General features: G+C 41.7%; 1 protein-coding gene, 1 long non-coding RNA gene and 1 pseudogene across 8 annotated transcripts in view; 2 read left to right on the top strand and 1 right to left on the bottom strand.

Annotated features, from left to right (window-relative positions):
- LOC122565194 (immunoglobulin lambda-1 light chain-like) overlaps nt 1-7,381 on the top strand; it is a 13,095-nt gene extending 5,714 nt beyond the window's left edge. Inside the window, exons 2-4 of one of the 2 annotated variants that reach the window (XM_087976148.1) lie at nt 1-190; nt 570-604; nt 6,692-7,381. The exon at nt 1-190 is cut by the window's left edge and continues 132 nt beyond it. In XM_087976148.1, the coding sequence (XP_087832274.1) occupies nt 1-190; nt 570-604; nt 6,692-7,014 (548 nt within the window). In that variant the 3' untranslated portion in view covers nt 7,015-7,381. Of the gene's footprint in view, nt 191-569; nt 605-6,691 lie in introns of those variants that run through there. The other variant, XR_015751869.1, reaches the window with a different exon arrangement.
- A 9,324-nt stretch (nt 7,382-16,705) lies between these two features.
- On the top strand, nt 16,706-31,162 carry LOC122565191 (immunoglobulin lambda-1 light chain-like; annotated as a pseudogene). Its single transcript, XR_015751870.1, has 4 exons — nt 16,706-16,784; nt 16,883-17,197; nt 17,593-17,643; nt 23,055-31,162. The product of XR_015751870.1 is annotated as an immunoglobulin lambda-1 light chain-like (transcript).
- On the bottom strand, nt 23,049-60,485 carry LOC122565192 (uncharacterized). 5 transcript variants are annotated; one of them, XR_015751871.1, is made up of 7 exons: nt 58,190-60,485; nt 51,138-51,276; nt 50,921-51,041; nt 47,313-47,377; nt 45,130-45,220; nt 26,851-26,911; nt 23,049-23,689 (listed from the first exon to the last, which is right to left on the bottom strand). It is a non-coding gene; the product is annotated as an uncharacterized LOC122565192 (long non-coding RNA). The 5 variants fall into 5 exon arrangements; XR_006316107.2 differs by lacking the exon at nt 58,190-60,485 and adding an exon at nt 51,393-53,423; XR_006316106.2 differs by lacking the exon at nt 58,190-60,485 and having other exon boundaries at nt 51,138-53,423.
- Between the last annotated feature and the right edge of the window lie 463 nt (nt 60,486-60,948).

A 60,948-nucleotide genomic window follows, 5' to 3' on the forward strand; every position in this document is an offset into this window, starting at 1 on the left:
CTCCTCAGTGGATCCTCTATTACCATCACTCGAGCAGTGCGCCGACCTATGGGTCTGGGTTTAGCAGCGACCGTTTCACATCGACAGCCAACAGCGGCCACAACATTTACCAGTTAATCATCAAAAACGTGGAGGTGAATGATGCCGCCGTGTATTACTGTGAAAAGTGGTTTAGCTCGGCCAGTGCTTATGTCTCACAGTGACAGAAGGTAACACAAAAACTGATATCAGAAAATAATGGCCTCCTAATATCATTGTACTGGATCAAATACTCTAATATTTAAGACTTCATAAATTACTTTAATGATGTTCTTGGGTATAATATTTTCCAATTGCCGTTATTTCATAATTGGTAACTTTCTGAATCATTGCCCACTACTGAGTGTTGATGACATTTTAATGTCAGTGTGTGGATGTTGTTGTGAGGTTATTCCTTACTGTCCCACACCAACTGGGGCACTGGGAATACATGATCAATGCTGGCACTGGAGTATCTGAAGGTGTTTTCTCTCCATTTCCAGGATCCTGGATAACTGTATGGACTGAACCCTAGAACATCACACTGTGTGTGTGTTTGGGCAAGGGACCAAGCTCTTTGTTGCAGGTAAGTGGCTGAGAATTCCCTCTGTGGATACTAACTGTGTGAATTTCGGCACTTGATTGAAACTTGATTATTTCCTCATGCCTATTTCTTAACCTGAGTGAAAATGTTGGTTGTTTCTCCAGAGTCTAGCAGCAGAAGCAGAGCAATCACTCTTGGTGCTGCCTGTCTGAGTTTGTGCTGTTTCTGACATTGGCTGTTAGTTCATAGTTTTGTATATCATGTTTTTGTTCATAAGTGCTTTGATTTTACAAACTCTTTTTAGCATGCTGTACATTTGTTAATATATTTGGTGGTGACTCATATTTGAGTATGTGGTCTAATTTTTTTCAAGGCTTATAAAGTGCAATGTTGGGAACAGTTAAATTTAGTTCTGTTGGTTTTGTTTAAAATGTTCAATATTAGCTGCACTGAGTTAAATCGAAAGAAAGAAACTTCATTGATATGTTTTCTAATTTTAATTTTGTTTTTAATGCCCCAAAGCATTTCATGGTGAATTAATTAATTGAAGCTTTGTCATTGCTTTTTAGTTGAGTAGCAATGTGCCTACACATAACCCATTATTAATGTTGACAGAAATATCAGAAGCAATCATTCTCAGAAACCAAGCATTGCTAATGCAGTACTCAGTAAAATACTAGTTTAGTTCCTGAGTCAGTATTTCTTTGCTCTAGTCCTCTCTCTCAATTTTAAAGCCTATTGATAACTTTGTCTGTGCTTTTTTATTTTTGCACTGAACTGGAACCTCTTGTTATCTTGATTTCTGAAATAGCTCGACAGAGGCCAGTATCCCGTCATAAAGTTGTCCTGTATATACACGTGCATAGTACATGACACTGATCCAGTCTCCTCACAGCCAGCTAATAGTGAATAGAACCTGTGACACTCCTGGTTGGTTGTTTGCTTATTTATGTATTTATTTTTGGTATACACACACACACACACAATACAGCAACACCGTAGTCGCGCTTATTTTTTCTCCACAGCATCCATGTTGTGTAAGGGCAGGGACTCAGTGAAGACCCCATTGTGCAAATAATTGTATTCAATCTCTCCACCACCAGGAAAAGGCACCCAAGTGGCCAGGGAACCAATGACAAGCAAAGCCCAATAGGGGAAAATGCTTATCTAGGGAATTCAATATGAAGTGGGAGGGTGTGCCTGGCACTCCTATTTAAAAATTTTATTTATTTTATGTTATGTTTTTCACATCATCGTCACAGTCCATTTACACATGGAGAGTCCTTGACACTGATCCAGATCCCTCAGAGCCAGCTCTGAGTGACCAGGATGTCTTAACGCTCCTGTTTTTTTTTTACATTTTATTAAACAATTCACAGTTTATGAAATAATTAACATTAACAGCTGTATACAAAGAAACAGCAATTTTACAAGGGAGAGGAGCAGCAAAGCCAGGTCCCAAACCCGACTGTTCAACCAGTTTACAGGGAAATGAAGAACTTCAAATCCCAGTTTCAAACATGACAAGACAGTAATAATGACATTTGTAGGCACTCCTATTTATACCCATCAGCCAGTGTCCCCCAATTGGACCAGATTAACAGCATCGATAAGGAAACTCGTATTCTATGAGGGCCATCTAGCTGACCCCAACACAATCATTACATCCATCCCCCTCTCTGTCCAGGGACAGAGGCCTGTTCGTTTTCTCATACCGTCTGTAGTGGGGTTTACCCACCGGGTCCAGTTACTCCGACGCAGCCTTGGATACACAGACCGACTCTCGCACCCAGAGCGTGTTGGAAGAAATTGCTCCTTTTCTTCAGGTGGTAAAGGTGCTGAGGCTGCAACATCCACCGTGTCTGTCTCTGACTCTGACAGATGGGGTGGGGGTGAAGCTACGGGTTCCAGTAGCCTTTCCGACTGATCTAAGGGACCAGGTATTTGACCCTGTCATGTTTGTGAGTTTGCAGCTTTCATCTGGTCCACATGCTTGTTCAGAACCAGCTCACTGACTTGAACTTTGTACATGACAGGACCTGACCTCTCATCAGCCATGCCTCTTTCTCATGCAGGTCCACTTCCATGATATTGGCACCAAACCTTGACTTCTGAAGTGAACTGTCTCTCTCTCGCCTGGCATAGTCTTGTGTCCAGTGTTGATGTTCCTGATGCTGTTTCACTTTCCTGCTCCCCCTTCCCCAGGTCCGGGAGGATAAGCTTTAACCTGGTGTGGAGTCTTCTCCCCAATTGCAACTCTGTTGGAGCTATTTCCGTAGCTGCCAGAAGGGTGGTCAGATAATCAAATAGGAGCTGGGGCAGTTTGGTAATGAGTGAAAGTGGAAGCTGTTTTTTAAAGTTTGCCTTCAAAGTTTGGTCTGGCTTTCCACCAGCCCAGTGGACAATGGACGGTAAGCAGCTGATCTGGTGTCCAAGACTTGTCTGTGACCAAGACTTCTGGGAGTCTGTGTATTACAAAAGATGTTTGCAGCTGCTGATGGTAATTTTTATCCCTGTTGGCACCCTGCACACTGACCCACCAACGTGGCTATGCCTGCATCCAATCCTGGCCACCAGACATGACCTCTCATCAACATCTTCATCTTTGGACTCCCCTGGATGATCCTGGTGGAGTTCAGCCAGGAACTGATAGAGTCCTTTGCGTGGGATACTCACTCACACTCCCCATAATAAAATGCCATCCTCTTCGGTGATCTGGTCTCACCGAGTCCGGGAAAGTATTCAGTTCAGGTTGTGATGGCCCTTTTGATCTTTACCCCATCGCCGCTAGCTGTTATAGTTTTGCCAGGACGGGATCTTTTTGTGTCCACATTCCGAAATTTGTAGCGGTGGCCGGAAGGGACTCCGGAAAGTTTAAACCCAGAACAGACTCTTCCAGTGGCCTCACTACCATTGGTGTATCTGCTGGTGGGAGGCAGCTCAATGCATCCGCATTTTCTATTTGGCTTCCCGGACGGTGTTCCAACTTGTAATTGGGTGCACTTCGCCTGAGAGCCCAATGCTGAATTCAACCTGAAGTTATGGGTGGCACTGCCTTCTCCTCTTTGAGTAGCCCCACCAAGGGTTGGTGGTCAGTTTCTATGACAATGTTACATGAGCGAAGGTATTGGTGCAACTTCCCCACAGGAAAGATAACTGCTCACTTTCCTTCTTTGACTGGGTGTATTTGTATTCTGCATTAGCCACAGTCCAGGAAGCACACACGATTGGGCATTCCTCTGCTTTGGGCCTTGTGACTGGTGCAGACCAGTCCATAAACGGTATGGGTTTGATTATTCCTTCGCCTTCCAGCCTCCTGATGTCTGCCTCTACTTTTGCCTGGAAGGACAGGCCTTGCAGAATCATGGAATCACTTCTCAGTCAACATGCAAGGTGGTCTTTGCTCCTTTGATAGTCCCGATTCCTTCCTGAAAAGTGCCCGAGGATTTAATTAGGACTTTACTTGGGCTCAACATTTATCCATTAGAAAATGGTTGGCTATGAAGGTGAATCTATTTCAACCAATTTCCAACATCAAATGAGACCAGAACCGAAGTTGTACCCTTAACCTGTAAAGGTTCCCCGGTATAGGTTCTCAGTCTAGCCGAGGCCTTATGCAAAGTTCAGGGTTGGGGTCCAGAGTGAAGTTTGTTATAGACTGGTTCTGCAATCACTGATACAGCCACGCTGGTATCAACCTCCATTAGAATCAGGTGACCATTCAACCAGACATTTATTTTGATTGTGATTTGGATGTTGCTCCGCAATTTAACTGTTTCAAGACCAATGCAAGTGGGTGTTCTAGGATGTACACTGTCCTGCACACCAGCCTACAAGTTCCTTTACTCAGTTCAGGCCTAGTGGGACTCTGTTGCTGTCTCGGTCCTGCACACCGGCAGCAACTACAATGGCTTGCCGGCCAGGACCCTGGAAAATGTTCACTTGCTTGGCTGAGGCTTGGCTTTGTTTTAGGGTTTTGCTGTGGTTTGACCTAGAGTCCTCCGGTTCAGGATATGTCCTGAATGAGGCGATACTACAAGCTCAGTCTGCCTGGGGAGGCGCTCCATTTCCATCGGCATACCCTGTAAATCTTACGCTCCACTTGTCGCATTTTCTAATGACACAGCCAGTTGTTGTGCCTGTTCGAAGTCCAGTTGGGCTTCAGCTAGCAGGCACCTTTGCACAGTTACATCATTAGTCCCAGTCTTGTCGCCATTGAAATAACTTCACAGAGGCCTATATCACCTCAGCCTTTATTTACAGCTGCATAGTGCAAGAGGCTGATCCGGCTTCCTCCGAGCCAGCTCAGAGTGGACAGAACCTCTAACACTCCTGTTTGTATCGGTCCGTCAGGACTCTCTCTGATTAGACCAGATTAACAGCCTCAATAAGGGAACTCATGCTCTGAGGTTCACATGGCTGACTTCATTTCAATCACTACAACTTCCGGTTTCAACACTTTCTTTTCCCCCCTTGCTGTCAGACGTTACACCTCCAATCCATCCTCGGCTTTTCTCCTTTCCATTTCTGATGCAGTCGGCTTACAGCAATGTTTGCTGTAAGCCGACTGAAATTCCTAGCTTTCTTAAGAGCACTGTCTCCTCTCACTCACACTAGGAGCTCTAGTTCATTCTTCTCTCCTCGATCTCTTAGGAATCTGACGATGACCATAACGATGCTTATGTTGTGTCTTCCCTTCTTGAGCAAGGAAGCCCCACCTCTCTCAACACAATCTCTTGCTTTAATATGGCTCCTTTTTAATATAGTAGAAAACTGTTCCAGGATGTTCGTAAAGAATTATCAAACAAAATGTTACTTCAGCACCAAAGGAAGTATTACATTAAAGGCCAAATTGATAGAATTTAAGCCATTTCACAAACAATTTTTTCTTCATAGGTGATTTGTCAAGCCTCCTCACATTCTCCCAATACATGCTGGAACTCTCCCTCCGCTCCCTTTCCTTCATTACCATCGTTTGCTCTCATTGCTCCTTGGAGACTTGTTGCTTTGATTTAGGTTTTGCAAGTTCTGAGGCTGGAGCTCAGGTTCTGAGGTGAATTCACTGAGATGGTGTAGCCATCACTCTAGCTGGACTGTGGCAGGAGTGAGTGTGCAGTAAAAAGGCTTGCTGGGTTTGTGTTGAGTTTCAGTACTGATACCCTAGCCTTTACCACTCGCTCACTGAGCTGCTGCTGGACATCATGTTGACATTGAACCTGTGCCAGGAGTTAATGTTGCTGCATTGTGTACACTGCCAGCAGCCTTTCCTCATTCGGAGGACTCTGAGGGAAATAAAGGTGGTGTTGAGGCTGGGGAAAGGATCATTGAAGATCAAGCAAGAAATTATTTTGTTCTTCTCACCTTGAATGGGCTAACTGGAGCATCCTCACAGACCATTCCATGTCCTGTTGCTCATTAGTCTGTAGAACTCAGGACCACACGACCTGGAGCTTTCAGTCAAAGCTGTGGAGAGTTTGAGATAATTTTATTCCCAAATGCCAGAGGTTGGCATTGAAGAGGCACAGTGATGTAGGAATGGGGAGTGGGTTAACAGGAATATGGTAAGATAGGTCAGAGCTGTAATTCCCAGGTGTGGTTCTCCTTTACGCTGACTGTTTCTTCCCCTCAAATCCATGAAGCTCAGTGTCACAGCTCATCACAATAGGTTTTTGGGAAGAACAGGAATTGCTGGAAAACTCAGCAGATTTGGCAGCATCTGTAGAGAAAGCAGAGTTAATGTTCAGGTCCAGTGATGTTCTACAGAAAACAGATTTTGAACTTGAAAGCAAAGATCAGAGGCAGGGATCACTGAGACCAACTGCAGTGTCCCTGATACATTACCTGGGATGAACCAACATAGCACAGACCTGTGTACAGCCATTGAGTTGGAAGTGAATTCCCCACAGTGAATGATGCTCTAATCCACAGGACAATTGGTTTGACATCCTAATTAAGGACTTTCTTTTGTCACAAACCTCAACAGTCTTAACAGAGGGATGCTAACTCCCATGATTACCTTCTGAGGCCCAATTCTGGAAGCTGCAACATCTCAAACTTGTTCTTATTAAACTGAAATGATGCTATATTCTTTGCTAACTTTGTATGCAAACATTGTCTTTTCTCTTGCAGCTCAGCAACTCCCTGACCCTTCAGTAAAACTGCTTGGGCCTTCAGATGAGGAGATGTCCAGTAAAGGAGCAGGCACATTAGTTTGTCTGGTCAGCAAACTGTCCATGGGCTTTGCTGCGGTCAGCTGGACAGTGGATGGGAGTCCGACGAGCAGTGAGGTCCAAACCAGCGTGGTATCCCGTGACCCGGACAACAGCTTCAGTCTCAGCAGCTACCTGACTGTCCCTGGCAGTGATTGGAGCAGTGGGAAGGTGTACTCCTGCACAGTGCAACAAGGAGCAGCTTCAGAAACAACCGCAACAGTCTCTCAATCCGGCTGTTAAATATTTGGAAGTTTCATCTGTGTTTGCTGTCTAATTTAGGCAGAAAATGACACTTAGCTTCCACCCCTTCACCATTACTTAACCCTCTTCCTCTGGAATCTGCTGCATTTTGTGTTCCTGTTTTGCTCTGTGTGTTTGTGCTGTATTATGTTTGAAGTGTTTGTACCTGAGGCAGGTTCTGCTCAGTTTCCCATTTCACGTTTCAGTGACCAGTGACTTGGCTCCAGTCAGGAATTTCAGTTCATGTGGGTGCTGTGCTCAACACCCCATGCTGGCTTTCATGTGAGTTCATGATCAGCCAACAGCATCAGGCGAGTAATAATTGTTGGTGAGTGTAATGTCCAATAAAAAGAATCTGTGCAGGAAATCCTTCCGTGTATTTTGTCAACTTGTGTGGGCTTTCTCGTCCTCTCTCACTGCATCTACACAATGTATGGCATCTACTCCCCAAGACACTTTCAAAATGACGTTCCAAATTTGTGACTTTTACTGATTTGGACGAAAAAATAGCAACAAAAGCATGGACACACCATTACCATATCTTGACTTAGAAATTATTCCACTGTTCCTGGAATCCCCTTCCACAGAATAGTCAGTTGAGCAGTAAATAGCAGTTCAAGAAGGAAGTTCATCGACATATTCTCAGGGGCAGTTGGAGATGTGAAATAAATGCTGGCCTAGCCTGTGGTGTTCACACACATATGGAATAATTTTAAAATGTTTCTGTGCTTCCCTCCTGTTCTGATTTGATTTCTTTTTGTCCCAGAAGAGCTTGGGTATGAGAGTTGGATCAGTCACCTGGAGAGTTGCCACTCTAACATTGAGTTCATAAAGAAATAATCTTGGCAATGACAGACCGGACAGTTTAACAGCAGCAGAAGAAACTTCTAAATGTGACATGCAGGATGGATTAATGTTCACCTGGACACAGGGACTTCTTAGGATGATCAGAATACATTCATAAATGTGGAACTCAGTTGAGAAGTAGAAATGTGCTTTATGAAGAGAAAAGAAATTCAGTCAATGTTTCGTACGCAGACTTTCACAAGGGGATTGAGAGAGTGCAACATTGAAGACTAGTTCAATTTAGGAATGTGGTGAGATTGAAAGGACAAGTTGTGTGGTTAATAGATATTCATTTCTCTGGAGGGACATACAATCTGTGGTGTTTAGATATTAATCCAATAAGTAGAGAGATGGCAGAGCAACTCATCCCCATTGAGTTATGTGACATGTAGAAACTCCAGGCCATCTCCTGTGATGTGGACAAGGATTTTTGTTGAATTCATCCAAACAGACAATTGCAGCCTCCAAGTAATGCAAGTGCAGGATAGCACTTCCAGCAAAGCAGCACAGCCTCAGTGTTGTAGTCAAGCAGCAGCCATGTTTTGGGGTTAGAATTCTGAAGTGGGATTTATACCCAGAACTTCAGGACGGAAAAGCAAGTGTCCTCTTAACTGAGCTGCAATCCCATGGTGTTGTTGGACAATCAGATGTGCAGGAATTGTCATCGGTTCGGTTACATGTTGACATCACTGCAGTCCTTTTTGTTTTGTTATTCCTTTGGGGAGTGTAACCAGAGCCAGAACATGGTTCAGTGTACAGGGTTTGTACAGAAGGCTCGAAAGAATTGATGATACATATTGCTATAGTTTGGAAAACAGACAAGCTTTTCTTTGCCCACAGTCCCGACATAATGATGGTACTTTGTCTGTTTGGTGCCAGGGTCAAGAATGCCACTGAGCAGCTGCATTCTGAAAGAGGGTGCGTGAACCGCCAGAGGTCATGTCCCCTCACAGTATTAATGACATCAATGATGCAGGAGAGAACACAAGAACATGAGTGTGCCACTCGGTCCATCTAGCCTGCCCAGCTGTTCAATATGATCATAGTATTGAAGACTTCAATGCCTTTTAACCACCCCATGGCCATAAACCCCTACACCACTGGTAATCCAATGTAGAACAGGAGATCCTGGGGTTTATCAACTTCATCAATCTGAGTGAAAAACTTGCCTTTCATGGCCTTTTTATATCTTTCTCCTCACACCTTAAAAATATGGCCCATATTATTGAACTCCACCACCCTGGGGAAAAGACCCTTACCATATTCATCTATGACCCTCATGTTTTGATAAACCTCTATAAGGTCATCGATATTGCAATGAAAAACCTCCCAGCCTCTCCAGACTACCTTCATAACTGACACCTTCCAATCCTGGCAATATGCTGCTGGTAAATCTTTTCTGAACCCTCTCCAATGTCATAATATCTTTCCTGTAGCAGGGCAACCAGAATGGCACACAGTACTCCAGAAGACACCTCACCAACATCCTGTACAACCTCAATATCACATCCCAACTCCGACACCCTAAGGTCTGTGAAATGAAAGCGAGCATGCTAAACATCTTCTTAAGCACCCTGACTGCATGTGATACAAATTTAAAAGAATTATGCACCCAGGTCTCCCTTTCTACAACACTACCATTAATTATATGAGTCCTGGTTTTGTTTGTTTTACCAAAATACAATACCTCACATTTATCCAAATTAAACTGCCACTGCCACTCCTCGGCACATTACCTCAATTGACCAAAATTTTCTTGTAATCTGAGATAACCTTCATCAGTCCACTATACCACCAACCTTGGTATCATCCGCAACCATATTAATCATGTCTCCTAAATTCTCATCCAAATCTTTTACATAAATGACAAACAACAGTGGACCCAGCATTGATCCCTGCGGAACATCTCTGGTCACAGGCCTCCAGTAAGAAAAACAACCCTCCATACCACCCTCTGTTCCCTATCTGCAAGCTAATTTTGTGTCCAATTGGCTAGCTCTCCCTGAGTTCCATGTGATCTAACTTTACTAATTAGTCTACCGTGCAGAACTTTGTTAAAGGATTTACTAAAGTCAATGTAAACAATATTTCTAACACCTTCCGACTCAGAGGTGAGTATGCTCTCGCTGAGCCAAGGCTAACACTGCAGAATTGATTCATTATAATGCAACAAAGGAAGAAGATGATACAATGACAACATTTTATGATATCATATAGGTCTTACTTTGCAGAGTTGTCACTTCCATATAAATGATCTTAATAAATAATTTAAATGTGAATATAAAATGATTATTAAGGTGTGGATGAGTGCCATGCCTCTGGGAATTCCCTGGTTGTTCTCTGTTACTACTAGGACAAGCCAAACAGAGAACAGCCAGGGAATTCCTCGAGGCATGGCACTCATCCACAGATTCAATCAATAAGCACATCGACCTGGACCCAAAATACCGGCCACTGCAGGGGACAGCTGGAACTGACAACCGGAAGCGGCAGATACAAATCACTATAAATGCCGGAGGAAACATCATGGAAGCGCTTCACAGGAAGCTCCCGAGCACTGAGGATGTCACCTAGACAGGGGACGAAATGTCTGCAACACAAATTCCCAGCTCGGCGAACAGAACCACAACAACGAGCACCCGAGCTACAAAAGTTCTCATAAACTTTGAATTATTAAGGTTTAAATTCATATTAAAACCAGGATACAAAGATAAAAGAGAAGAAGCATAACATAGCAAAGATGAGCAGGAAGCTAGAGGCCTGGGAAACCTTTAAAGAGCAACAGAGGATAACTAAAAAGGTGAAAAAATGAGGTATGAAGGCATACTGGCCAAAAATATAAAGGAGGATAGTAAAAGCTTTTTTCAGGTATGTGAATTGAAAAGAAATAGTTAAGACTATAATTGGGCACTTGAAGACAGAAACAGATGAATTTATTATGGGGAACAAGCAGATGACAGAAGAGTTGAATAGATATTTTGGATCTGTCTTCACTGGGGAAGATACAAGCAACCTCCCAGATGTAATAGTGGCTGAAGGACCGAAGGTAATGGATGAACTGAAGGGAATTTATATTAGGCAGGAAATGGTATTGGATAGACTGTTAGGTCTGAAGGCTGATAAATCCCCAGGACATGGTGGTCTGCTTCACAGGGTACTTAAGGAGGTGGCTGTAGAAATCGTGGAAGCATTGGTAATCATTTTCCAATATTCTATCGATTCAGGATCAGTTCTGTGGATTGGAGGGTGGCTAATGTTGTCTCACTTTTCAAGAAAGGAGGGAGAGAGAAAACAGGAATTATAGACCGGTTGGCCTGACGTCAGTGGTGGGAAAGATGCTGGAGTCAATTATAAGAGATGAAATTACAACTCATTTGGATAGCAGTAACAGGATAGGTCAGAGTCAGCATGAGTTAATGGAGGGGAAATCGTACTTGACCAATCTTCTGGAATTTTTTGAGGATGCAACTATGGACAAGGGAGAGCCAGTGGATGTAGTGTACCTGGACTTTCAGAAAGCCTTTGATAAAGTCCCACATAGGAGATTAGTGAGCAAAATTAGGGCACGTGATCTTGGGGGCAAAATACTGACTTGGATTAAAAATTGGCTGGCTGATAGGAAGCAAAGAGTTGTGATAAACGGTCCCTTTTGGAATGGCAGGTGGTGACCTGTGGGGTACCACAAGGTTCGGTGCTGGGACCGCAGCTGTTTACAATATACATTAATGATATAGATGAAGGCAGTAGAAGTAATACTAGCAGATTTGCTGATGACACAAAGCTGGGTGGCAGGATGAAATGTGAGGAGGATGTTATGAGAATACAGGGTGACTTGGTCAGGCTAGGTAAATGGACAGATGCATGCCAGATGCAGTTTAATGTGGATAAATGTGTGGTTATCCACTTTGGTGGCAAGAACAGGAAGGCAGATTACTATTTAAATGGAGTCAAGTTAGGTAAAGGGGTAGTACAGTGAGATCTAGGTGTTCTTGTACATCAGTCGATGAAAGCAAGCACGCAGGTACAGCAGGTAGTGAAGAAAGATAATGGAATGCTAGCCTTCCTAACAAGAGGAATTGAGTATAGTAGCAAAGAGGTCCTTCTGCAGCTGTACAGGGCCCTGGTGAGACTGCAGCTTTGATCTCCAAATTTGAGGAAGGACATTCTGGCTATTGAGGGAGTGCAGTAGGTTCACGAGGTCAATTCCTGGAATGGCAGGACTATCATATGTTGAAAGATTAGAGTGACTGGGCTTGTGTACACTTGAGTTTAGAAGCATGAGAGGGGATCTGATTGATATGTATAAAATTATTAAAGGATTGGACAATCTGGAGGTAGGAAGCCTGTTTCCGCTGATGGGTGAGTCCAGAGCCAGAGGACACGATTTAAAAATAAGGGATAGGTCATTTAGAACAGAGTTGAGGAGAAACTTCTTCACCCAGAGAGTGGTGGGTGTATGGAATGCTGTGCCCCAGAGGGCAGTGGAGGCCACGTCTCTGGATATTTTCAAGAAAGAGATGGATAGAGCTCTTAAAGATAGTGGAGTCAAGGGTTATGGGGATAAGGCAGGAACAGGATACTGATTGTGGATGATCAGCCATGATCATAATGAATGGTAGTGCTGGCTCGAAGGGCTGAATGGCCTACTCCTGCACCTATTGTTTATTGTCTACATATTTACTCTTCAATTTCCCACTGACTATTGGGGATGAGGGGAGTGGGTATAGTACAGTCCCATCAATTTGTCACTCCTCCTTATTTCTCAGTTCCATCCATGTAGCTTCACTGAACAATCCCTCAAGAATGTCCTCTCTAAGCATCACCGTGATGTTTTCCTTAATCAAAAATCGAAACCCCCTCCTCTCTTGCCTAAACTGTTAGACTTCTTGTATTGAAATAAATGCCGTTTAATTCATCAGTCTTCCCTTATTCTCTGCCCTGCTCTTGTCTGCCTTGTTTATTTAACTTGCTCTCTCTAACTTCTGCATCTCAATCTTCTCTCTTGTCTCACTACTGCTTAGAGCCTGCCCCACCCAGGCTAGTTTAAACTCTCCCATGTAGCTCTAGCAAAACGCCCCACCAGTTCAGGTGCAACATGTCCCTCTTGAACAGGTCACGTCTGGCCCAGAAGATCTCACAATGATCCAAAAATCTAAATCCCTGTCCCCTGCACCAGCTCCTCAGCCACAAATGCATCTGCCTGATACTTTTACTCCTTGCCTCATCAGCGCGTGGCACTGGGATTAATTCAGAGATTATTACCCATCAGGTCTGCCAAACTCCCTCTATTCACTCTGCAGGACCTCATCCCTTTTCCTACCTGTGTTGTTCGTACCAATGTGTACAATGACCTCATGCTGCCCTTTGACAATTTACTGCAACTCCTCCAAGATGTCCTTAATCCTGTCACCAGGAGGCAATACACCATGCTGAAATCTTCCTTGTGACCACAGAAATAGCTGTCTGTGCTCCTGAAGCTCATTTGGACTTGGCCAAACCCTGCGATACAGCAGAGCTAGTCATGGTGTCGAATAGAGGCCCAGTTGAAGTAATTGTTCCTCATAAGACAGTGGCAAAACTCCCAGTATCAGCCAAATATAACCTCTGCCATACTCTGTCCATGACAAGTCTATGCTTTCCTCAATGGAGAGACCAAAACTGTGCACATATGGTCTTACCAAGGCCCTGTGTAACTGCAGTATGTCAGCCCTACTTCTGAATTCCAATCCTCTTGCAATGAAAGCCAAAATGAAATTAGCCATTCTAATTGCTTGCTGTACCTGCCTATGTACTTTCATTGACTGTGATATGTGGACACCCAGATCTCTCTCTCTTTTCACACTTGCCAATGTATTATCATTTAAAAAAAACTCTTCCTTTCTGATTTCCACACCAAAATTTACAACGTCGCATTTAGCTCCAATGTAATGTGCCTGCCATGTGTTTGCCCACTCACTCATGTTGAGTAAATCACTTTTAAGTCTCTTTTCATCCCTCCTCACAATTCACAATCCTGCTTCGTTTTGTGTTGTCAGTAGTTTAGGGGTATTTGATTTCATTATTTAGGTCAATTGTATATATGGCAAATAGCGATCCTTGCAGTATCCCAATAGTCACTTCCTGACCCACAGAAAACATTTATTCCCACTCTCTGTTTCCTGTCTCTCAACCAACTCCTGATCTATGCCGATATATTATTTCTTATCCCATCTGCTTTCACTTTGCACACTAACTTCTCACCAGGGATTGTAGCAAAAGCTGTCTAATAGTCCAAATGCACCAATTCCACTGGGTCTCCCTTATCTACTCGACTTGAGGCATCTTCAAAAAACTCCATCAGCATGCTTAAGCATGGTTTGTCTTTCCTAAACCTATGCTGGCTTTGTCCAATCTCACCAATGTTTTACAAATATTCTTTTATAATTGTCTCTAGCATTTTGTCCCACGACCGATATTAGTCTATTTGGTTTGTAATTCACTGTATTTTTTCTTTCTCCCTGCCTTTGTTAATACTGGATTACATTTGCCACTGTCCAATCTGCAGTAACTGTTTGAGAGTCCAGAGGATTTTACTTAAATTAGATTACTTACAGTGTAGAAACAGGCCATTTGGCCCAACAAGTCCACACCGACCCGCCGAAGTGCAACCCACCCAGACCCATTCCCCTACATTTACCCCTTCACTTAACACTATGGGCCAATTCACCTACCCTGCACATTTTTGGACTGTGGGAGGAAACCGGAGCACCCGGAGCAAACCCACGTAGACACGGGGAGAATATGCAAACTCCACACAGCCAGTTGTCTGAGGCGGGAATTGAACCTGGGTCTCTGGCGCTGTGAGGCAGCAGTGCTAACCACTGTGCCACCTTGCCGCCCACAATTCTGCTGCTCAATTCTGGGGAACCTGGGCTGTGACAACTTCCCACAGTGAGAGGTAGAATCCAGCTAGCATTGGGCAGGGGGGGGGTACTATAGAGGAGTGGTCAGTCATTAATGAGGCAGGTTTGAACGTTAGCACAATAAAGCTGCTCGGACTCATGAACAGACACAACGAAAACTCGACAAAACTGACAATGTGACAAATCATCTTTACTGTTTCCTTCCTTTCACATGGAGTTTTTAAATAAGTTGATGCAAAACAGACCATGCTATAGATTCCCAACAGAACTGGTTCGCCTCCTTAAACAGTGATGTTTCTGTTACTTAAATGGGTGGAACGGAATCTGAGAGATTTGGGTACGGTTGCAGTAAAATGATGTTATATTGAGGTTGACTGTGTTCTGGACAGTCCCTCAGCTTAAAATAACAGGCCCCAGTTCCTGCTGGGCGCCAGGTGTTTGTTCATTTCACCCACTCGGAGCAGCTGGATTGGACGGCACAAACCACCCTCAAATACTGACTGCTGAGCAGCTTCATTCAAACTCCTTCAACATTCCCATGAAGTTCAATTCATTCTCAATGTTCGGGTTCCATGGAAATAACAGATATACTTATTGACTCAATCATATTCACCATTCTGTGAAATATTGTTAATTGTGTAACTGGTCACCTGGTGGTCAATAGCAGGTTAGATTATGATAGTTAGGTGGCAAGTGGGTGCATCATTAACTAGTCACATGCTCAGCTCTTTCATGTTCACACAAACTATGACAGAGCAAAATTATCCAAACATTAACTGAGGGGTTTCACCAACACCTTAGGCTGGATATTCACCCTGGGGAGGGATACAGGAGTTGGGAATGTCACTCTGCTCCAATTCCTATCTTGGAGGCTGGGAACATACACACATTGGGATTCTCACAGAGGGATCCTCTGAACTGGCCTGGAGACAGGTTCCTCATGAATTATGGGATGGAATGTAGCCCCTTCTCAGGGAAGCAGTTGGTTGCTCTGATTTCTGAAGAAGGGCTTATGCCCGAAATGTCGATTCTCCTGTTCCTTGGATGCTGCCTGACCTGCTGCGCTTTTCCAGCAACACATTTTCAGCTCTGATACCCAGGCAAGCAGAAAGGGCCTTTCCTCATACAAACAGGCCCCTACACAAACTGGAAGTTGGAGACATGCTGGAAGTGACTTGTCAATGTCCATTAGTTCAGTGTTAACAAGACCCTAACAGAGTCGAAATGGGCACCTGCCCTGCCCTGCTGGGCCCAGACCCACAATGTCTGAAATAGCTGGAGCTGGGAATGATGTTGGAAACTAAATTTTCACTTTCTACGTCCAATCCTGCCTCAAGTCGGGTTGCAAATTAAATAAGGACCATGAATACCAGATATTCAGTAAGTGCTGTCTGCTTAGGAGTTTGCTGAATCTATTTTCTTGCACGGAGCTATTAGAGCATGCAGAGAAGCAAATTATGTGATCGAAAAGATTGACAATGTGCAGATTTTTAAGTTTTTGTTAGGGTGGCATGGTGGCTCAGTGGTTAGTACTGCTGCCTCACAGTGCCAGGCAATTCTACCCTTGGGTGAATGTCTGTATGGAGTTTGCATATTCTCTCTGTGTGGGTTTACTCCCACAGTCCAAAGATGTGCAGGTTAGGTGAATTGGCTCTAGAAAGAGATTTTTGATAGTAGGTGTGAAGAACAATTTTAACTCCAGAAGAAGCAGTAAACATAAAGGGAAATATCAGACAATAAACGAGCTTCAGTGTAAAATGTGACAGAGTTTAGAGTCGGACTGAGGTATCACTGCATCAACCTGAATCTCTGAGCCTGAATGGGTGGGTTTCAGGTCCTTGCTCTGGTTGGTCAGTGTGAATCGCTCTCATTTGCACGGATTTCCTTCCTGTTGTGAAGGGCTCTATAACTGGCTTCAATGGGAACCTGCTGCCACAGTCTGTCCCAGATACAGTCGCTGAAGACAGGCAGAAATTATGTGGATCTTGTGCTTTTTCTGTTCCCTGGCAGTGTGGCTGGGCTGTAAGTAAAACACTGCTCCTTCCACAGCAGCAGGTCGGGGTTTTACAGTCCCCTTTACAAGGGTCCATTTCTGATGTTTAATCCTTGCTCTTTTACAGATGGACAGTGTCAGACTCTGACTCAGCCTCCACACCTGACTGTGAAACCGGGAAACAAGGCCACACTGGACTGTAACATTGGAACGGCTGATAACTATGTTGTGAGCTGGTACAAGCAGACACCAGGATCAGCTCCTCAGTGGATCCTCTATTACCATCACTCGAGCAGTGCGCCTATCTATGGGTCTGGGTTTAGCAGCGACCGTTTCACATCGACAGCCAACAGCGGCCACAACATTTACCAGTTAATCATCAAAAACGTGGAGGTGAATGATGCCGCCGTGTATTACTGTGGAAAGTGGTTTAGCTCGGCCAGTGCTTATGTCTCACAGTGACAGAAGGTAACACAAAAACTGATATCAGGAAATAATGGCCTCCTAATATCATTGTATTGGATCAAATACTCTAATATTTAAGAATTCATAAATTACTTTAATGTTGTTCTTGGGTATAATATTTTCCAATTGCCGTTATTTCATAATTGGTAACTTTGTGAATCATTCCCACTACTGAGTGTTGATGATATTTTAATGTCAGTGTGTGGATGTTGTTGTGAGGTTATTCCTTACTGTCCCACACCAACTGGGGCACTGGGAATACATGATCAATGCTGGGAATGGAGTATCTGAAGGTGTTTTCTCTCCAATTCCAGGATCCTGGATAACTGTATGGACTGAACCCTAGAATTCCACCACTGATCCAGAACCTAGAACATCACACTGTGTGTGTGTTTGGGCAAGAGACCAAGCTCTTTTTTGCAGGTAAGTGGCTGGGAATTCCCTCTGTGGATACTAACTGTGTGAATTTCGACACTTGATGAAACTTGATTATTTCCTCATGCCTATTTCTTAACCTGAGTGAAAATGTTGGTTGTTTCTCCAGAGTCTCGCAGCAGAAGCAGAACAATCACTCTTGGTGCTACCTGTCTGAGTTTGTGCTGTTTCTGACATTAGCTGTTAGTTCAAGGCACCCGTGTGGCCAGGGAACCAGTGACAAGCAAAACCCGATAGGGGAAATGCTAATGGGGAAAACAAAGTGAAGTGGGAGAGTAGAACCGGTACTCCTGTTTAATTTTTTTTTCTCTCTTGATACAAGGAGGATCCTTCGCAAACTGATCCAGCTTCCTCAAGAGGCAGCATCTGAGTGAACAGAATCTCTGACACTTCTGTTTATTTTTTTTAAATTTTTACCCCCACACTAAACTGTGGTAGTGCTTATTTATTCCCCAGCACCCATGTTGTGTGTGTGCAAGTGTAAGACACAATGAAAGACACAAGGTGCACGAATCTTTATTCAGTTTCCACCACCAGGAAGCAAAGAAACACCCGAGTGGCCAGTGACAAGCAGGGCCCTTCACATCAAAGGGCAATGTTGTGTGATCAAACAGTGAAGTAGAGGTCAGGGATTAAATCAAAATAAAATTGGAGGGGGAACACTCCTGTTTATACCTGTCAACCATGATTACATCCATCCCCCTCTCAGTCCAGGACAGACTTGTTCATTTTCTCATACCGTTTTTAGGGGCGTTTACCCACCGTGTCCAGTTACTCCGACTCAGCCCCAGATATGCAGCCTGACTCTCGCACCCGGAGCATGATGGAAGAAATTGCTCCTTTTCTTCAGATGGTAAAGGTGCTGAGGCTGCGGCATCCACATGTAAACTGTCTCTCGCTTAGCAGAGTCTGTGTCAAGCATTGGTGTTCCTGCTACTGTTTCACTTCCTTGTTTTCCCTCTTGCCCAGGTCCATGAAGATCAGATTTAACCTGGTGTGGTGTCTTCTCCCCAATAGCAACTCTGTTGGAGCTATTCCTGGAGTTTACGAGGGGTGGTCAGATAATTAAATAGGATCTGGGACAGTTTTGTAATGTGTGAAGGTGGAAGCTGTTTCTTAAAGCTTATCTTCAAAGTTTGGATGGCTCTTTCTTCCAGACTATTGGACAATGGATGGTATGGAGCTGTCCTGGTGTGCCAATGCCATTCAACTTTAGGAATATCCTGCTGGAAAATGATGACCCATTGTCTATGACCATGGCTATGTCTGCATTAAATCCTGGCCACCAGACATAACCTCTCATCAACATCATCATTTTGTACACCCCTGGATGTTTCTGGTGGAGTTCAGCCAGTAATGGATGAGAACCTTTGCTCGGGACAATCCCTTACACTCCCCATAATAAAATACCATCCTCTACAGTGATCTGGTCTCACCGAGTCCAGGGAAGTTTTAGTTCTGGTTGTGATGACCCTTTTGATGTTTCCCCCATTGCCGCCAGCTGTTATATTTTTCCAGAACGGGATCTTTTTGTGTCCACGTTCCAATATTTACAGCGATGGCTGGAAGGGACTCCAGAAAGTTTAAAGCCAGAACGGACTCTTCCAGTGACAGCACTACCATTCGTATATGTACCAGTGGGAGGCGGCTCAATGCATCCGCACTTTCTACTTGGCCTCCGCACAGTGTAATTGTATGCACCTAGACTGAGTCCAATGCTGAATTCGAGCTGAAGCTATGGTGGCACTGCCTTATCCTCCTCGAGTAGCCCTACCAAGGGTTGGTGGTCTGTTAGTATTACAAATTTGTGTTGTATAGATATCGATACAACTTTCTCACACCAAAGATGACCGCCATACCTTCCTTCTCTATCTGGGTGTATTTGTGCTCTGCATCAGCCACAGTCCAGGAAGCATACCCGATTGGGCATTCCTCTGCATTGGGCCATCTGCGAGCTAACACTACCCTGATACTCTACAGGGAGGCACTGCCCATCAGCACCAGATCTCACTTGGCATCATAATGTGCTAACACCTTGGCCGATGATAACTGCTCCTTCACTTCCCTAAAGGCTACGTCTTGGCTACGAGACCATTTCCAAGCGTGACCATTTTCCCATAGCAGATAGAAGGGTGCCAGGATGAGGCCAGGCTATGTATGAACTCTCTGTAATACCTCACCAATCCAAGGAACAGATGTGGGAGCTGGGCCTCTTTTGATTGCCTTCACTATCTTCCAATGGGTGTAGCCCAAGTAGGTCACTTGGCATGCCCAAAGCACACATTTTCCCCTTTTAAGGCATATTCCCATCTTGGGGAAACATCTAAGGACAATGTCCAAGTTCTCTAGTGCTCTTTATTGGTCTTCCCTTTTATTAGCACATCATTCCAGATAAATGGAAACCTGGGGTAGATCATATAAAATTTTCTTTCTCGTCCACTAATACATTACACAGGCTTATGATGCCCCAATTGACAGTCTCATGTATTGGTACAAATGCTTTTGAGAATTAATTGGGCATTTGTCTGGGAATCCTCATCTAACTGCAGTTGCATTACACATGGCTATGTCCAGCTTCATTATAGACAGCCCCTGCCAGATTTGTGTATAAACCCTCTGTGAGGGATTATGTTTTTATCCAGCTGTAAGAAGCGCTTTACTATTTATTTAAAATCCCTACAAAGGCGAATCTACTCACTGGGCTTCACAATCGGTACTGCCCATTCCTCAAACTGCACTGGCTCGATTCCTTCGCATTGCAGCCTCCTGATTTCAGCCACTACTTCTGCCCGCAAGGCAAATAGGACTGGGCAGGCCTTGCAGAATTGTGGAATTGCTTCCTGGTCAAGATGCAAAATGGCCGCTGCTCTTTTGACAGTTCCTAGTCCTTCCTGAAAAATGTCCAGGTGTCTTCTTAGGATTTCACTCAGGCAGCCATTTCTAATCGAAAAATGTTGAGCCAATCAAGATGAATCTTTCTCAACTAATTTTGCACCATCATACAAGACCCGAACCGCTGTTGTACCCTTAATCTGCAAAGGTTCCCTAGTATAGGATCTCAATCTAGCTGAGATCTTATGCAAACTTAAGAGTTGGAGTCTAGAGCATTCATTTGTTAAAGACTGGTTTGCAATCACGGATATAGCTGCGCCGTTATCAATCTCCATTAGAACCAGGTGACCATTCAACCAGACATTTTGGTTCTGATTTGGATGTTGCTAAGCAATTTAATTGTTCCAAACCAAAGGTAGGTGGGCTTTCCAGGGTGTGCACTCTCTTGGATACCAACCTGAGTTGTTTTACTCAATTCAGGTCTAGCAGAAATCTGATGCTGTCTCGAGTTTGCATAATAGCAGCAACTATAATGGCCTGCCAGCCCGGATCCTTGAAAAATGTTAACTATTTGGCTGAGGATTGCCACTGTTTTAGGGTTTTCCTGTGGGCTGACCCATAGTCCCTCTGTTCAGGATATGTCCTGAGTGAGGCTGTGCTATTGCCTTCACTCCAGTGCTCTCTCAAAGTTTAGTCGGCCTGGCAAGTCCATGGATCTCCCCTGTAACTCTTACGCGCCACATCCTTCATTTTCTAATAACAAAGCCAGTTGTAGTGCCTGTTTGAATCCACTTAATCTTTAGGTTGCAAGCACTTTTGCATGGTTACATTATTAATCACAGTCTTGTCGCATAACTCCACAGAGGCTGGTATCACATCACCTTTTATTTACAGGTGCATAGTACTTGTCGCTAGTCTGACTTTCTCAGAGCCAGCACTGAGTGAACCGAACCTCTGATGCACCAGTCTATATCTGTCAGCCATATTTCCCGAATTGGACCGGATTAACAGCTCCAATAAGGGAACTCATATTCTGAGGTCCATCTGACTGACCTCGTTACAGTCACTACAACTTGATCCTTCAACAATTCTCTTGCCTTCAGACATTCCATCTCCAATCCTTCCTCAGCTTTTCTCCTTTCCATTTCTGGGGCAGGTTGTTTGCTGCAAACCATCTAATGTTTCTAGTTTCTTTAAGAGCACTTTCTTGTCACATACACACAAGGGACTCTTTCATTCTCTAGCTTCAATTTCTAATGATTCTGACGATGACCATACCATTGCTTATTTTGTGTCTTGCCTTCTCCTTGAGCAAGGAAGTCCCACCTCGCTCAACGTAATCACTTGTATTAATATGGCACCTTTTTAATATAGAAGAACTGTCCCCAGGACGTACATGTAGAAATATCAAACTGAATGTTACCATACCACGTAAGGAAGTGTTAGGTCAAAGGCCAAATTGGAAGAATTTAAGGCATTTTCCAAATAATTCTCCCTTCGTACCTCATTTGTTAGGCCTTTAGTTTTCACCTCCTCACATTCTCCCAATACATGCTGGAACTCTCCCTCCGCTCCCTTTCCTTCATTGCTATCCTTTGCTCTCATTGCTCCTTGGAGACTTGTTGCTTTGATTTAGGTTTTGCACGTTCTCAGGCTGGAGCTCAGGTTCTGAGGTGAATTCACTGAGATGGTGGTCTCAGACCCGAATCACTCTGTCGCTGGACTATGGCAGGAGTGACAGTACAATGAAAGGGCTTGCTGGATTTATGTTGAGTTTCAGTACTGACACCTCAGACCAGAGCCTTCACCACTCGCTCACTGTGAGCTGCTGCTGGATGTCATGTTGACATTGAACTTGTGCCAGGAGTTAACGTTGCAGCATTGTGTACACTGCCAGCAGCCTTTCCCCATTCAGAGGACTCTGTGGGAAAAAAGATTGGGGGGGGGGGGGGCGGGAGGAGGAGGAGGTATTGAGCTGGAGAAAGGATCATTGAAGATCAAGCAAGAAGTTCTTTTGTTCTTCTCACCTTGAATGGGCTAATTGGAGCATCCTCATAGACCATTCCATGTCCTGTTGCTCATTAGTCTGTAGAGCTCAGGACCACACACACCTGGAGCTTTCAGTCAGAGCTGTGGAGAGATTGAGGTACATTTATTCCTGAATGCCTGTGGCTGGCATTGAAGGAGCACAGAATCATCATTGGCTTTCAATCAGCAATGATCTCCAGAATCCCTCACCCTTCAAACACGGATATTGAGATCAACAGCAGTATCCCTGATGAACCAACTTAGCACAGATCCATATACAACCATTGAGACGGAAGTGGATTCCCCACAGTGAATGATGCTGACATTCAGAGTCACCAGGACAATTGTTTTTACATCAAAATTAGTACTTTCTATTGTCACAAATCTCAATAATCTTAATCGAGGGATCCTCACTCCCACAATAACCTTCTGAGGCCCAATTCTGGAAGCTGCAACATCTCAAACCTGTTCTTATTAAACTGAAATGATGCTATATTCTTTGCTAACTTTGTATGCAAACATTGTCTTTTCTCTTGCAGCTCAGCAACTCCCTGACCCTTAAGTAAAACTGCTTGGGCCTTCAGATGAGGAGATGTCCAGTAAAGGGGCAGGCACATTAGTTTGTCTGGTCAGCAAACTGTCCATGGGCTTTGCTGTAGTCAGCTGGACAGTGGATGGGAGTCCGACGAGCAGTGAGGTCCAAGCCAGCGTGGTGTCCCGTGACCTGGACAACAGCTTCAGTCTCAGCAGCTACCTGACCGTCCCTGACCGTGATTGGAGCAGTGGGAAGGTGTACTCCTGCACAGTGCAACAAGGAGCAGCTTCAGAAACAATCGCAACAGTCTCACAATCCGGCTGTTAAATATTTGGAAGTTTCATATGTGTTTGCTGTCTAATTTAGGCAGAAAAAGTCACTTACCTTCCACCCCTTCACCATTACTCATCCTCTTCCTCTGGAGTCTGCTGCATTTTGTGTTCCTGTTTTGCTCTGTGTGATTCTGCTGTATTGTGTTTGTGCCTGAGGCAGGTTCTGTTCAATTTCCCATTTAGAGTTTCATGGACCAGGCTCCAATCAATAATTTCAGTTCATGTGGGTGCTTTGCTCAACACCCCATGCTGGATTTCATGTGAGTTTATGATCAGCCAACAGCATCAGGCTGGTAATTCTATTGCTCTGTAATGTACAATGAAAAGTTTTGAGATTAACGAGTTTCCATTTCTCTGGAGGGATACATAACAAATGTATCCCTCCATACATTTGGACTGTCGAGTTACATGACATGGAAACTCTACAGTGTGGAAACAAGCCATTCAGCCCAACAAGTCCACACTGACTCTTTGCGCAGCCCATCCAAACTCAACCACCCCCATCCCCCTCACCCTATTCCTCTAACACTGCACTTTCCATGGCTCATCCACCTAACTTGTACATCTTTGGACAGGAACTCCCAGATATTAACAAGGATTGTTCTTTTTAATCTGTGCAAGCAGGCAGTTGCAGCCTCCAAATAATGCAAGTGCAGGACAGCACTCCCAACAAAGCAGCACAGCCTCAGTACAGCTCCTCAGTACAGCCATGGCTTGATGCTCAAATTCTCAACTGGGGTTTGTATCCAGAATTTCAGGACTCAAACAGCAGGTGTCCTCTTAACTGAGCTGCAGTCCCATGGTGTCACTGGATAAGCAGATGCGTGGAAGTATCACCCATTAAGTCACATGTTGACCCCATTGCTCCTCTGGGAAATGCAGCCAGAGCCATATCCATAATGTGGTTCAGTGTACAGGGTTTGTATGGAAGGTTAGAAAGAATTAATGATACATGGTTCTATACTTTGGAAAACAGATGAGCTTTTCTTTGCCTCCAGCCCTGATTTCAGGATGGTGCTTTGTCTCTTTGGTGTAAGGGTCAAGACTGCCATTGAGCAGTTGCAAACTGAGAGAGGGTGTGTAACTGCCAGAGGTCATATCCCATCACAGTACTAATGACATCATCAGATAGAAGGATGTAGTTCTGCACACAGAGTTTAGAAAGCTGGGTAAGGATTAAATAAGAAGGACTTCAAGAGCTGCATTTTCTGGATGACTCCTAGTGCCATGCACCAGTGAGCATGGAAATTGAAGAATAGTACACAGGAGAGAAGATGAAGAAAGGATGCAGGAGAGAGGGAATGCTGGGACATTGAGTGTAGATATCGGGACACAGTAGTGGGCCACTCGGCCCATCTAGCCTGCCCTGCCATTCAATACAATCATGACTGATTAAACATTTCAACGACTTTTATCCAGCTCACGACCATAATTAGAAATCTGTCAATCTCTACCTCAATTTACACAAATTGGAGTTTCAACAGCCCCTCTTCAAGGCAATAATATCTTGTGAAGTTTAGGGAGTCCAAAATTGCACATACTATTCCAGGTATGGTCTAACCAAACTCCTATACAATTGAATAAAGTTTTCACTTTTCCTGTACTCAATTCCACTTGCAATGAAGGCTAACATTCCATTAGCCATCTTAATAACTTGCTGCACTTGCATGTTAGCCTTTAGTAACTTATCAACCAGAACACCTATGTCCCTTTGTACTTCTACACTTTTCAACCTGTTATAATTTAAGAAATACTCTATATATCAATTGTGATTACCAGGGTGGAATACCTCATATTTTCCACGTTATATTCCCTGTTCTTGCTCATTATCTAAGCCTGTCCAAATCTTTCTGAAGTCACGTTATACCTTCTCCACAACATATATTCCCACTTAGCTTAGTATCATCTGCAAATTTGGAAACATTACATTTGGTCCCCATGTCAAAATTATTGATATATGTTGTGAACAGCCGGGGCCCAAGTACTGACCCTTGCAGTACTCCCCGACCCACAGCCTGCTAATGTCAGATTGACCGATTTATTCTCTGTTTGCTATCTGTTCGCCAATCGTTAATTCATACCACCTACTCCAAAGTTTCTAATAGCCTTCTATAGGAGACTTTATGAACAGCCTTCTGAAAATCTAAATATACCATGTCCATTTTTTGTACACTTGTAAAAACCTCAAATAAGTTCATCAAACGCAATTTTCCATTTGCAAATTCATGGTGACAATTCTCAAAGAGATGATTGCCATCCAAGTGTCTAATTCTCCCATCCTTTCCAATAGATTCTATCTTCTTTTCTTATTATTGGTACAAGACTAACAGTTCTTTACTCATCTCTTTTTCTCACCTGGTATTTCACAAGCACGTGACATTGTTACCTTCCCTCCTGCAGGAATCATTCCACAATTTATAAGAGTTTGGAAGATGATAATCAATACATCAACTATCTCTATAGCTGACTCCTTCAACACTTTCAGATGTAGAACAGCAGATCCTGGGATTTATCAACTTGCAACCCCATTAACTTCTCCAGTACAATCTTCTTACTGACACAAATTTCCTTCAATAGCCACTTATCTAGTTCTGGGAGATTCCTTGTTTTTTCCTCAAGGAAAACAGACAGCAGATAATTATTGAACTTCTCTGCTATTTTTATGCTCTATTATAAATTCTCCTGAATTTGCCGGTAATAGATCCACATTCATTTTGGCCAAACATTTCCTTTATATGTTGTTTTTTTAAACCAGATTGCATTAATATTCTATTTTCTCCATTTTAAAAATCAGTTTATTGTCTTCCTTTGCTGTATTCTATAAACAATGCAATCCTCAGACTAACTGAGTCTGACAGATTTATAGATCTCTTCTTTTTATCTTATACAATCCTGAACTTCCTTTGTTAGCTACAGTTGACTGACCTTTTACGAGTTTTTGCACCTTGAATGAATTTATTGTTGCTGAAAAACACATCATATTTTTTAAAGATAGATAATAGAAATCAAAGTTCAGTTTGGGGGTGAGAAAGTGGAGTCCCACAGTAGTGTTCGGGAGTGAAACAAAGGAAATTACATAGACATGAGGACAGTTTTGGCCCAAGCAGTTTGGGCAGGAATGCTAAAAAGGTATGAGCAGTGGCAGTTATTTAAGAAGCTCCTCAATTCCTCACAACTAAAACATATCCCAGTGAAGATGAAAGATAGTGGTTGGGGTGGAGGGCGGTGGTTAAAAAAAATCCATGGCTACTCAACAAGGTTTGGGGCAATATCAAGTTAAAAACTAAGATTTACCATATTGTAAAGTTTAGCGGCAGGCTGTAAGATTAGGAAACTTTCAAACATAAACAAAGGGATACTAAAAAATTAATAAAAAGAACTAAGGTAAATTATGAAAGAAAACTAGCACAAAATATTAAAAAAAATTGCAAAAGCATCTATGGCTTTTTAAAAGGGAAGAGAGTTTACCTTTATCGATTCTTTGACTTTCCAACATCAGTAGTCCTCGCTATCTCCAAGTTGCTACATCCTAGGATATTAAACAAAGCAGTGGTGGAGATAATGGATCCATTGGTTACAAGATACAGGCAAGGTTCCAGTGGATTGGAAAAATGTTAATGTAAGGGTCTTATTCAAAAAGGGAGGGAAGCAATATGTGGGAAATTACAGACCAGTTAGTCTAACATCAATTGTTAGGAAAGTGTTAGAATCAGTTATCACGAAAGCAGTATCAGGACATGTGGAAAGTCAAAATGTTATGCATCAGAGTCAGCATGGTTTTATGAAGGGCAACTCATGTTTTACTAATTTACTAGAGTTCTTCGAAGATGTAACAAGCAAAATAGATAAAGTATCCTGTAGATATAATATATCTAGACTTCTGGAAGGCATTTGATAAGGTGCCACACAAAAGGTTAATTCACAACATTGGATTATATGGCATTGGGCATAATTTATTATGCTTGAATTTGACTGGCTAATGGACAGAAGACAGAGAATTGGGATAAATGTATTTTTTTCTGGATGGCAAGAAGTAACAGGTGGGGTGCAACACGTTTCAGTCCTTGGACCCCAGCTATTTGCAATCTACATTAATGACTTTGATATGAGGAAAGAAAGTTCTAAAGACAAATTTGCAGGCAACACAAAAATAGGCAGCATGGTAAACTGCAATGAGCAAATAAGAACCTTACAAATGGATATAGATAGGTTAGGAGAGTGGGTCAAAATGTGGCTTATGGAGTTTAACGAGGATATGTGTACAATCATACATTTTGGTTGGAAAATGGGATGGTGACCTATTATCTAAATGGGGAGAGACTTCAGGATGCTCCCATGCAAAGGGATCTGGGTGTCCTCATTCATGAGTGACAGAACACTAGCATGTAGGTGCAGCAGATAATAAAGAAAACAAATGGAATGTTGGCTTTTATAGCTAAAGGTTTAGAATATAAATGTAAGGAAGTATTGTTGCAACCAAACAAGGCTTTGGTGAGACTGTACCTGGAATACGATGCACAGTTTTAGTCCCCTTATTTGAGGAAAGATGTAGTGGCAAAGGAAGCAGTTCAGAGGAGATTCGCCAGATTCCAGAGAAGGGTCAAAAAGTGTGGTGCTAGAAAAGCACAGCAGGTCAGACAGCATTTGAGGAGCAGGAGAGTTGACATTTCGAGCATAACTGATGAAACATTCCTGATGAAGAGCTTATGCTTGGAACGGCTATTCTCCTGTTCCTCAATGCTGCCTGACTGGCTGTACTTTTCCAGCATCTGCAGTCTTCACTTTCTCCTGATTCCAAAAAAGGGGATTGTCATACAAAGAGAGATTGAATAGTTTAGGCCTATATTCTTAGGAATTTGGAAGAATAAAGGGAGATCAAGTTGAGGTATTCAAGATGAGAAAAGGTATGGATAAAATAGACATGGAGCGGATACTTCCTCTTGTGGGGCATTCTAGGACGAGAGGTCATAGTCTTAGGATAAGGGGTAGCAAATTTAAGACAGAGTTGAGGAGAAATGACTTCTCCCAAAGTGTTGTGCAGCTGTGGAATTCACTACCCTGAAGTGCAGTGGATGCTGGAACAGGCAGAAAAATGGGGGTGAAAAGCACATCAGCCATGATCGAGCAGACTTGATGGGCCAAATGTCCTAATTCTGCTACATATCATATGATCTCATGCCTTTGCACGGTAATGCCTTCTCTTGTACTTTTGCAATCCACCTCGGCAAATTTGTTCCTCACGTCTTCGTAATTTTGCTTCTTAAAATTTAACATCCTTGCTTCAGATTGAAATACTTCACTTTCAAACATAGTGTTATCAGACTGCTAGGCCTGAACAAGACAGACTGTTTGCACATGAACAGAATGGGGAACAATGTAAGAAATGAACATGAACAAGACATTGGGACCTTGAGCCTGCTCTACCCTGCAATAAGATCATGACTGAGACCTTAACTTCATTTTCTTGCCCACTCTCCAAAATTCTAACCTTGACTCCCTGGTTGTCAAAAATCTGTTTAATTCAGCCTGGAATATATTAAATAACTGAACCTCTCCTGCATTTTCAGGAAAAGAACAATGACCCTCCAAGAGAAGTAATTTCTAATCACCATCTTTAATGGGAAACCCTTTGATTTTAATCTTGTCCTCTAGTCTAGACTCCCCCTGCAGTGAAATAATAGTCCAATGCAAATACAGCTTTTATTCAAAAAGGAGACGAAACTACATAGAATACTTTTATTAAGAGTTTCACCATAACCCAGAATGGTGCAGTTTCCTTTATTGTCCATTTCCTTAAAATACAATCCAAATTTTCAATTGCTTTTCTAATTGCTGTATCTGCATCTTTATCAAACTCTCCGCAGTAATTTCTTGCCCTGCCCCTATGGTGTCTCTCAGTATTTGCATGGAACAACTTAGCACTTGGCAGTTTTCTGCTGAAACACTGATGCCTGCTATCTTACATCTTTGATAAACACTGGCATTCCGAAGGTGCCCTGCTCATCGACAAACAGAATCTGAAGATAGCATTGAATCACACAGCATGGAAACAGGTCCTTCAGGTAAACTAAATTAGTCCTGTTTGCCTTGGTTTGGCCCATATTCCAAACACCTTTTTATTAAAAACCTCCAGTTTTGTTTATTTATTCATGGGATGAGGCATCACTGGCTAGACCAGCATTTATTGCCCATCCCTAATTTCAGAGAGTGCAGTTAAGAGTCAACCACATTGCAGTGGGTCTGGAGTCACATGTAGGCTAGACCAGATTAGAATGACAAGCAGGAGGCTAGAAGAACACAGCAAGCCAGGCGGCATCAGGTGGTGGAGAAGTCAATGTTTTGGCTATAAACCCTTCTTCAGGGCTTGTACAGACGTAGCAGCCTGATAACATTATGTTTGAAGAAGGGTTATACCCGAAACGGTGACTTCTCCACCTCCGGAACTCCCTGGCTTGCTGCGTTTTTCCAGTCGCCTGCTTATCTACCTTGGATTCGAGCATCTGCAGTTTTTTTTGTCTCAGACCAGGCTAGAATGGCAGTTTCCTTCCCTAAAGGATATTAGTGAAACAGATCAGTTTTTCTTGACAATTAGCAATGGCTTCATGGCCATTATTATACTCTTATTTCCAGAGTTTTATTAAATTTAAATTCTGCCATGGTGGGATAAGAACCTGGGTCCCCAGAACATTACCCGAGTCTCTGGATTAACAATCCAGCGATGATACCATCAGGTCATTGCCTACAATGCTGACAGCTCCATATTTGGGCAAGGAAAAAAATGGCTCAGGCCACTAGCACTTGGAGGATTGCTAGAGACTAGGTACCTGTTCAGCCACAGACAGGAGATGACTCAATGTCATCCAGAGATAAGTTTTTTTGTGTGTAATAAATCAATACTTTATTGTTAAAGAACATTTGCAAGTGTAGTGTGAGTATGTGATTAATCACCTTAACAACCAACTGCAAAAGTTAAAACTTCTGATGTTTCAAACCTGGCTTCATTCTGGGATCTGGCTTATCCAGTATTACTGTCAGTTAGAATCATAACAAGTGGAGGTCTTATCACATTGATATTCATTGAACTTAAGAAGGAACTGTACCTCTTTGAAAGAAATTAGTACAAAGTGGTCATAGAAACAAATAAGAGTGTAGTGAAGTCCATTATATGGATTCAACTTTTGAAATGGTAATGAATATAAACATGATTTTTCTGTGAATAGAAGCAGCAACTGGATTATTTGAAATATCTGAATTAGGCTAAACTGGGAAAGTTAGCAGATAAATTTGAGGTAGAAAAAAATAAGGATGACAGATTTTAAGTAATTACCCAGCATTTAGAAAGACATTTCACTTCATTTGAAAAGCTATATGGGCAGCCAAAATAGCAAAATATGCTTGGACCATAGGTACAGCTATGACTGGGGAACATCAATTTGTCACAAGAGTAATGTGCAGGTTGTGGAAGTGCTAAAAAATAGGCTCAATGCTCATGAGCTTGTCCCTGAAGCTTACTAATTACCTAGTCAGACATTTTCAGAATTTCAAAGAAAAATAAATGTTATGGGCACACTGGTTTCCCAGAAACAATTTTTGAGCAAGTTAGGGAAATTACGATTATGGAAAAATTTATTTTGATAAGCATCAAATATCAAAGATCTGAGAAGCAACAGTTCTGGCAGATGTGTGTGTATTGTCTTGTAAACAGGCGATAACTTGGAAATTCTGTTATTGAACTCATAAGTGTAAATGAAAAGGACAAAGATAAAGAGTATGAAGTTCCTTTGTTTAGTCTATCTTCTTTCATAGAAATACAACAAACACATCCTAAATTGAGAGATTTATATCAACAGCCTATTCAGAAATTTAGTCAGTACTAATACTTCAATATTGTTATTGAAAAGCCAAAATACTAATGAGGGACTGAAGAATAATCCAACAGGTCAGAGTCCTGAATTGCATAATAAAATTTTATGAATTGCTCACAATAGATCACTTAGGTATTAGGAAAACACAGACAACAATACTGAAACATTTTTATTGGGTAGAACGACATATAGATGAGGTGAAATTTTGCCAGACATGCCATATATCACGTAATGGGAAATCGTAACACTTGAAATGCAGAATCAGCTTTCAAAGAACAATTAAGCAGGGTTGTATAAGACCCCTACCTAAAACCTGGAGTGGGAATCAGTATTTTGTTTTTAGCATTTATGAATGTTTTAACACAATTATCTGAGCAATGACTTTGGGAAAAATTAAGGCCATAAGATGTAGGAGCAGAAATCAACCAGTCAAGTCTGCCCTGCCATTCAATTAACTCATGGCTGATCTGAAAATCCTCAACTCCACTTTTCTGCCTTTACCTGATAATTGTTTATTCTGTTTGTCTCAGCCTTGAGTATACTTAATGATGCAAGCTCTATATTTCTCAAATTTGAGATGATGCCAGAGGGCATAATCTCAAAATAATGTGTTACACATTTAACACAAGTTACCTATTCATTTTATCAATCACAATCTCAAGAAACACAGGAATGATGGTATAAAACTCTGATGAACATGATTAGAACTTATTGTCAGGAATATCTTAATGATTGGAATCAAGGGATTCCCTTGTAACTATTTGCCATTAAAAAAGTCCCAAATGAGTCAATTGGACTCCATCCTTCTGAACTAATATACAGACTGCATACAGAGGATCCTTAAATTGATAAAGAGGAATTATAAACCAAAATTCAGACACTGTGCTTCCAATGTATATCCCAAATTTCAGAGAAAAACAAACAAAAACATGTACATTGGACTGAAATCATTCGAAAAATGCTCAACCATCAATGAAAAGGGGATAAAAAGGCTAATCTCAGAAATTAGTTGTTGAAAACATAGGTGTTAATATTATTACCTGTCTCTGTTGAACCATTAAGATCAATTAGAACATCTAAAATCAAAAAGGAATTCAATGGCGTGAATTGTTACTTCAGAAAGGTGGAAGAAGCAGTGTGATATAGCAGCAAGATAGTCAGGAGAAAAGTATCTTTTTAATATAGTGAAAACAATAGGAAGCCCAGCCTGTACTGTTGGGATGGGTCAGGAATTTAGCTTTAGGTTCAGCAGATAAGGGGACAACTACGATAAGATGGGCCAGTCAACACAGGGTGGAGGGTATACAAAACAGATGAGATAGAAATTGGTAAATGACGCCAAATTACTTTGATATATATGTTATTTTACTACAAGATAAGCATACATTGTCCATGAGTTTTTTTTCAAAAACTGAATGCTTGTTAATGGAAATATTGGGCAGTGGAGAAAGAGACCTTTGTTAGCTTTATGGCAATTTGAAATGTTCATATTCGAACACTTTGAAGAGGCTATTATTTATAGGGGCTATAATCCTTTAGTTTCTTTGAAGACATTTTGTGACAAAGATTGCTTCACTGGTACTTAATGTCACAGCCATACAATTTCTAAGTTATTCATGTGGTTGGCAAGAACAATTTTATAGTGGACATTTTGGTCAGGACAAAAATGAAAAAAAGGGAATGCTATGATCAAAATGGAGTTGGGTAAATATGGTTGTTATGAAGATTAGTGTTTAATATATGTATATAATTACTGCAAATCTAACATTGGAATAGTGCTAAGAATAACTTTTGATTGAAAAGGAAAATACCTCTCTCTGACACCTTTTCACTATTTATTTGAGAGGAGGTGTGATAAACGTATAAAATAAATCATTACCATTTTTGAAATTTGGATTTTTAAAAAAGAAATAGAGGCAGATGGATTTTAGTTAGTTAGATGAAACTATTTGTTTTTAAATGAGAAAGTCATTTGAAGCAATAGAGCAAGCACATCTATTCACGAAAGCAAATGAGAGGATTCTGGGTAATCCAAGATGGAAGACGGGAAAACTTTCTGGCTGTAACAGCTGTTCCTCTTTTGAGGTATTTTAGGCGTTGGAGGTGATTTCCTCAAATTCCAGGAGCAGCAATTACTGTTTCATTTGCTGTTGCATTGTTTTGAAACTTTGTAGAAAAAAAAAGTCAAAATAACAGCAGTTTTAAAAAGGGAGGGGTACAGACAAAGGAAGCACATGGTGACATCAGCGCAGGAGAGACACAGAAAGAAAGAAACTGACATCACAGTGAACCTGCACAGTTACTGCCTTTGCTGTTTGAATTCATGTATCACTGGACATTGGAGTGTGTCTGGGAAAATTCAACTTTTTCACGCAAGGATGGTATGTGTATGGAATGTGCTGCCAGAGGAAGTGGTGGAGGCTAGTCGAATTGCACCATTTAAAAGGCATTTGGATGGGTATATGAATAGGAAGGGTTTAGAAGGAGATGGGCCAAGTGCTGGCAGGTGGGACTAGATTGGGTACGGATATCTGGTCGGCATGGATGGGTTGGACCGAAGGGTCTGTTTCCGTGCTGTACATCTCTATGACTCTATAATTGGTGTCAAATAGGAAAGACCTGTAGTGTTAATGAAAGAAAAATACTGTTGAGTGTATGACAGAGTAAACACATGAAGGCTATTAAATTTGGTTTTGACTTCAGAACAGTAAGTTCAAGGTCTAAGATTAGAAGAACTGCTTCAGTTCAGTTCAGAAAGGAGAAAGGTTTCACCGAGCAATATAATCAAGTTTTATTTCAGGGCAACCAGTCACCGTAACCAAAGTGTTTTAGTCTGTGGTGTTTCCAAACTGTCAGAGTTTAGATAGAAATCTTCTTGATATTGAACTGAAAAGTGTAGGCCATCAGGATGATGAAAATTTTGTATTAGCAGACATGAAAGGAATCATAAATTTATTCCCACAATCCAAGGGAAAGAAACTGGGAAGAATCAATTAAGTAAAAATGAAATGACAGGGATAGGTAACACATTGAACATGCTTTGCTGTTTGTGTTAGATGTTTCTAACCACTTTTTTGTGCAAACAACATGTTTTATTGTTAAAGAATATCTGCAGCCTCATGTCCACATGGTTCAGTGATTAACCACTATTGTAACTGACTGCAAATAATAAACATTTATTGATCAAGTCAGGCTTGCTTCTGCGTTCTTAACAGTCCAGCATTACCATTGTGTAGGATCATAATATGTAAACAGGAACTCAAATACCCCAAACTGCTTTTTCTTAACTCCACACATTCTTGGACAGTTCTTTGATAGGTTTAACTCCCATTTCAATAATCATCATCATCATCATCCTAGTCATCAGACAAGTGATGATGTTGGTTGTCAAAATGGAATCAAATGGCATTTGCTCAGTCATGAACTTGTCACTGATGATTGGTTTGAATTCAAGACAGCTATTATCCTCTTTACACTCTTGGTTCAAAAGAGCTGAACTGATGAATCAAAGTGAGAGAGACTGCCTTGACTTCAAAATAGCCTTTGATAGAGCGTGGCACCTGGAGCCCTGGCAAAACTAGAATCAATGAGAATCAGGGAAAACTGGAATCACTGAGAATCGCGGGAAAACTCTCCACTGGTTGGTGTCATATCAGTCATCATAGCCAAACTGTTTTAGCTTGTGGTGCTTCCAAATCATCAGGGATTGAAAAGAAATCTTCAAGCGATTAGAACTTAGCAACGGAAGATGGCTTCAGCTCAATCATCTCAGTTCTAGGACATCTCTGCAGGAGTTCCTTAGGATAATGTGCAATGTTCAATTATCTTTAGCTGCTTCATATTGATCTTCCCTCCATCACCAGGTCAGATGTGGGGATGTCTGCTGATGATTGCACCTTGCATGCTTCCTCAGATATTGAAGTAGTCCATGTCCATATTCAGTAAGATCTGAGCAGCATCCATGTTTAGGTTGATAACTAACAAAAGCAACAATTACTGGAGAAACTCAACAGTTCTGGCAGTATCTGTGGGAAGAAAGCAGAGTTAAAGTTTCTAGTCCAGACCACTGAGTTTCTGCAGCAATTTCTGCTTTTGTTTCAAATTGGGCAGCATGGTGGCTCAGTGGTTAGCACTGCTGCCTCACGCACCAGGGTCCCAGGTTCGATTTCAGCCTCGGGCAACTGTCTGTGTATTTTGCACATTCTCCCAGTGTCTGCATGGGTTTCCTCCAGGTGCTCTGGTTTCCTCTCACAGTCCAAAGATGTGCAGGTCAAGTGAATTGGCAATGCTAAATTGCCCGTAGTGTTAGGGTGGGTTACTCTTTGGAGGGTCGGTGAGGACTTGTAGGGCTGAAGGGCCTGTTTCCACGCTGTAGGGAATCTCCAGCATCTGCAGTTCTTTTTATTACATTGATAAACAGTGAATAACATTCGTGTCGATGAGACACAAGTGCCAGGCCATGATCATCCGTACTTTCTTGGAGTTACCAGCTCTAACACACTTAAGACATTTGACACTATCCAGGTCAAAGTGGCAAATTACTTAGTACCTTCATCATTCATTCCCTTCATAACTGACTCATCAGGGGTTCTACAACAGTTTTCAATTTCTAAACCTGCATCTTCTACGACTTGGAAGGATGAAGACTGCATAGAGATGGGTACACTACTGCCTGCAAGTTCCCCTCCAAGTCACTCACCATCCTGACTTGGAACTCTCTGTTCCTTCACTGTCATTGGATTGAATTCCTGAAAGTCCCTTCTTTAAAGCAGTGTGCGTGTACTGACAAACCAAGGACTGGAGAAGTTCAAGAAGGCAGCTCATCACCACCTTCTCCAGGGGAGTTATGGTTGGGCAACAAATGCAGTCAGTGGCATTCACACTCCATGTACAAAGAAAACAATGAGACACAAACCTGCCTACTTTACACACCCTAAAGAGTGCTTCACCTCCACAAAATGGTGCTTTAAATCTTCTAAAGGGTGCCTTGCCTTTCAAGGACAACTTCCCTCCTCCAAAGATGCCCTGGAATCAGATTGAAGGGTATGCCCACTTCTCCCAAAGAAAAACTTGATGCCTAAGAGAATTACATTGAGAATAGATCAGTGCATGCCTGATATAATTTCCACATTCTGGATTCCACCATCCAGGGTCACCAAAATCCAATTTCATTGGAGACAGGTGATTATTTGAAAGGCAGCTGTTTTGAAGAAATGCACACACACAAGCTCGGGATCAATCCCAAATCTGCTCCTGCGGAATTCTGGATTCCGACTTCTGGCATGTGGAATTCGGGATTCCAACTTCTGGCACTTTAGCAAAGTGACTCTGTCAAAATCTCACAAACATCTTGCTTAGCTGTTAATGCAAGGCCTTCTGCACACTACTAACTATTTTCTCTCTCTCTCTCTCGTAGTACTCTTTTTCTCTCATTCTGTCTCACAATAGCCATCCCTTTCTTTGAAATTTTTCTAAAGGTATGAAAACTTAAGGTCACGTTCAGAATGTTTCTGTTCAGGTTTCACCTCCCAAAAAGAAACCAGATTCCGTGGGTCTGACTCTGAGCTGGGTGGGTTGATTCTGGAGTTCTCTTTCACATCGTGGGTTAAAGGGGAATTGTTAAATATGACCCTCTTGTAAACAACTAACATGGCAAAAATTACTCGGGCCCTCCACTGCATTGGTTAAAATATTCCTTGGAATGGTGTGTGATAGTTACTTAAAGAAACATGTCAAAAGGAACAGAAAGCAAGATATATTTGCATAATATTTATGTCAAGGGTTTGAGTGTATTCTGAACAGTCCTCCTCCGTAAAATAATGGAATCCAATTCCTGCTGAGACCCCTGGTGTTTGTCAGTGGCCCACCATTTTGGCCTGCATTGAAATGCTGAAAAATGCTTAGACAATAATACCACCATAATGAAGTTTAACTTAAACACAATTAGCTTCAGTATGTACATGAGGTTCAATTAACTCGGTGTCTTGATTCCAGTAAAATAATACTACCAGGTATTAGACTGCATCAAGAGGTAACTTAAATATATTTAACAGTATTAATAGTCAAATATTATTTGATAGCAAGTTAGCACGAGAGTCAGGTAGCTAGTAAATTAAAACATCTTTTACGATTTTAAACTTGCCCTTTCCCTGCTGAACAGGTTGTAGTGTGATATTCCTCCAAGCCCAAAATGGTCCAGCATAAATGAGGATAGTTATCTTTCTAGTCTAACAAGCAAACTTTGTGAGAGCAATATGAAGTTTATTGCATTGTTGCAACTATTTACAGATTAAATGACTATGAAAAACACTACTAAAGAGATTGCTAGTTGCCCCAAGTCCATCTCTTGCTAGTTCATTCTTTCCTTAGGCCAAGTCCTTGTGACATCATCACAGGGGGTGCTGCTTACTGCACTCAATCAAATATTATTCTTTCAAATCCATGGACACCTGTACCCTGCTCTCCACCACCACCCCACCCCCACCCCTGCAAACTCCAATCTTTTTCCTCACATACTATTAATATACAGGCAAATGTATAATATCGAACATGACCTAATCTCCCCTCAAATGTCTAATTTTACAAATTGGATGAGCTGGAGGTTTGACCATTCTCCCCAAACGTCATCTATTCAGACTTGGAAGAATGATAATTTTCGGTGTAGAAAGCAGTTAACTTGAACTGTGTTCTTGATAGCCCAAAATCTGTAGTTCTGTCTTGAAATGCAGGGTCTTTAACTTCTTGTATTTCTTTTCCTGAAGGCTTTAGTCCTGGATGTTTATTCCTGGTAGCTGTCAGTGTAGCATCTGTCATAATGAGTGATTTTTTTCCTTTGGAGTGTCTTGGATATTTTCATATTGTTTCTCTCTTCCTAGTGATATTTCCTGTCGATTGAATGTTTCACATTTCAGTCAGTAGAATTTGGTTTGCATTCCACCTGTAAATTTGTGCGGACGTTGGTTGACTTATTACTTCAACTTCTTGAATATTTTGGGCCTTCTCTTTTCCTGTTAGTGATTGAATTATTGGTGAAAGTAAGTGGTTGGTGCCTCAACTTTTTTTTTAAACTGGAAATTTGCTCTGACTGCATATGATACCCATTATTGTTTTGGGAAGTAATTCTGAAAGGTGTGGAAGTTGGACATTTCACTTGCTTTTGCCCCTCTTAGTCACTTCAGCCTCTAATGGCAGCATTGAATTTGGAGTTGAAAGTTGTTCACTGTGCTCTGTGGCAATCTGACTCAATTGTATTTCAAGTCCTCCATCGTCTGTCTATATGTATTCTCGAGTGCTGTAGATGGTTCAATTGTTGCTGCCTACTTAAACTTCTTGAGCAATGTTGTCATTTGGAATCTGAACTTTATTCAGTTTTGATTACAGTGGAAAACAATCAGTCAAAGCACAATAGTCACATTTTTATTTGTGGCATGAAACAAGTGTCTTTCAAATGCAAGTAACCTCAGGAGATTCTGCTTTTTGTTTAGGTTTCACCATGAGCTTATGGAGCCCAGCAAAATTTTATACTGGCTTTTCCTTAAAATTCTAGCATTTGGTTTCCCCTATTTTGAAGAGGTGCTTGCTTTAACATTCGTACATTACCCAGAAGTGTTTAAATTCTGCTGGGTGCAAGCAGTGTCTTATCAACCAATGCGGACTGTCTGATAATACTGTGACACTTGTTACCCTATCGAACTTCAGATTTCTGAGATGCCCATTGTCACAGATGCCCACATACCAAAATGTTTAATGCGGGTCACTGCGTCCAATCTGGAAAACCTTGAGCTTATCTTCCACAGAAAATATATATCATTTTATGTGGGGTGTTCTTTTGCTTTTCTGTAGTTATATCTTATTTTGGCACACTTCCTGAAAGTGACCTACTTTCTTACAGTAAAGGCATTTGGTTCTTAAAAGCTGGGGACTGTGTAGAATGGCAATTCACATTCTATTCAAGCAATTATCTGACAGACTTTATTCATAGAATCATACCTTACAAACAAGAGAGTATTTGGCACCATCATCTAGGTATGTCCTGTCTCACTGGTGGTCAGACTGACCAGAGGTGATAGCACTGTAGTGCACAGGTGGGAGGTGGTGTCATGGGAGTTCTCATGAAGTCTCAGTGTCAAGTCAAACATGGATAGTAAAACCTCTGATCACTATTGTCTCCCTGCCTCTTTTGACATCGGGTCAAATGGTGAATGTATACACTACCATCGTGAACATCACCTGGAAGAAGTACTGAATCTGGGGACTCTACTGTCTATCACCAAGAATGGCTCATTAGCACCATTACTAACTGAACTGGCTGACTGTAAGAACATATCTGCAACACAAGATTTATGGCATCCAGCAAGTGAAGCAATAATGAAAAACCTGTTCAGTTTCTATGCCAAATGCTCAACATAGCATGGCAACTGGTATAAAGCTAATAAGATATATAAAAGTATAAGTAAATGTATAATTAACATAATTAAGTAGTTAATTGGAACACATTAAGGCTGGCAGAATGGGTGATGAGTCACAGCTTTAGTAGATGAGAGGTCCTGGATGGCAGTTTGGATCAGAGCAAACACATCAGCAAGTGTTCAAGGTTTGTGCATTTTCAGTTCAAAGTTTGAACTGAGGAAGTCTGAACTACAGACATTGCAATGCATCAAGGAGGGAGAAAGTTACTTCCATTCTTTACCAGGAGACAGGTGCACCTGTTATTGGGATTAGGTCATCTGATTTGGTCAGTGTACAAGGACAGAAGAGTGTGACTGCAAATGAAGCTAATAAGGGGATACAGGAAGCAGAAGTACAGGAGCTTTCGTCTTTACAGTTGCTTAACTGACCATTCCAACATAGTACAGGAGGTCATTCAAGTGGTGATAGTATTGTGAAAGGGATTCACACTGCTCTCTGAAACAAAGAGCAGGAGTCCAAATGGCTGTGTTGCTTACATGGTGGTAAAGTTCAGGAAATCTGGTTAGTGATGAAGAATAACTTGTAATGGGAGGAGAGGATCCAGTCATGATGGCCCATGGAAGTACAAGAAGCATTGGCATGGCAAGGGAGGTGGTTCTGCACATTATGAACAATGAGGTGCTAACTTAAGAAGCAAATTAAAAGCTATAATCACTGGATTTTACCTGAGCCAACTGGCATAGGGCAAATCAGGTTAGCCAGCTCAAAAGACTTATGGGAAAATGGTTTCTGCTTCATGAGGCACTGTCACCTTGGTGTAGGGAGAAGCATATTGGCATAGATATAAGTTTGGCTAGCTATTAGGAAGCAGACAGTAGGCATAAATAGGTCTTTTTCAGGTTGGCAAGGAATAATGGGATTGTATAACAAACTGTAACAACTTAGGTTATGACTTGCATGAAGAGACAAAAAAAATGTTTGTCAAATTTACTAATGATAGTTTCCTGCCGAGGGGTTAAAAAAAAAAACTATCTAAATGGTAAGGGATTGTAGAACTCTGAGAATGCATAGGGATCTAGGTGTCCTAGTGCCTAGTCCTCATGAATCACAAGTACAGAAACTAATTAGGAAAATTAATAGAATGTGACTATTTATTACAAGAGCAAATGAATACAAAAATAACTGGTTATGCTTCAGTTATATAGAGCACTGGTGACATCACATTGACATTACTGTGTTCCCCTAAGTTAAGGAAGAATGCTGAACTGCCTCCAACATATTTACAAAGGTATATCAGACTAATATTTTGGAGTAAGGTTGGATAGGTTAGGTTTGTATCTGCTGGTGTTCAGAAGCGTAAAACAGGTAACTCGATTGAAAACAACATTGAGAGGTCTTGACAGAATAGATCTGGAAAGGATAAGCGAGTTTGTAGATTTTGATCCAAAATCAAGACAGCGGGTGGTTTGGGGGAGAACTTACTGGTGGAGTTCCCATGCATCTGCTGCCAACAAGAAACAAAGGAAATTACAAACAGGAACAGACACTTTGGCCCTCCTAGCCTGCACCAATCCAGATCCTCTGTCTAAACCTGTTGCCTATTTTCTAAGGATCCGTATCCTTCTGCTCCCTGCCATTCATGTATCTGTCCAGATACATCTTAAATGATGCTATTGTGGCCGCCTCTACCACCTCCACTGGCAATGTGTTCCAGGCACCACCACTCTCTGTGTAAAGAGCTTTTCATGCATATCTCCCCTAAACGTTTCCCCTCTCACCTTGAACTCATGACTCTTAGTAATTGAGTCCCCCACTCTGGGGGAAAAAACTTGTTGCTATCCACCCTGTCTATACCCCTCATGATTTTGTAGACTTCAATCAGGTCTCCCCTCAACCTCCATCTTTCTAATGAAATTAATCCTAATCTACTCAACCTCTCTAAATAGCTAGCGCCCTCCATAGCAGGCAACACTCTGGTGGACCTCCTCTGCATCTTCTCCAAAGCATCCACATCCTTTTGGTAATGTGGCGACCAGAACTGTACGCAGTATTCCAAAAGCAACTGCAATATGACCAGCCAACTCTTGTACTCAACACCCTGTCCGATGAAGGAAAGGATGTCGCATGCCTTCTTGAACACACTACTGACCTGTGTTGCCACCTTCAGGGTACAATGGACCTGAAGACCCAGATTTCTCTGTACATAAATTTTCCCTGGGCCTTTCCATTTAATGTATAGTCCGCTCTTAATTGGATCTTCCAAAATGCATCACCTTGCAATTGCCAGGATTGAATTCCATCTGCCATTTCTCTGCCCAACTCTCCAATCTATTTATATTCTGCTGCATTCCCTGACAATTCCCTTCACTATCTGTTACTCCACAAATCTTAGTGTCATCTACAAACTTGTTAATCAGATCACCTATACTTTCCTCTAGTTCATTTATGTATATCAAAAATAACAATCGTCCCAATATGGATCCCTATGGAACATCACTGGTCACAGTTCTCCAGTTTGAGAAACTCCCTTTCACTACTACTATGTCTGCTGCTGCCTAGCCAGTTCTTTATCCATCTAGCTAGTACACCCTGAACCCCATGCAACTTCACTTTCCCCATCAGCCTACCATGGGGAACCTTATCAAACAGCTTACTGAAGTCCATATATATTACATCTACAGCCCTTCCTTCATCAATCAATTTTGTCACTTCCTCAAAGAATTCTATTAAGTTGATAAGACATGACCTTCCCTACACAAAACCATGTTGCCTATCGCTGATAAGCCCATTTTCTTCCAAATGTAAATAGATCCTATCCCCCTCAGTATCTTCTCCAGCAGATTCCCTATCACTGACGTCAGGCTCAATGATCAATAATTACCTGGATTATCACTGCTACCCTTCTTAAACAAGGGGACATTAGCAGTCCTCCGGGACTTCACCCATGTTCAAGGATGCTGCAAAGGTATCTTTTCCAGCTATTTCCCTTCTCACTTCCCGCAGTAACCTGGGATAGATTCCATTGGACTTGTCCACCTTAATGCCCTTTAGAATACCCTTGTCCTTCCAGATGCTATTAGTTGTGACTTTGGAAGGTACAGTCCAAGGACCTTTGGTGAATTTCTACAATGTATCTTGCACACACTGAGCATTGGTGAAGGGAGTAATGAACGTTTGTGGATGTGGTAACAATCAAGCAGGCTGCTTTGTCCTGAATAGAGACCAAAAAAACTACAGATGCTAGAATCCAAAGTAGACAGGCAGGAGGCTGGAAGAACACAGTAAGCCAGGCAGCATCAGGAGGTGTAGAAGTTGACGTTTCAGGTGTAACCCTTCTTCAGGACGGAGTGGGTGTGGGGGAGCTGCAGATAAAGGAGGAGGCAGGGGGCAGGGTGGTGAAGTGGGGACAGGTAAAGGGTACGACCCGGTTGGTCAATGGGAGGAATGAACCCAGTTGGTGGCTGGGAGGGGCTGCGAAGGGAGTCAGGGGATGGGGAGGGAGGTTAGTTAGTTGAAATTGGAGAACTCAACATTGAGTCCTCCGGGTAAGCATCTTGATTGTTGATGGAGATGAATTCATCCAGGCAAGTGGAGAGCATGTGGCTTATGCCTTACAGATGGTGCATAGACTTTGGGCTGCAGCAGTTACTTATATGACCTATATGAAGGAGAAAGTGAGGTCTGCCGATGCTGGAGATCAGAGCTGAAAATGTGTTGCTGGAACAGCGCAGCAGGTCAGGCAGCATCCAGGGAATGGGAGAATCGACGTTTCGGGCATAAGCCCTTCTTCAGGATTCCTGAAGGGCTTATGCCCAAAACATCGATTCTCCTGTTTTCTGGATGCTGCCTGACCTGCTGCGCTGTTCCAGCAACACATTTTCAGCTCTGATCTCCAGCATCTGCAGACCTCACTTTCTCCTCGAAGATTTTAACCTACTGCGAATCCTCTTACAAGGATGCCTTCCTTGAAGAAGCTCTCTTCCTCCCGCTACAAAGATTTCAGTGGGTCTCTCTCTCACTGCACACCCCAAGTCATCTCCTCTGCACAGAAGCTCTTCAGCCACATTCTCAAACAGACTCGCTACCACAGCCACATCTCCTTCCTCAGCACCTGCCTACGGAATCCCGCACGGACTCCGGACTATGTTCCGACCAACAAAATTTGGACCCAAGCAGGACAACCAGTACTTACAACGATTCCTGAAGAAGGGCTTATGCCCGAAACGTCGATTCTCCTGTTCCCTAGATGCTGCCTGACCTGCTGCGCTGTTCCAGCAACACATTTTCAGTAATATGACCTATATGGCTAGTCTAGTTCAATTTCTGGTCAATGGTAACTCCCAGGAGGTTGACAATGGGTGTTTCAGTGATGATAATGTATTGAAAGTCAAGGATGATAGTCAGATTCTGTCTTTTTGGATATGGTCATTGCTTGGCACTTGTGTGGTGCAAATATTACTTGCCAATTGTTAGCCCAAACCTAGATACTGCCCAGGTCTTACTGCATTTGGACATAGAGTGATTCAATATCAGAAGGGTCACAAATGGCACTGAACATATTTGCTGCTGATTGCACAATCTCCATTTCTGACCTTATGATGGAGGGAAGACCCTTGATGAAGCAGGTGAAGATATTTAGGTCCATAAGGAACTCTTGCAGACATTCTGGAACTGACATGACTGAATTACAATCACCAAACAATGGAGTGATTTTCTCCCGATTCCCACTGACTTCAGCTTCGCTAAGGCTTCTTGATACCACATATAGTCAAATATGATCTTGATGTTAAGGGCAGCCACACACACTTCACCCCTGGCATTTAACTCTTTTGTCTATGTTTGTATTGAGGCCACAATTAGGGTAGGAGTTCGCTCGCCCTGGCTGGAACTCAAGTTGAGGTTTTTGTAAGCAAATTCTACCTCATAGCCACGTTGAAGACACATTTCATCACTTTACTGATTGCGAAGAGTAGACTGATGGGGTGATAATTGATTGTGCTGGATCTATCCCGCTTTTTTGAATACAGAATACCTGAACAATTTTGCAATTTGGTCGGGTGGCAGATTCTGGAATACTGCCCTTTAATACAATTGCCAGAAGGTTGTAATGGTCTTTGCAGTTTCCAGTTTCACTGGCCGTGAATCTAATTGGCTGAAGTCTGGCATCTGTGATGCAGGGGACCCCAAGGGAGGCAGGGATGGATCATCTACTCAGCATTTCTGGCTGAAGGTTGTTGAAGATTCTTATGGGGAGGTAATAGTATAATGGCATTGACACTAGACTAGTATTGGAGAGATCCAGGTAATGTTTTTGGATCCCAGGTTCAAATCCTGCCAAGGTAGATGGTGGAATTTGAATTCAATTAGAGGCTGAAATCGAAAGTCTAATGATGACCGTGAAATCATAGTCGATTGTTGTAAATATCCATCTGATTTGCTAATGTACTTTAGGGAAGAAAACTCCCATCCTTACCTGATCTTGCCTACATGTCACTCCAAAGCCACAGCAATATGGATGACTATCCTTTGAAATGGCCAAGCAAGCTTCTCAGTTTTAGCAATCACTGGAAAGGAAAAAAGAATTAAACCGGCAAACTACCCGGATTTAACTAAGGCAACAGACACAGCAATAACAAGATGACCTATGGACCCTGCAAAGTTTTCCTTACTAACTGTGTCAAAATTAGAAGAGTTCTCTCATAGACTGTAAATGCCTGACACAGACACACTCATGGAATCATACCTTACACACAATGTCCCAGACAACATCTTTACAATCCCTGTCCCACCAGCAAGACACAACCAGTAATAATGGTGGTACAGTAGTGTATAGGACTCAATATTGAATCTGGACCCCAGACAGGCTCATGGCATCAGGTCAAATTGGGCAAGGAAATCTTCTGATTATGATACCATTTCCTTCTTCAGCTGATGAATCAGTACTCCGTCATCTTGAACAACACTTGGAGTAAGCACCAAAGATGGCAAGGTCACAAAATGCAGTCTGGGTGGGAACTTCAATATCCGTCAGCAACATTACTGACCAAGCTGATTGAGTCCTAAAGAATGTTTCTGCTAATCTAAGCCTGCAACAGGTGATGAAGCAGCCAAGGAGAGGGAGAAACATACTTGACCTCATTCTCCCCAATCAGCCTGCTGCAGATGAATATATCCATGACCATAAACAGTGACCACCTTCACACTGAGAATGCCCTTTATCATGTTGTGCTGACTATCACCACACTAAATGGGCTGATCTTTAATCTCATTTTGACTGGACACCCATGCAGTGCTGTGGGCCATCAGCAGCAGCCGATTTGTACTCCAACATAATCATGGCCCAGCATATCCCTCACTCAATACTACCATACAGGACAACATAGCAGGACTAATACCAGGCAGATCTAAAAATGGTGTTATCCTGGTGAAGTTACAAAAAGACTACTTGCATGCCAAACAGCATGAGCAAGTGATAACAAAATGACAGATGAGGTTCAGAATCTGCAGTCCTGCCACATCTAATCATGAATGGTGGTGCACAATCAAACCTGGAAGGTTCTTCCCATTGAATCTGTGCTAACTCTCAAATAAGAATTCTGTTCTCCCTCCTAGAGGAAGGATGTTGTGAAACTTGAAAGGGTTCAGAAAAGATTTACAAGGATGTTGCCAGGGTTGGAGGATTTGAGCTATAGGGAGAGGCTGAACAGGCTGGGGTTGTTTTCCCTGGAGTGTCAGCGGCTGAGGGGTGACTGTATAGAGGATTTTAAGATCACAAAGGGCATGGGAAAGGTAAATAGACAAGGTCTTTTCCCCAGGGTGGGAGAGTCCAGAACTAGAGGGCATAGGTTTCGAGTGAGAGGGGAAAGATTTAGAAGGGACCCAAGGGGCAATATTTTCACACAGAGGGTGGTGTGTGTATAGAATGAGCTGCTAGAGGAAGTGGAGGCTGGTACAATTACACTTATAAAAGCATCTAGATGGATATATGAATAAGAAGGGTTTATAGGGATATGGGCAAAATGCTGGCAAATGGGACTATATTAATTTCAGAAATCTTGTCAGCATGGACAAGTTGGATTGAAGGGCCTGTTTCCGTGCTCTAAGAATCCTCTTATTCCTGTTCTTTCCCTATAGGTCTGTAGCTTTGCTCTCCTTGAAGTATTAAATCAAATTTCTTATTAAAATAGTATTATTAAAGCTGCATCTAACATCCAATCAGGCAGTGCACTCTTAATTCCAATCATTCACTGCATTGCATGGCCTCTTCAGTTCTTGGGATGAAAAAACTTTTCCCTATCAGTAACATAACGGTAAGTATCTAGAGTTGAGGAGATCAAACTCAGCACTCTACACGGAGTAATATTTCAGCAATTTTTAAGTATTTTTAAGAAGATCCTTGAGAAATACTTAAGGGAAGGCAGACATCATCCTTTTTAATTCATTATTGAATAGGCCCAGGGTAATGCTCTGGTGACATGAGTTCAAATCTCACCGCAGTGGTTGGTAAAATTTAAATTCAGTTAATAAAATCTGGAATTTAAAGACAGTCACAGGTGTGGTCACCATGAAAACAAACATTGATATACCATGATTGCTGTAAAAACCCACCTGGTTCATAGATTCTCTTCAGGAAGAGAAGAGAACTCTCTTTCTTACCTGGTCTGACTTACATATAACTCCAGACGTAATGTTTTGGATTCTTAGCCATCCTCTGAAAGGACCTAACAAGTCAAAGGCAATTGGGGATTAGCAACAAGTGATGGCCTCACCAACAATTCCCTCATCTCATAAAAGCTTTTTAAAAAGTCATTAACTGGAGTTTAAATATATTTGGGTGCCTAATCACTCAAATATCACAATGGAATAGGAGAGCCCTGATCGCCAAAGTGAGAAAAGAAATCTATTAATCCCACCAAACAGGCTCAGAATTGGCCCAAAACATTTATCAATAGAACTTACCATCTACAAAATAATTTCTCATCTCATTGTTTGCCCCAGCTACACTTCTAAGTCAGGTTTGCTGAGAAAGCATTGGACGTGATATACAGGACACCTGCTAGCTTCAGGAGGGGCAGTTGGGGGAAGATCTTGAGATGGTCCAAGCTCCTTTTGGAGATAGCAATAACACTTTCTTTAAATTGTTTTCCCAGTTCCAAACTGGAATGAGAAACAGAGCAGGTCACAGTATCAGGCAGATCTGGTTTCCAGGTCAGTTATTCGTGTCCATGTATTGTGCTGAGCAAGTGCACTGGACCACCAAAATCACTGAACAAGTAATGACTACAAAGTGCAGTGGGGCACAGATACCTCCTGAATTTGATGTTGCAGTCATTGGAAGCTAAGGTATTGTAAAGTTCAGAATGATGTAGAGCACAGGAGACCACTGTGCTCAGTGTAACTGAACTGGTGATATACACATCCCACATGTGTGCCCAAAGACACTGAAAATATATGATGGCGTTAGTGATGCCAGTGGGCTGATGTAATGCTAGGTTGAAAAATATTGGTCGAAAATGTGCTGGCAGCGTTGTCCTTATGCACTCCTATAACAAGAGTTATAGAGAAAGATGGACCCTGTTGTGGTGTTGTTCAAAGGCTCACTTTACAAGTAGGAGATGAAGTGCTTCATACTTTTTGTTCAGGCAAATTTCGTGAAAGCACTGTGGTGAGTTGCTGGAAGACGTTTCTTGACTTATTTTGCTGATTGCAGGTAGATAGAATATCACATTTCTGTGTATTGGCATTGAACGAGTGAGTATTGTGGCTCTTGCTTTCTTTGAAACAAGAGCAGAACATGCCAAGGAATATTCAAGGAGGGGAGTCAGGGACAAGGTGCTACCCACAAACAACTTTTAGGTTCACCACAAGAACAGCACCTTTGGAGGTTTTTTGTCACAGAAGTGCTGTCTCCTTCATGTGGATCTAGGACCTTAAATAGCATAAAATGGCTGTAAAGAACAGACACCATCACATTTAATGCTGTGGGATCCTTCCAGGTGGTGTCACAATCTGTAGTACACAGAACCATCAGGGATGTTACAGAAGCTTTGTGCAGAAAAAAAAAGGATGTCATTCACTTCTTACAAGATGAAAAAGCATTTCAATTTGTTGAGATAGTGGGCTTTCTGACAATTCAGGCGTCATCTGCTGTACACAAGTGGCTGCAGGTCTCTGATGACGATGGGGATAATACTGCGATTCAGTCAATACACAGTTGGTGCGAGGCCTTGGTAAATGTGCTGACAGCAATAATTATTCTTTTATCCCATGACTTGGGGAGACAGTTGCAAAGTGGCGATGTTACTGGATTAGCAATCCAAATACCAGCTGATGCTCTGGGGATACAGTTTTGCATCCCGTCATTGTTGAGGGCAAAATGTGAATTCAATTATAAAAACACAAGGCTAATGGTGACCACGCAGCCATCATCATTTGTCATTAAAAATCCACCTGGTTTTTCACGAAGGAAATATGCCACCTTTACCTGGTCCGGCCCACATATGACTTCTGACCCACAATGTGGTTTATTCTTAACTGTAAACAATTAGGGATACGTGATAAAAGTTCACCTAGCTGGTTGTACTCACATCCCATCAACAAATAGAGTAGTAATTCCCACTGCCTTTGCATCCAAAAGACAAAACACAGGTGGCTGCTCAGAGTTAGGAGCTCCCTCTGCTGCATATGGCTCAGGGTTTCCTTTATTTCACTAATTTAGAGGTTAAATGGCCTTTAATGAAAGAGTAGCTCTATGTACAACACTGTGGAGCATGCAATCACTTTTTTAAAGCAAAAGCTTGGCTGCTTGGGGCAGGGATGGAAATCTCTGAAATACAGACCTGAAAGGATGTTTGTGTTTAGGATTGCGTACTATATTCTACGCAACCATACAATTCTGAAGGCCCAGCTGCAACCTCCCTGGATTTTAAGGGCAGGAAGCGGAGGAATGAGGAAAGGAGGTGACCACATCTATCAGTGCAATTAGACAAGAGGAATTTGCATTCTAATGAAGAGTCACTGGGTTTGAACGCTGCTTTCTCCCCATAGATGCTGCCAGATCTGCTGAGTTTCACAAGCAATTTGTTTTTGTTGAAGCGGATTTTGGGATTTGCTTTGCTTGAAATTAACCTACATTTGCAAGGCAACACCACTGCATCTGTTTCAGAATTCCAATCAAAATCTTCACCTGACCAACATTATTAAATAAAGATCAACAGTAAAAACCTTCAGTAGACAACATTTTCAACCGATATGTAAATAACACATTCTCTTTGCGCTGTTTTGCAGGAACATTGCATCTGTTAGTCCTTCTAAGCAGTGCCACTCCAGGAGCTGCAATTGATGGAAGGCTGTGGATATTGTAAATGGCCTTGCAAAGTGCACTTGACCAGTTTCAGATGCAGAACTGGATTGCGCCACCACACAACAAGTGATAGCAGTCTGAGCTGGGCTGGCCAAGAGACAACAGCAGGGGCACTGGCAGAGTAGCATGAACTTTACTAGCATGAGAAAAGGAGGAAATTTCAGGCTTCACATTGATACTACTATTCCCTTATGTTGCACTTGAACAATTGTTATAATTTCCTGGAACGTATTAAGCACCAAGATCAATGTCCACTTTGTGCGTGAATGACATGAGTCTGGGACTGCATGCTTTCCCAAGATGGCAGGAGGCCTCTGCCTGTGCTATAATTGCAACTAAACAATGTCCAGAATTTTGTTCACTATTGGTTAGCATGTGCTGTTATAGAGTATCTACTACTTCTAATAGAAAGAATGTGTCCAAGCACTCTACCACATTGGAACTGGACTGCCCCAAACATCTGGTCAGTGACAGGAGGCAAAAACAGACAGAATGCTGGAGAAACTCAGCAGGTTTGGCAGCAACTGCAGAGAGTTAACTTTTTGGGTTTGGTATGACTTTTTCAGAACTGTTCTGAAAAGGTCATACTGGACTCGAAATGTTAATTCTGTTTCTCTCTCCACAGATGCCGTCAGACCTGCAGCATTCGGTTTTTACTTCAGATTTTCAGCATCCGCAGTAAAATACTTTTAGACAGCAACATTAAGCTGCTTGGGAAATCTACCAATGCACTAAACATACTGGTGTACAGTTCCCAGTACCTTCTCATAGTTCGTCACAATGGGGTCACCATCTGAGCTCCCTGTGGCATAACTGGTGTGTGACATCACTCTCTGGGGAGCTTGCACATGAACTGACCATACCTAACCAGCCTGACTGTAGGCTGTGCCTAGCTACTCACCATATGCCAACATCAACTCCATACTAGCCTCAAGGTACGCATGGTGCCAATAGCTGAGCTAGACGCTGTATGTGCAGGATCAAACAATGTTGCTTCTTCCTCAGAGGCAGTTCTTGACTACCTGAAAGTACAAAAGTATCAAGGAAAGGTGTAGGGTATGGAGGAAATCAGGAAGTCTCTGGTCACTTCAGCTGGTGTGGAAAATGTAGAAGCTTACCATGGATGACCTTGGCAGCATCAGGTGGTACTAACTTGGTGGCACTAATGTCCATAGTCTTACAATCATCTTCTCAAGGATGATGGATGCATTCTGTTCCTCTGGCAGTCCCTTGTGTCTACTTTCATGTGGCCTTCCCCTGGAAGAGAGTGGTGAGATTATCTGACTACATTACTGGAATTAGGATGTACCTAACATACTGAATAGCTGCAATCTAAGAGGCGTAAGATGTGAGGTGCAGATGAATTGACTAACCTTGACCATCTGAGAGAGCTCATTACACTTGCTGGATCTGCTACCATATTCTGGAAGCTACGATTTGCACTAAGCCATTCTGCTGTTCTCTGAAGAGATTCAGTCTTCAGTTTCCACCTCTCTGACCAGTATTTCAAGGGTGATGTCACTAAAACTTGGAGATCTTTCCATTGCCAGGAGTCCCTTCTTCTCCATCAATGTTTCTATGACTCTCCAGCATCCCGCAGTGTATTGCTGAAACCTTCCTATTATTGTAAAAGGGTAAGTTACCTACAGCACCTGCTTACAATGCTACTAGTTCGCTATGGACTGCTAAAGAAACTGAATATCCAGTACAGCACAGGGACCACTTGTGGCCACAAGTTTTACTTCCTGACCACTTTGCTTCCAATTGGGGTGAACAAGTTCTGAATCAGGGTCCCCACTTCCAAAATTCAGGGCACATGAATTTCTAGTGCAATGCAATAATATAAAATAAAGAATGACAGATGCTGGAGACCTGAAACAAAGACAGAAATATCTGGAGAAAGCCAGAGGTCTGACTGCATCTATGGAGAGATAACAGAGTTAATGCTCGGAGTCCAGTGACCCTTCTTCACAGGTCAAAAATTAATGAGAAAGGAGGTCAAAATGTGACAACAGGAAGTAAGGTATTGTAGACATAAAAATCATGTCTACATCAGGCTTTTAAAAAGAAATGCTGTGAATAAGAAAAAAAAACTTGTCAATCTTCAGCTTGCTTACAAAGGCATACTTCCTGTTTTTCATATCATTTTAGTCTATTGTAAATTCATGTAGCACATATGAGAGTTGAAGGACTTCAGTATTGTGGACTAACTCGAGAGGGTTAGTTTGTTCTTCCTAGAGTATAGCAGGTTAAAGGACAATTTAATGCAAGTGTTCAAAATTATGAGTTTTGAAGAACCATTAGGGAGAAAGTGTCTTCAGTAGCAGGAAGGTCTGTTACCAAGTATCAATTCAAAGGTGATGCAAAGAAGGTGAATCAAAATTATTTAATGCATCAAGATATGTTCAGGAATGTGTTGGAAGCAGATCCAATAGTAGCTTTTAATGGAGAACTGGAAAAAAACTTAAATAGAAAAAATATCCATTGGAAAAGAGTGATCTGGCATAGACTCAATTGGCACCATTGCTTCCTTCTGTGATGTACCAGCCAACTACTTATCACTCTGAAATTAGATAATTGGTTATTGGATAATTTTTCTATCGATAAAAAATTAAAAGATTTTAAACCGAAAATTCCTGATCTGCCATTTTTCAGATGAACGTTTGTGTTATATAATCATATAGTAAAGACAAGTCTTCGGCCCATTGAATCGACACTGATGGAGTTGCAGCATTTTAGCTGGATAGGCTTCTGTTGTTCGCTTTAACTGACAACCAGTCCTGGACTTACCATGTAGATGCTATGGTCAAAAGGCACAACATCTCTTCTTCCTCAGGCTCAGAAAATTTGGCATGTCCACAAGACCCTCACCAACTTTTACAGATGTATCACTGAAAGCAAACTATCCATGTGCATAACAGCCTGATATGGCAATTGTTCCACTCAGGACCGTAAGAAACTACAGAAGGTTGTTCGCACAGCCCACACTCTCAAGGAAGCCAACCTTTCAGCCACGCACTCCATTTACACAGCCGGTTGTTGCGGAAAGGCTGCCAACATCAAAGACGCATCGCACCATGGCAATGCTCTCTTACAATCTCTTCCATTAGGCAGAAGATACAGAAGTTTGAACACACACACACACACACACACACCAGCATGTTCAAGAAAAGCTTGTTCCCTGCTGTTATTAGCACGACGAATGAACTAACTTCAAATAATGCTGATTTTACCTAGTGTACACCCTTTTTCATCCATAGGGTGATCGGAATGTGGAATGCACAGCCTGGGAGAAAGTAGAGGCAGGAAACCTCACAACTTTGAAAAGCTCATGGATGGTAACAGTCAAGTAGGATTAGTGTAAAATATTGTCCAAATTAGTCCTTCATAGAGATGTACAGCATGGAAACAGACCCTTCGATCCAACCTGTCCATGCCGACCAGATATCCCAACCCAATCTAGTCCCACCTGCCAGCACCCGGCCTATATCCCTTCAAACCCTTCCTATTCATATACCCATCCAAATGCCTCTTAAATGTTGCAATTGTACCAGCCTCCACCACATCCCCTGGCAGCTCATTCCATACACGTACCACCCTCTGTGTGAAAATGTTGCCCTTTAGGTCTGTTTTATATCTTTCCCCTCTCACCCTAAACCTATGCCCTCTAGTTCTGGACTCCCCAACCCCAGGGAAAAGACTTTGCCTATTTATCCATGCCCCTCATAATTTTGTAAACCTCTATAAGGTCACCCCTCAGCCTCCAATGCTCCAGGGAAAACAGCCACAGCGTGTTCAGCCTCTCCCTATAGCTCAGGTCCTCCAACCCTGGCAACATCCTTGTAAATCTTTTCTGAACCCTTTCAAGTTTCACAACATCTTTCCGATAGGAAGGAGACCAGAATTGCACGCAATATTCCAACAGTGGCCTAACCAATGTCCTGTACAGCCGCAACATGACCTCCCAACTCCTGTACTCAATACTCTGACCAATAACGGAAAGCATACCAAACGCCTTCTTCACTATCCTATCTACCTGCGACTCCACTTTCAAGGAGCTATGAACCTGCACTCCAAGGTCTCTTTGTTCAGCAACACTCCCTAGGACCTTACCATTAAGTGTATAAGTCCTGCTAAGATTTGCTTTCCCAAAATGCAGCACCTCCACAAAATAATGTGAACAAAAATATGTTTACCAAGTGAACTGTCCATTTTTTCCACACCTTTTATCAAAGTTTTTGGTGGAAGGCTCTGTCTACCAAAGATAAGTTCAAATATAAGATAATGAGCTGAATTTGCATTTTGAGATTTAAAAAAAAACTAAGTTGTTTAACAGGGGAAAAAAATATAAACATTGCAATTTTGTAGATTTACTTCGACTATAACTTTCAGAACTTATCCTAAGTCGTGGAAGAGAAAAGGACCAAACTCTTTAATGTTAATGCTAGTTAAAATGTTGTAATTAGAGACTAATAATCACTTATTTTTGTTGACATTATGTTAATTAAAATTAATTATATAAAATGTATTTTATTCTATTAATTAGAAAAAATATAAACTTGAAAAATGTCCTAACTTACTCTAGAGAAACATTGTAGAAGGGAGAAGATGCTCAAGAGAGAGGAGTCTCAGGAGAACACACTGAATAGAATAGAATCCCTACAGTGTAGATCCAGGTCCTTTGGCCCAACAAGTCCACAATGACACTCCGAAGAGTAACCCACCCGGACCCATTCCACAAACCTAATGCTCTACATTTACCACTGACAATTGCACCTACCCTACATATCCTTGAACACTATGGGCAATTTAGCTTGGCCAATTCACCTAACCTGCACATCTTTGAATTTTGCAAAGAAACCGGAGCACCTGGAGGAAGCCAACGCAGACATGGGGAGAATTTGACAACTCCATGTGGACAGTCGCCCAAGGCTGGAATCGAACCTGGGTCTGGCAGGCAGCAGTGCTAAGAACTAAAACAACAGTTGCTTTCCCAGCAACACACTCATGACTCAAACCACTGAGCCACTGTGCTGCCCCTCAGCATGAGTGGCAATTTCAAAAAGGGGACCAGTAAAGTGCTCAAGATGCGAGATATATGCTTTAAACCCCCTTTCTTAGGCTTTGAAGTTTATACTCAAATAAATTTATGGTCTTAGTAATTAGTGTGCTCCTTCTTATTAAAGGTTTGTAGCAGCTTTCTACTGACATTTTCAATTGTCATAGGCTCTTGACAATCTCACATGTGGGGATGGACAAAAGCACAGTTGAAGAGAGAAAAGGCAACAGTGCTTGAAGGAATGCATAACAGACAGCCTTGTAATTACTATTTGGCTGGACAAGAGATTTTTTTTGAAGAAGTAATTTTCAAATAATGGCAAAACCTTGTTATTTTCAATCTGGGAAAGAGAAGATTAGAGACTATTTATCTTTAACAAAGTCTAATAAATGCAGAAGTTATTTTCTAATTGAAGAATTAACGCTTACATACTTTTAAAAAAAAATTGGCTGGAGGTGGGAGAAAGCCACAGGTTGAGAAGGTACAAAGGCAAATATAGAATTGTCTGACAACAACCTGAGAACAGTGGGATATGGATAAGTTTGAACGATTCTATTGCCCTACGTCAGAAAGCAGGTGTGAGTATTGACATGAATTACATACTTCCCTCCTTCAATAGTTATGCTGTCATTCAGGCATGATGTTTACACAGTGGTGGTGGTTTGGTCAACTAAAATTGCGAAGAGGTCGGTTGGTGACTTGACCATCCAAGGACAGATTTTTGATCTTGTGTTAAGATGATGTGGGTGTACTCTACCTTTAAATAAGGTAAAAGCTAGCAGAACTACCTGGCAGCACCAAGTGCTCTGAACAAGATATAATGTAATGTTTTGGTCCAGCAGCTAGTGTAGCTGGTTGCCTGGAGACAAAAACAAATTTGAATTAGGCCAATCAGTTCAAATTATATCCCCCTACCAAAAAAAAAAACAAACTCCAATCAAGGTTGAACTTCGTACATTGACAATATTAAATCCAATGCTTTGAGGGTACATGACCAGGGCAAAGTGAACAGTTGGGGGAGAACTGCCAAGTGACCAGCATTTGCAGGCTGCCCAGAGAATAACTCTCTTCAAGGTACCTTTCTCTAACACTGACCTGTGAAACAAATCCCGAAGAAGAAAAGACGACAAAGATACAAAGAGAAGATTCGACAGCTGGCTGGTTTCGAAATTTGAATTTTTGGTAAATCTTAATCAGGAGGTTTTATCAGATTAATATTGTAGAAGGGGAAGGTAAAAGACAGGTTAGAGAAAGGAGTTGTAAATAGTTGTTCTCTGTTATACTTTTAAGAAATATAGTTAATTTTTACTTTAAATCGTGACCTTTGGGATAGTTCTTGGCCTCTCAAATTTTCACAGATGACAAAAAGGGGATAAGTCTTTTCTGTGTTGCTGGTTTACATTCAGAGGATTCTCCCAAACTGTTACAAACACAGGTAAATCTGTGCTGTAATCTGAAAATTTGAGAGGGCAAGAACTATTCCAAAGGTCACTATTTAAAGTAAAAATTAACAACTTTATTTCTTAAAGTATACAGAGAATAATTAACTAACAATTATTTACAACTCCTTTCTCTAACCTATCTTTTACCTTCCCCTTCTACAATACTAGTCCGATAAAACCCCCAATTAAGATTTACCAAAAATTCAAATTTCAAAACCAGCCAGGTGTTGAATCTTCTCTTTGTATCTTCCAGACTTCTTTTCTTATTCTTAGGAATTGTATTTCACAGGTTGCTGATAGATAAAGATATCTTTAAGAGAGCTATTCTCCAAGCAGTCTGCATGTGCTGGTAGCTTGGCAGTTCTCTCCCAACTGTTCAATTTCCCCTGGTCTCACACCCCCAAAACATCAGATTGTGTCATTGGCTTTTAATATTGTCAATATACTAAATTCAAACTTGAACAGAGTTTGGTTTTCTTTTGGGTATAATTTAAACGGATTGGCCTCATTCAAATTTGTTTTTGTCTCCAGGCAATCAGCTACACTAGCTGCTGGACCAAAATGTTACATTATATCTTGTTCGGAACACTTGGTGCTGTCAAGTAGTTCTGCTAGCTTTTAACTTTCTTCAAGGTACAGTACATCCACATCTTCATAACACTTCACAATATGCCAGAATCTAGTTAGCATAACCCATGTAAGAATGGGGCTTTACAAGGCTTGTGGCATAGAGGTGGCAGTGAATAAATGCACAACTTAATCTAAGTGATGGGATAAAGAGAATATTAGTGACATTGAAGGACAGTGGAAGGGAGTTTGTGAGGGACTTTGTTTCTCCCCCCCCACAACCCTATCATATTGTAACTTCTTTCTTCACTATACCCTGCCAGATATTCATTATTTATCATCCAGAAGAAAGCAAGAAAAATACAAGCAGAGGAAGAGAGAAAGAGGGAAGTCAGGAACAGAGAAGCACACGAGAAAACAAAAGATACAGAAACAGGATGGGAAAAGCAAAAAAGCAAAGCAAAAATTACAGAGAGAGATCATTCAAGCCCTCTAACTGATCATATCCAATTACATCAGACATCACATTATAAAGCAACAATTTCACATAATGCTGCAAAATCCAAACGTGAAACTCCAGTCTGTATTAACATCATTGACAAATAATTTTGAGGTATCATTAACTCTATGACAGTGTAATGAAGTAGCATATGTTCCCAAGAGGCTCAATGTAAAAGTGTAATGGGAAGAATAGCTAAGCTATATCCAAAATTAAGTGCCACTTCTAGTGATCTGAATTTTTCTCACTTGATTGGGTACAGTTAGTTAGATGGAAAATGGATAGGGGAAAGGCATTGCGGATTTACATTACAATCAATCCTGTAAATGCATTTTATTGCTTCCTTACAGTGTTTTCTCTGGTTCTGATGCAACTTAGAAACTCCAACTTTTTGGTAAAACTTCTTGGGCTTTCAACAGAGGAGAATGTCAACTGAGAAGTGTTGGAATAGTGGCAGGGCGCTAGTAATCCAGGTGCCCAGGTTAATGTTCTGGGAACCAGAGTACAAATTCCACCATGCCGATATTGGTATTTGAATTCAATGAAAATCTGGAACTAAACGCTTGCCAAATGGCAACCATGTAAACACTGTTGATTGCTCACCAATTGCCTTTAGAAAGGGAATCTGCCATCTTTACCCTTTCTAGACTACACGTGAATCCAGAACAATGGCAATGACGGATCGTCAATAAGTACTAGTTTAGCCAGAGACATCCACATCCTACGATCAAAAATAAAACAAAGGGTCAATACAGTAAACAGTCCATGGCCTTCACTGGAGTCAACTGGAGACAGTTAATGGGAACCTGGACATAGCAAAATGATTACTGAATGCGTTGCCTAAATTGGTGGTGGAAATTTCAACATTAATTTGAAAAAGTAGTTTGCAGTGGCATTGGACTAACTGGTTTGCCTTTGAGTTGATACAGGCTCAATAGCCTATATTGCATAATTCTATGATTTGTGAAAGGACATCAAAGATGGTGATCAAATGGATTATGAAAGAGAAAAAGTTTGAAACCCAGAATTTCTCATCTCTGCTGTGATATCAGGTGAGACATCAACCGAATCCCCAAAGTACAGGCAAACCAAATGGGCTGAGTAAGCATAGAATGCTATCTTGCATCTCCGGGTGCATGTTTTAACAGAGTCATATACTCAGCATCTGAGTAGAGTTAAAGGACAGACTTGAGAAATGTTGCACTAATACTTCAAATAACACGTGCAATACTGAGAACGTAAGTTGTCAACTTTACTACTTAGTCTATGGTGATTTAGCTAACCACAACCATCTTTAAAAGCTGCCTCGACATCTACAGGAGAAAAAAGGAGAAATCACTGAGGATCTTTCCCGAATGGTTATCTGCTGTCTGTGATGAATTCCACTTGTTCTTGTTTCCAATTATGAATATTGTAACATTCAGGAAATCAGGTGTTCCAACAATTGCCAGGTGACTATATTCAAGCCTGCTGGTCGAAATTTGTTACAAGGCTTTCAACAGATCAAAATTGTTCAAGTAACTAAAAACAGTTCAAAGGATATAAGTTTCTGGAGTTGGACACAGTACAACATCATGAGACAAAAGTCTCCATGTTTGAGATTGTTGAGAAAGCAACTGAACTATATGGATTGTGCAGTTGAGGCAGAGGTAGAAGTTCCAAGAATAACTGAATAATTCTGTGCAATTAACTCAAGAAAGAAAGAGAGTTCTCAAAGTCAGTTGGTGCAACTGAACAAAATTAAAGCTCAGGGAAAAAACAAACATTCAGGGACAGTACTGGCTTGATGTCTGCAGTCTGTGAAAAGTTGCAGTATAGTTTCCAGAATCCAAGAGAGTTTAGACCCTGGAAGAGGCAAAATACCAGAATGTAAGCAGTCATTAAGGCACTTTATGATGGAGTGACTCAAGAGTTTCAATACCAATTATTAAAATTGAAACTTCAGAATTCTGATGTTTTTGGAGAATGGATGACTCTTTAACTCTTATAAATCCATGGTAACTGTCTTGATCTTATGTGCTATTTGAGATGTTCTGTGGAATGTTCGACAATGGTATGCCTGCTACCCATATTTACCTCAAATTAATTCTGGGGATATTAGAAAAAAATTGTATGGTCATTGCAGACTGTATTACTATTCCAACTTTGTATAGTAGTTTATGATTCCTCATTTGAAACTGAAATTATGTGGCTTTATTCTCTAAGTGCCTGGGACCCCTCACTTCATCAACATAAGTTGCTTGTACCTAGCCAATTGCAAATTAAATTTTGCCCTCCTATTTAGGATTGTAACGTGACCTTACTGAGAAGTATTTATAGATCTTAGGTGAGGATCTATTCTGCTTGGAGAAATCACCATTAAAGGGTCAGGCTACTTTGTGGCATTATTAGCTGTTCAACTGAGGTCTATGAATCTAGAACACTGATTCTCATGGCATTATATCACATTGCTGGTACATTTTTTCATTGATATAAAGGCAATGATTTGCAGAGAGATTTGGCATACACATGATACTGCATGAGCTATTGGAGGGAATGTAAATATACCTAAACTCACCGGGGTCATCAAAGAGATGAACACATGCACATAAAACATTAAAATCATGTTTGTACCTAACATTCAAAAGACTCAATCAACTCAAGGTTTTTAAAAATCAATTTAGTTGTTTGTGCGGTTAACAGATTTGGTGTTTTAGTCCTTTCTATCAGCTCCACTTGTTAATGTATCATGAGAACTTAATACAACGTTAACAAAAACAATAAAAATGGACAAATTAAACATCCAGAACAGAGGTTTAGTTTTGAACTATGCAGTTGATGGTCATATCCCTTGGTTAAGGGGGTCTGAATTTTGAAATGTCAAGTAGTACTTATTTTAAATCCCAATACTTGCATTTACAAATCTCACTAATCTGTGCCTCTTCCAACTTGGTCTCAATCTTTTAAATCACTGCTAAGGCGCAACTTGATGGTCAATTCCATGTAAACCTTTGTTCATCGATGATTTCAGTATGCCCATTTACATCAAGATGCTCTGCAACTTCAACTACTACTCTTCATGAAATATTTCCTAAGAATTTTGTGGGGAAGGGAGACATAGTTCAGAGGGCATTATAGTATCCATGGAATTGTACCTCAGGGCTTTCACTAGACAGTATAGGGTAGAGAAAATATCTTTTTGTTAAAAAAATGACAGACCATGGCAGTGAGTGTGTGAAGTAACTTCACCATCCAAAAAAACCCAGTCTCCTGTCAAGGTTTCACAGGCAGTATTAAACTTCTATTGACAGTTTCAAAATAGTAACATCACATTATTCAAAGAGGGGTCCTACAGCTTTACTTAATAATTCACACGGAAAATA

This window comes from Chiloscyllium plagiosum, unplaced genomic scaffold (assembly GCF_037043375.1).
Source record: "Chiloscyllium plagiosum isolate Xiang-an unplaced genomic scaffold, Cpla_swu_hap1 HiC_scaffold_28, whole genome shotgun sequence".
Classification (NCBI taxonomy): Eukaryota; Metazoa; Chordata; class Chondrichthyes; order Orectolobiformes; family Hemiscylliidae; genus Chiloscyllium; species Chiloscyllium plagiosum.